The following is a 71,529-nucleotide window of genomic DNA, read 5'->3' as shown; positions in this document are numbered from 1 at the left end:
GTTGACCAGTTTTGGAGATATTCAAAGAGACGGCCTAACTCTGGATATGTGATGGGCTGGTAACCTGTCCAGGGTCTAACTCACCTTTTACATGACAGCTGGAATCGACTGCAGTCCCCCTGCAAGCACAAATTGGACAAGCTGTTAGAAAAGCGGATGGAGGCATGTCTATATAATAGAACTACATGGCTTTGACTTGCAGTGCTCAAAGTGCTAAAAGATTAACAAATTAAAGAAATAATACTTACTGAGCAGTAAGATTTCTTCCCAGAAATTATTACTCAATTCCTAAAAAGAAATGCCTGATGGACAACGTTAGCCAGCTGCACACTTCTTTTTGTTGGCGGATGTAGTCAGTAAGATCTCTGCGTTTCAAAAACTCACACCAAGCAACTGACACAGAACTCATCGAAGTAGATAAACAGCTCTGCAGACCAGAGCACATATCTGATTTTAGGGTGAACTGTTCAGTAAAACAGATGATCTGCTTTGAATTTAAGCACAATGACCTTGAAAGCTGAGATGAAACTTGAGCTCTTGTTTATCTGTCTCTTTGTACGTCTCCTTCTGGTTTCTAAGGCTGGTTTCCGCAGTTTAAACTGAATTTTCTAAGACTGTCATCATCCTGCTTTCTGCCCTATTTCAGTTTTTTTTCTTTCTGTTATTTGACTTATTAGCTATGCAGTGAAAAGTGAATCAGTCAGCTTGTTTCCTGTTTAATTAAGAATCAGACGTGTGTTTGTCTTCATCAGTATCAGGATCAGCGAGCGTGTTAATCTGACACCAGAAACAGGCACCAGTCCGTCCAGGAGAACAGCTGACTACCTGATGAGGCAAACACCAATCAGAAGCTCTTTGTTGTTTTTAACTGAAGTGTTCAGCAAACCGACGAGTCTCCGCTCTGTCTGATCTCCCTTAAATTCGGTGCCAATGTTTGGAGGTGTTTATGAAGTTTGCTGTGAGCTGCAGGTTTCTGTGAATGTGCAGGATGTTTCTAAGAGGCTGATTCAGTTCAAGCTGAATCAACCTCTTAACCGAAATAGCTGCATATTTAGTCTGAGTCTGCTGCAGGGCTGCTAATCTAAACTGAGCTAACAGTGCTGGGGGTGGAGAACATACCTGGGGCCCCAGTTAACCCTCACCCTGCTTTTTCCACTCAGCTCTGCACCTCCACCCCCATCCTCTGCTTTCCCTTTGTTTATTTTACTTCCTTCAGGATCTTTTCTTTTCAGCAGCTGCAGAGGTTAAGATGGAAGAATCAATGCAGAAACAGAGCAGCGGAGATTCTGAACCAAGCAGATGATTCTCCTCCTCCTCGTCATTAGCATCATATTCATCAGTCCAGAAAAGATCCAGGGAACATTAATCACCTTCAGTTTGTGGAAAAGAAACTATGTAGGCTTCATGTTCTGGTTATTGCATCCAGATCAGACCTCAACCACAAACCAAACCACAAAACCAAACCACCACATCACCAAACTAAACTTTTCAGACCTCATCACACATTGTGTTTGTCATTTAGAAAGAAGAAGCCCTAAAACCCATAGAGTCCCAGCAGAAAGCTTTCTCTTCTGTGGCAGACTTTGAAATACAGAAATGTCACAGACTTGGTTCACCCAGCAGCCCAGAGTCTAGAAAAACACTTTCTGTGCTGGCTGTGAAAGATCACAACCTCCTCACTCCAACGTATGATTGAACATCACGTTTTCTGATGTGTTGTAACAGCTTTAACTAACTTAATACTTTTATTAACTCTCTAGTAAGGAATGAAGCCATGGGCAACAAATATTCTCTCATAATTCACACAGATGTGACAAACTGTGTGACTTTAAAAACATTATTTATATTGAATAAAATTAGGAAAAGAATGTAAAGAAATAGCAGCGTTACAGTTATGTCAGTAATTGGAGGCCATGTGCTAGCTTATCAGCCCCTCACCCAGGCCTGGCTTCAGAGCGGGACCAAAGTGTCCCTATTCTGACGTTTCTAGGTAGATATTTTCATCAAAGGCTTTTTTGCCTTGGGAGACCCGACCAGGATTGAAAACAAACTATCTCGTGGGATCACTCAGGCCCACAAACCGCTCCACTGATAAGATCATGGATGCAAACAGTACTGAGCTTCCTTTGACGGGTGCCTGGGTTCTCTTGATAACATTCAATCAAGAAGAGGCACTGGGGAAGATCCTGGAGAGGGTCGGATAGTTGGAAGCATTGGCATCTTAACTTAGAATGCTGCCCCAGTGGTGGGTGGACAGATCTATGTTCCTTACGTTACTTCTAGTCAGTATCCGGTTGTTCAGTCTGACGTCACTAGCCGTGTCTGGGTCTAAACTCCGCTGCAGGTCCATATATCAAACGATCACTGTGGCATTACTGAGAGTTGAAAAACTGTCTAAAGTCTTTTATCTTTAATAAAATGATCAGTGTTCTGCTCTACCAGGTGTAACAATTGAGTTTAACATCCAGGCATCCATGAAAACGGAATTTATGACATTTAACGGAGTTAGAAGTTAGCAGGGAGTTAGCTCGCTAGCTTCTATCTAAATACAATATAGCATGTCCTGGCTGCGGGGTTTTGGAAACAAATTAAAATGTACAGCTCTGTTATCACTTCCAGCATAAATGAAGACAGAAAACTAAACAGCAGTGACGTTTGTAGGGTTACTGAAGTTGGGCTAGCTGGTATATAATGATGTGCTACGTAACCGCTAGCGACACAGCTATGTTAGCATAATATAAACAAGCTAACTTTTTTTCCACTCGATAAAAGTTAACGTGAGTGTTCTCGGTGGTCAGGAACAAATGTAATCGCATGGCAGGATGCTGTAAAAGGACCAAACTTCAGCCAGGAGAACAACTGAGATAATCCATCCACAGTACGAGGTTAGTCATTCATATACTGCTGCATGGGCTGGGCTGTAGTTACATCCTAAGGTTTTAAAAACTGAGCTTAAATAAATGATTAGTGGTAATAAAAGCCGAGGGAGGTCAACAGGGATCACTGACTGTTTTAGGAGCTGTTTGAGATCAAATAGAAGAAAATACAAAACATTAAACATGTTAACAACACAAAAGCCATATTAAACGCAGACTACTTTAGGCCCGGAAGTAGGATTCGTCGCGTCATCACTGAACAACCGGATAGCACAGAATATTATAATAGAAGTGGCTTCAGCGCCTGAAGGTTATTCAACAGAAACAAGCGACAGTGAAGCATACGGCAACCTTTTTACTAGACGTCAGTAGAGTGCAGATTGCAGGCAACTGAATTTGGTTTTCTTGTCCCTCCATATTCAAGTGCATAATCCTAGCTACGGTGGCCGCTGTAGGACAAACAACTTTGGCTGCCGTTCATCTGTTGCCTCTGTTTACCTCAGCTGTGAAAGGAGTCAAAGATGAGTCAAAGATGACGACAATACTCAAGCGAGTTGTTGAGGATATCAGCTTTTCTGTTGGTAAGTGCTGCTGTTATTGCCGCAGTGTTGGGGAAACTGTCTTTGAAGTGGATCTAACATTGTTGGACTGACACTGAGCGAATAAATGATGTGATGTGAGAATGTATTCAAACTTCATCGGAGGCAAAGTGTGGTTTTTAGGACGTTCAAGCCTAACATTAGCTGGAATAATATTAGCTTATAACCAGCAGTCATTGTTTAGAGATGGGAGGGTCACATGTGTAATCTGCTGACAACAAGTAATTGGGATACAATCAGGAATAAATAAGAATGTTTATGCACGCTTTCATGTGTTAGAGCCTTGACTTTGGTTCAGGAGATAAGGCTGAGGTGTGGAGGAAGAAGATGACATTTTATCCTGATACCAGTGGCGCTGTCTCTTTCCTATGTGTTTCTGGTTCTTTAGTAAGTGCGACCCCTTCTCTTCTCATATCTATAGTCTGAAGGTGCAGACACACGGCACATGAATGCCTACGAGTTCTGTTCTCCTCTGGCTTTGGTGTACGACCATTGCAGCTGATCTTGCAGAATGGCAACGTCCAGCTCAACCATCTGAAGATGGCAGCTTCCAGAAACTGGGAGTCTGTCCAATTTATTTTTAATGAATTAATTATAAACTAATGAGATTGCATCCGTTGGTCTCAAAAAATGACTGACTGTTCCTTTAGAGAATTAACTGTGACATCATGGCTACACTTACGTGCAAGAAGTAAAAATACATTTCCTGTAGGAAGCACAAATTGGAAGTGAGGAGGTGTTTTCATGGTGAGCATCAATCAAACTGCAACATTATACCAGACAATATCGTGTTTCCTGCAAACGCCAAACAAAGCATGGAGGAAAAGATCAGAATCCATTAATATTGTTATCAGCCTTGTTCTAATATTACTTCTCCGCTTGTACATACAGGAACTCGCTCAAGCTGATAAATCTGCCTTTGAGCACGTTCAGTCCAACTAATTAAGACATCTGAGTTATGCAAACAAAAGCAGAGAAAACTGAGCAGAAGAAATTGGGCTGCAGGGACCCCCCTAATATATTTCACACAGTTTCTGATGGCGTAGAAATCGAACATCCTCCTCTGCTCAGCCTCAGGCAGCTGGAAGTCATTACCTCCCCCAACCCACCCTCCCTTCCTCATGCTCCCTCCCACCACCCTCACCCTCACGCAGCCAACAGTGTTTTTACCACATTATAAATCCATTCAGGACTCTGCCAGCGGACTCTGAGCCAACTGTGCCGACCCTCACAACAACAGTTTGCGGTCATTTCGAACAACGCAGACATGAGCAGCCAACCTGCTCTGCCATCTGCATGCGGATAACACGGACGCACATGATTAGACAATTTTTACATGTGCGATTTAAGCCTGCAACATGTTTAGCTGCTGACAACAAACAATGTCACTGACCAATCAGGAGCACTGCTGGGAGGCTGAATGTTTAAACTCCAGTGTGAGGAGGACAGAGGAGGCAAACATTTCGAAATGATGATTCACCAGAATTATGATTTAATTCACAGAATTCTGGGAGGCTGTGACTTCCTGCCAAATGCTCACAGTTTTACTGTGTTATTACAGTAATTACATGTATTTTTACCTGCTGCTATAAACACAGAGGAAGGTGGAAAATTATAGGCAGAAAAACTAAAGAACAGAGAGAGAATCTGAAAACCTGAGCTTTTGTTTTTAATGCAGCCAGGTATCACTATCATTTGCATCCAGAGTTTTTCACGGCCTGTAGAGCACACGACCCCCTCCGTCCTCCAGGTCTGTGAGACGTCAGCAGTTTGTGGAGCAAACCAGCGTACAAAATCATTTCCAGGCTTGTTTGTGATCCTGAATGTGTGTTAGGATCTGATTTAATGAGTCAAACCTCCAGCAGAGAACAAACACCGTGACTCACTGGTGTTCAAACTGGCTCCTGTTAGAAGTTTATACACCAGTAAATCCAGTAACACATTAAAGAAAGCTGCAGTCAGACCATCTGCAGGATGAACGGCTGCTGTTACACAGGCATTAAAACGGGTTAAGACCAGTTTGTACATCAAATGAAAGCACGCTGACAGACCTGAAACAAGTGAAGAGCTTCAAAAGAAAATCATCAGTTTCTGCAGCAAGCGCAAAGCCTGGAATTAAATCCTGATATTTCCTCCAGCTATCATCAAACCTCAGTTCCTGTTTCAGGAAAAATGCACGCAGGAAGTTTGGCAAATCAAAATGGCCTTTGTGCCTTGGCCTTGACTGTCTGATGGGAATGCTTTTTTTCAAGGAGATACATTTTTTAAAAGAATTTATCATCACTGGAACAGTCGGGTAAAGCTGAGGCTTTACAGCAAAGAGGTTAAAAAGGGGCAGGAACTGAACTTGCATATGTAGAAATAGTATTTCCCAATGCATTTACACAATTATGTGCAAAATATTATTCTCCTATCGCCTCCAAAGTCTGATACAAGAATGACTGAACGAACTGTGGATGCATTTGATCAGCAGCAGAAAATTCCTCTGATCCTTTTTTGTATTAAACAGCAGCTGTGAGGCTGTAAATGTTCTCAATAAAACTGAAAATTACCTGAAATATCAGAATACTTTATTGATCCCTGGGGGATAAAACAGCAAGCTGCTGTTCAGCAAGAAAACCCTGCAAACATGTTGTGTTTGACAAGTTTCCTTCTTCAGTCTCAACACTTTATGATAAAAATTGGCAACAAACGGTAAATTCATTGTTAGTGAAACAAACACAGACTCTTTATGTTGTTATTAAACACTGAAATGCAAAAAAATATATAATTCTAATAAAACCACTAAGTAAGACATGAACACATGGAGAATATCCAAAATAAAAGACCCTCTCCAGAGTACATGTGTAAGTTGGAAAAGACAGAACAAAAGTGCACTGAAGACACAACGTGAAAGACACGTGTCATCATCATCATCATCGCTGCTCGTTCCGTGATGCTGAGGTCCAGCCAATCGGGAGGCAGTACTCGCTCATAAGTTGTTGTATTTTAATCCAAACTATTTTAGTGCCTAAAGGTGGTAAAAGTAAACGAGGACACCAACGTCCACAGTGTTGAACTCCATCTGCCAACCTCTACGTGCTTTAAAACAGATATTATAAACATCACGTGGACATTATGTGGATATTACTCTAAAGTTGGATCTGGTTTACACAATTAATGATCACTTCATTATTTAATTACAGTACATAACCAGTAACTAAAGGTTAATTAACTATCAATTTACCATTTATTAATTATATTTTAGTGTTACCGCCATGTATTCTCAAGCTACTAATTGTGTTACCTTCACGGACGCAACAAAAAATCTGAATTCTAGAAGTGCCGAAGTTTAAACGCCTGATGGGAAACTGTGAGTCAGCCTCAGACCTGAACAGTTGAAGAAGGAAAAACAAACCCCTGCAGATGTTTGAGTTAAAGGAAGGTTAAAGTAAACAGGAAGCTCTTCATTTCTAAAGTTTGATTACAGTGAACGCAGTGCTGCTGTAAACACAGCCAGGATGCACCTAGTCAAGTGAACGTCTGTCTGTCTGTCTGTCACTGATGCATTTAAAGAAAACGTTTCAGCATCCAGCACATTTTTTTAATATCTGGAAATCAGTTTTACTGACTGGAAACAGCAGCTTGTGTGCTAATCTAAATTTATCTAGTCTGATGAGGGCAAACCTTCAGCAACACTTGTAATATTTTAAACAACTTTGTTTCAACAGTGCATGTTGGCTTCTGTACTTTATCTCAGATTATAACCCAGGAATTTGAATTTTTGTTCTGGACTTATTTTTGAAAGTTTAAGAGAATGATGTGAGGTTCCCAAATATGTTATTGTCTATGTTATCATGAGCTTTGGGTTTGAGCTTCTGTTCTTTATGTTCTAGTTTCTGAACATGCCATTTCCAGTGCCTCTGAGCTTGTATTAATAATTCTTGATTTCTGCTCTGTTCATTGTCTGTCATAGTCTCATGTCCATGTCTGTTTCCTGTTCTAGTGGCTAGCCCATGTGTCACTGCCTGGGTCTCTGCGTTTGTTACTTCCTGTTTTATTTTGATAGTCTTCCATCCTGTTCAGTTTTGCTTCCCCTGTCTCATTAGTCAGTTTCAGCTGTGTATGTAGTCTATTCCCTCGTTATCCTCTGTGTATGGTGATGGTTGCATGTGATCACACAACTGAATTACTCTGGTACCTGGTTGGTGCTCCAGTCCTTCCTGACTTAAGTAAAAGGATGCTAAGGATGGAGCTGGTTTAAGCGCAGAGGCCAACAAAATGGACTTAACCACACAGGGGGAACGGGGTTTCTTCTTGTGTCATGTTTAGTTACTGTCTCTGTGCTTTTTGTCTTTAAATAGTTCGTTCAGTTACTATATAAGCTGAGCTGTCTCTTATTGTGGAGGTCAGTTTGTTGAGTTATGATATCTTGTAAAATATTGTTGTTTTTGGAGTAGAATTATGTCTGGTTGCCCACTTAGTTCTTAAAATAGCTTGCTTCCATTATTTTGAGGTTTTGTAGTAACTTCTTCTTTTCGGGGGTTTAATAAAACCCATTTTTAGAAGATGACACCTGTGCTTGTATGTTTTTGGCTGCTTGGTCCCTGATAGTATTTATTTCCTCAGTCTCCCTCTCGTCGTTGTCATGTCAACCAATCATGCTCTGTGGTTTCCCTGTTAAATCCAGAATTCAAAATCCTGCTCCTCACATACAAGGTCTTAAATAATCAGGCCCCATCTTATCTTAATGACCTTGTAGTACCATATCACCCTATTAGAGCACTTCGCTCTCACTCTGCAGGCCTACTTGTTGTTCCTAGAGTATTTGAAAGTAGTTTTCAGGCCCCTCTTCTGTGGAACCAGCTTCCAGTTTGGATTCGGGAGACAGACACTATCTCTACTTTCAAGATCAGGCTTCAAACTTTCCTCTTTGCTAAAGCATATAGTTAGCCCATATGGAAAAGATATATATAAATCTTATAAAGTTTGTATCTGTCTTGTGTGAAACTTGTATGAAAAGCATACAAGAGTGAAAACAGATATAAGATCCCTTGAAGAATTATATAATGAAACTTGTATGTTTTGGATACTTACTAAAACAATATATTAAAGTAATGAGAAAGTGGCCACTTTCATGAGTAAAATCATATAAGTTTTTACTATTTCTTTTCCATATAGTTAGTGCTGGACCAGCTGACCCTGAATCCTCCCTTAGTTATGCTGCAATAGGTGTAGGCTGCTGGGGGATTCCCATGATGCACTGGGTGTTTCTTCTTCACTCACTATGTGTTAATAGACCTCTCTGCATTGAATCATACTAGTTATTAATCTCTGGGTCTTTTCCACGGCATGCCTTTTATTCTGTCTTCCTTCTCTCTCCCCAGCCTATGTTGGCAGATGCCTCCCCCCCCGATCCAGCAGAAAAAAAGACTCTTTAATGATTCTGATGGTGTAACTCGGTCCCGTCTTCCAAAGCTGGTTATGCAGAGCAGGCCCAGCCTCCAGTGTCTCTTGGCTTCCTTACACCACTGCTGGCTGAGCCAGCTGTCTGCCATGTGCAGCACCCAACACAGAGTTCACCGCTCCATTGTCTGATCCTGCTCCACCCAATCCAGCAGGCCCCTGTCTCCGTTACCGGCCACCTGCAAAGCTGCCCTCGGTTGTCTGTCTGCTCATCTGGCCACGTCATAGGCCTCCAAAGCTCCACCGTCTCCGTCGGCTGGCCTCCAGAACTGCTCCTTCTGCGCCGCTGGCCACGTAGCCGGCCTCCAGAACGTCTCTGTCTTTGCCGCCAGCCTCTGAGTTTTGCCCTGAGGCCCGGTCGACCTCCTGAACTGTTGTTTTTTGGTTTCGGGCTCTGTTTTTTCCCTCCACTCCTCTGTATTCTGAGCAGCTGTTTTTGGTCTGTTCCCCATGAACTCATTTCTCCTTCACGTGTTCATATTTATAGCAGCTGGATAAAAACGGGTTCCACCTGACCTTCACTCACAGCAAACTCTTTGTGTAAAACAAAAAAAGCAAACTCGATAAAACCACAAGAGTCGTCACGCGATGATAACCTGCAGAGACGCAATGACTCTTCACTTCCTTTCTCAGCTGTTGTGGGAACAGGAAGTTGTCAAACTGTTGTCATAGAAACTATAAATCAGAGCATTTTTCTATAGAGACAGGATGAATGAGGAGATATTGGCCGACCGAGGTCCCGAAGTCACATTTGTCGGTCAGAGTTATTCTGAGAGGAGAGGCGCGCTTTTGTCCATCGCTAATAAATGATCAATAATAAATAGCTGAGTGTGACTCTGTGAACTTCACTCATCACAAACAATTTTAATGCTTTATCCTGTCACCTCGGATTGGACATTGGATTGGATGTCACCTGATGATCCTGAGATTGCACTGATGTACATTTATGAAGGCTTCATGAAAATTAATCGTCATGCTAAAAAATGAAGCCATTGCCAGTCACTCTTTCCAGACTGTATTTTATGGTGAATCCAAATCTGACTGTCCTTTCTTACATTCATAATTCCATACATTGTGAAAAAGTCCCAGACATCACAGGTTGTAATGCAGCCCTAAACCATTACAGTTGGCTGTAGACACTCACTGTCGTACCTGACCTGCTCTGTGCAGCTCTGACACTCATCTACCTTCACTACCTCTGCTCTTTGCATCCTCACTGTTACGCCAGTCTTTCATACTATACAACAGTAGGCATTCTCAACATTCAAACACCCATCCCAAATTAGCCTGATTAGCACACGTCATGGAGTACTATGTTTATTTTCATTTTCTTTGGTTAATTAACCAGAGGCAGTTGTTGTTAAGCCGGGCAGGATCGATCCAATATGGAAATCTCTTTCTTTGTCATCTGCATGTTTCATTTGGCAAAGTGTACCTCAGGCTTTTCCTGTTTCTCTTCATTAAGAATGGATGCCTGACAGTCACTTTTCCACTGAGACATTTCTGTATCAGATCTTTGCTTTCTTACAGACACAACTTTTAGTTATTGTTCATCAGGGGTGATCGTGGCTCAAGAGTTGGCAGTTCGTCTTGTAACCGGAAGGTTGCTGGTTCGAGCCCCGGCTCGGACAGTCTCGGTCGCTGTGTCCTTGGGCAAGACACTTCACCTCCTGCCTACTGGTGTTGGCCAGAGGGGCCGATGGCGCGATATGGCAGCCTCGCTTCTGTCAGTCTACCCCAGGGCAGCTGTGGCTACAACTATAGCCTCCACCGGAGTGTGAGAGTGAATGAATAGTGGAATTGTAAAGCGCTATATAAATGCAATCCATTATTATTAGCTGCAGACATTTTTTTAGGCCTGCCACTTCGTTTGTCGTCCACCTGTCCAATGTCCTCAAATGTTTTAAAGATATGGCACACATGATGGTGAGATTTTGGCTAATAGCTCTTTGGGAATACTCTTACTGAAGGATCCCGTCCATTTTTGACATCACACACATCCAAGGCTAGAAAAAAACTGTCTGAAACTGAGCATTTAGAGCAGTGTGGTCTGAGTCATGTCTAACATGAACATCCACCAATGCAACAGTAAAGATATGACAAAAAATAAGGACAAATATTATTGATCCCATTTAAAAGAGAACTACATATGAAAACACCCATAGAGGCAAAACCTGTGATTCTTCTCAGATTCAGTCAGAACTTAGACACGTGAAATGTGGCTGCTTACAACCAGTTTGACTTCCAGTTCCAGAGTGGGTAATCATCTCTGATGAACCCCCTGAGAAAGCAGAAACATCTGACTCAGAGTGGAGCGCAGTGGAGCCCCAGTGGTCTGCTTCAGTCTCCTTCAGCTGAGCTCAGGTCTGTTTCTGCTCTCTGATGAATAATTTCCAGATGTTTCCATTGTCTCAGCAGCAGATCTCAGATCAGATTACTGAGAGGAACCTACCCATGATGCACCGGGAACTCCTCCTACGCTGTCTGTCTTCAGGTTTTCAGTTTGATGTAAACTGACTCTGGGTCAGTTTAAGGTGCAGACCCATGACTCACACTTCAGCTTAAAAATGGACCAATCAGCTCACAGCTCTGTTTTAAAAATATAAACGAGTCAGCAGAAACATCAGCATCTGGAAATCATCTTCAGCCATTTTTTTAGCCTACTGCCATGACAACAACCTGCAGCGACAACCTTACGCAGTGTGTGTGTGGTTGTGTGTGTGTGTGTCTGTAAACAGCTGTTGCACACATCAGTCAAAATGTTTCTTTTTCTCCTCTCTGTGTCGTAGCCGGAGATAAATCTTTAAAGTGGAACATTATTGTGGTGTAAACTCGACTGGACCTCCCTCAGTGCTCAAAGTGAAACTGATCCAGGTTCAGTCGTCAGAGAGAGAGATCAGAGTCTCTGCTGCCTCCTGCTGGTCTGAAAGAAAAGCTTTAAAAGATCATCTCAGTTCACCAAATGATTTTTTGACCCAATAAAAGGTTTTTCATATTTAAATTGTTGTTCAACTGAAAAATAATTAACGTAACCATGGAAATCCAGGAGTAACCTCGACACGCTAACCCTAAATCCTGCTTCACGATGCAGACCTGCAGCTTCTGTTCATTTACTCAGAGTTTTGTCTTTTTCTGTATCCATCAGTTTGAACTCAGTGTGTTAAGCTTTTCTAAGTTCAGCTACAATGGGACTAATCTCATGCTTGTAGCCTGCTGATGGTTAATCTCTTGAAAGGGTGCACACACACACACACACACACACACACACACACAGTACAGGGAAATATGACAACTTTTTCTTTAATGTCCACAGTGCAAACTCAGGGCATCAATGTTGCTTTACAGTACGAAGGTCCTGGGTGTATTAAATACATCACTGCCCAAATTAATACATCACTGCTCAAAGACGAGGAATTTATTAAATATTTCAAAAAGAGAGTGGACTTCATATTTAGACTATGATGACACTCCCGGAACATCAGCTTCTGTTCTATGGGAAGCAGGGAAAGCTGTGATGAGAGGTAAAATAATTTCTTTCCCCTCACACAAAAAGAAAGAAGAAAACAAAAATATTCAGGAACTAGAAAAAAACCATCAAATCCTTAGAAAAAGCCTACGCGTGCGGCCAAGATCAAGAAATAATGAACAAAATACGCAAAACGAAACTAGAATTATATGAAATTATTAATAAAAAAACCACAATTCCTTATACAAAGACTTCTCTTGCAGAATTTTGAACACAGTAACAAATCCGGTCGATTTCTAGCTAACCAGTTAAAAATAAAGAAAGAAAAAACAACTATATGTGCTGCTAAAGATTTGTCTGGAAACACAATATATGACCCTTGAAGAATAAACAACATTTTTAGGGATTTCTATGAAACTTTATATTCACCAAAAATAAACCCATCTAAAATGAAATTCATCAGTTTCTTGACAACGTAACTCTTCCAAAATTACTAGACAGTCAATCAATGGCACTGGATTCGCCACTGACGCCAGGTGAACTCCAGGAAGTGCTGATAAGTATGCCTAATAATAAGGCTCCAGGTCCAGACGGCTTTCCTGCAGAATTCTACAAAGAATTCTGGACAATTTTGGCACCAGTATTCCACAGAATGTTGCAGGAAATCGAGGAAAATGGCAGACTACCACCAAATATGAATTCTGCCAACATTAGTCTCCTGCTAAAACCAGACAAAGACCCTTTATTTCCCTCAAGCTATCGTCCAATATCCCTTATAAATGCAGACCTCAAAATAATCTGCAAAGCTCTCTCAAAGAGACTGGAGAAAATAACCCCCCTCTTAATTCATCCTGACCAAACTGGTTTCATAAAAGGTAGGCACTCATCAACAAATACAGGTAGATTACTTAATTTAATAGACTACTCATACAGTAAAAACATTGAAACCATAATATTATCTCTAGATGCAGAAAAAGCGTTTGACAGAGTTAACTGGAAATTTTTATTTGCAACTTTACACAAATTTGGTTTTGGAAACTCTTTCATAAACTGGCTAAGAATATTATACAATTCCCCAACAGCTTGTGTCAGAACAAATGACCAGACATCCTCCAGCTTCTGTCTCCTGAGGGGCACCAGACAGGGATGCCCACTCTCCCCTTCACTGTTTGCAATTTTTATCGAACCACTAGCAGCAGCATTTAGACAGGCTACAACAATTAAGGGCATAAAATGTAAGAACATAGAACATAAAATCAGTCTCTATGCGGATGATGTGTTACTTTTTCTCCAAAACTCACAAACCAACCTTTCTGAGGTAATTACTCTAATAAACTGGTTTTCAAGAGTTTCAGATTATTCAGTTAACTGGTCAATTTTTACATTTCTTCCAATTAACTGCTCCTTCCATAATTCCTCTTCTGCCCCACTACAATCTGGAAATATTAAATATTTAGGTATTAATGTTTCTCCTAAGCTTTCAGACCTAACTAAATTAAACCACATCCCACTTCTAAAGAAAGTAGAAGGCGATCTGACTAGATGGAAATCTTTACCCATATCACTCATGGGAAGGGTCGCCACTATAAAAATGATGGTCTTACCAAAAATAAATTACTTATTTCTAATGATCCCGAACAAACCATCACAAGATTGGTTCAGATCTCTGAATTCATATATTTCTAAATTCCTTTGGAAAGATAAACCCAGCTTAAAAACGCTTCAAAGAACCAAGGATAAAGGAGGATTAGATCTGCCTAATTTTCAACAATACTTCTCAGGCTTCAGTACATCTCAGGATGGTTAAAACATACCTTCTTAGATGAGCCCAGGGTAGATGTTGAACAGGCACTATGCAATAATCTAGAGATCTCAGACCTACCATTTATCAGCTCAAACATCAAAAGACATGAATGCTTTAAAAGCATCAACATCAGCTCTTCTCTGACAGCATGGTGGGAGTTTCTAAAAATAACGGAGTCTTCATTAATCCCATGCAAACGTACACCTATCTGGAACAACCCTGACATATTACAAAACAATAATATGATTAATTTTCCAGAATGGAGTGGTAAAGGAATTAAATACTTAGAACATATATTAGAAGGAACAGACTTTATTCCATTTGACAGACTAGTTACACAATATGGGATCAACAAGAAAAGATTTTTAGAATATCAACAAATTAAATCCATAGTAAAAAAGCAGTTTAACCTCAGTCAAGTTGAATTGCAAACACCACCAAGCGCGGTACATTGTCTTACTCTTGAATCCCGTAAATTATTGTCTAAAATATACAGAACACTTTCTAAAATAGATGAATCAATATCCCTTCCTATTGCAAAGTGGGAAGCAGATTTGTCAGTCAGCTTAGACCAAAACTTCTGGTCTCAGATTTGCTTAAAAACCTTTAAATTGATTAGAAATCCCAGTCTGCAATTAATACAATACAATACAATATAAAATACTACATAGAGATACAGGTCATCGGATGTTCCAGATGGGCTTTACATCTTCCAACAACTGCTCACACTGTCAAGGCAATACACCAGACAATTACATCCACGCTCTTTGGTTCTGTCCACCAGTGCAGAAGTTTTGGCCGAGATATGTAAAGACTAGGGGTGCAACGATACACAAAATTCACGGTTCGGTTCGATACTTTGGTGTCACGGTTCGATATTTTTTCGATACAAAAAAAATTGTTCATGCCTTTTTAATTTGTCATTTATTAAAATTATAAATATATATTATAACTCAAAAGTACAGTTTTTAAATTTAATGTTGCTGAAACAACAAAGTAATAATAAAAAAAATCCATCTGCTCGAGAAATCACTCATCTTTGGAAAAGAGAGTTTATTACAGAGAAATGGCTCTTTCCAAAATAAAAGCTATACTATATGCTTCTTCTGGGCTATATTCTCAGCAGCATATTAAACATATCAGGTCCCCATAAGGAGAATCCTGTGCTAACGGCTGTCTAAATGACTCGGGTAAAGTTTGTAGCATGCGTGCTTGTTGTTTTTGTCTGCTTCCACTTGTCTTTGCACTAGGATGATGTCTAAATGTGCAGTCATATTCGTTGTGTTCCCACTAGTGCTGTCAGCGTTAATCTGAAATGACGTTAATGCCACCACACGGCAAATCTACGTTAACGAGCTACCCCGGGACAACACGTTAACGAGCTAACTGTCTCGCTCCCTTGTCCTGTGCTCGGTGAATCTGCGTTTGACTACTCCGCCTAGGCTGCACTGACGAGCGCAGATCCACTGAGCGCTCAACACAGACAGCATCATCAGAAGAAAAGTTGATATAATAAATTAAAAACTTTGTATTGTTCGATACATATGTGTACCGAACCGAAAGCACTGTATCGAACGGTTCAATATCGATACAAGTATCGTTGCACCCCTAGTAAAGACTTATCAAAGTGTCTGAAATGTAAAATTCCAACCTCCCCTTTAGTGTGCTTGTTGGGCAAATTGGATGATGTCACTACAGAAACTAATACAGTCCACATGGTTTTTACTGCCCTATGCATCGCCAAGAAAACGGTCCTCATCAACTGGAAAAATAAAAATCTTAATTCTAGCCAATATAGAAACCTAATAATAGATCACATTAGTCTCAAGACAGCCTCTGCCAGCACATTACATCAATCCCTCTGGGCTCCTTTGATCGGCTACATCACTTAGCGGGGGTGGGGGGTCGTGGTTTGGTCCCGCCTTCGCCATTGTGGTTGTTGTGGAGGTGTCCCACATCAACCTTGACGCTTAGGGCGTCTGGAGAATCCCTAGGGACGTTATCCCTGGAGGGCTTAACCCAGGGGTTGCGGTCATAACCTGGTTAGTGGCTCTGGTTGCTCTTAGAGAGTGTTCTCCTCGTGGCTGTGTGCAGCAGTGGCGTCGGGTGGGCTCCCCCAGGTCCTGTCGGGCTGGGTGGTCCTGCTGCTGTAGGCCCCGGTCTGGATGGGCCTGGGCTTCCTTGCCTTGGTGGGTGCCGAAGGACGGGGGTGCCTACTGGGGTCAGCGGGAGAGCTGGCCCCAGGGAGGGGCATCTCCTTCTTTTCCTCCCCATCCCCGGCTGCCTCCCTCTTCCCGCTCCAACACACCCACCCACACAAGTAGGGCCTTGGGGTGCGGGTGTGTCACCAGGGTGCAGGGGAGGCATTCCCCCTCTGGCTTCTGCTCCGTGGCTGCTGGGTGACCCCTCGTCTGGGGCTCTCCTCAGCTCTTCCCAGGAGGGTGGCACGGATGCCCCTCCGGTGGTCCTCCTTGAGCCATGCACTCCTCCATGCCTGCTTCATGACGACCCTGAACCCTGGATTGGCAAAAGAAAATTGACGGACCGCTAATCTCATTGGGAAGCTGAGTGCAGATTAGTTTTTGCTTTAGGATTAAATCTTGCTTTTGTTTGTAATTCTTTACAGGTCACAGACTAATATTTGAATCTCAGTCTGTGATGCACCAAGTTAGGACTCATTCTCTCAGATTTGATGAAATATTTTGATAATGAAAATAGTACTTCTCTTTTATGACCTCCTTGTAATTTTAACCAAAGCTTTCACCACCAGGGGGCAGCATGTAATCTGCAGGTGTGTCCAGATGATTTTGGATTGGTGCTGGTGTTATTTTAACTTTTAGTATCCTTTTACCTCTTGCCCCATTGTTACGACTGTTAATAAGAACACCAGGTTAAATAATGAAGAATGCAATTATCATATTTTTTCAGTGTTATTTATTGAGTTGATAAGTTAGATCTGAACTCTTGTGAAGCAATAGAAGGAGGTCAGTCTTTTACTCTGACAATAGTGAACTTAAAGTATATAGTGAACTTTAATCTGATGTCAAATAAAAGTTGAGGGCTGTCATTACATCCCAGAAGCTGCTGTGATATCGCTGATTTCTCACTCATGAAAATCCCCCCAAAAAACAACAATATCCACCAGAAGTAGTTCAATGTCATCTTTATAGAAAATTGTTCAGGTTACAGGTCAGTGTATTTTGTTTTCCTTTCCAATAGAAAAGAGCTCCCTCTGCCCAACATCAGCACAGAGACAAATACAGACTTTTGGTTACAGCAAAAAAAAAAACCAATAAAAATAAAGTGAAACGATTTCCTCGTTTCACTCAGCAGGTCTGAAACGATGTAAACACATTCATCTGGTCTTTGAGGAAAAAACACGTTTCATTGCGCTGTTTAAACAGACAAAGATCTGCAGGTCAAACTGGAATAGTTAACATTGACTGTATGTTTAAAACAGTGGGATTATTTCATGATAAGCTGATGAGATCTTTGTGTTTATTTAACTGGACATGAACAACAGCATTCATATTAGCAATTAGATCAAATAGTCTTTTAGTGCAATGTGTTTTTATGGATTCATCATGGGCGTGAAGTGTTGCAGCTAGCCAATGACACCTCCCCCCAAACAAAACACAACTTAAACTAAAAACAATTAAATACAAATTAAGGTAATAAAACAAAATAACCAACCAGCATATATAGATATAGATATTTGGATGGAATTAAATATTTCTCATAATATTGTGACTTCATTTCTTCCTTCACTGTTCTCATTCAATAGTTTCACAGGTCAACTTTCTTACTCTTCAGAAACACAAAGCTGAGCTTCAAACCGGAACTACAGAAACCAACGTGTGACATCACAGCAGCTGTGTCCAGCTTTTTTGTGTCAAGCAACAAAAAAGAAAACTACAATCCCATAATTCTTTCATTTGATAAGTAAGAGCTTCCCACTGTTAGCATGTTAGCATGATGAAAAAAACCTAAATGTCTGACTGGACATTTTAACTGAACACATGTATGTGCCGGCATAAATCCGTTTACATTTCTTAAAGCAACAGAAACCTTCCTGCAAGCTTTCCAAATATTTACTGTGAATCAGCTGCAGACAGGAAGTGACCTCACTGCTTGTTGCCCAGTTTCAGGAAGCGCTGTGACTTCTGTCTTGCCATGCGATGCTGCCGCTGTGCCATCTGAGCATCAAATATGGCGGTGTGCAGCTTCTGCAGGGAACGAGAGGAACCAGGTTGGGGAGGGTTACATCACGAAACAACACACATCCACACCGAGGCTTTCATTCATACCCAGGTTTCCACCCATACAGACGCTTCACCCATACTGAGGCATCCATTCTGTGATTTTTATTTAAATGCACTAAATTCACCTCAGATTAACAAAAAAACAACTCAACAAATAATGTGAGTATACAGGCCCTTTCCAAATAATTTGAATATCATGGAAAAGTTTATTTATTTCCATAATTCCTTTCATGACTTTCATAGATTATAGATTCAGGGCCCACAACTTAAATAATTTGAAGTACTGTTGTTTATTTGTACATAATAAACCCACGAACTCATCTACTAAACTCAAAGCACCTGCACAGGTTTTCCCAAGTGTCATTAAATTGTTTCACTTTGACCCAATTGCCTCAGTTAGGTTCAATATGGGGACAACTTCAGACTTGACAACAGGCCAGAAGAGCATCATTGGAACCCTCCATAGGATGGGTAAGCCACAAAGGTTCATAGCTAAGGAGGCTGGCTGTTCACAGTGCTGTGTCCAAGCATATCAATGGAAAGTCCAGAGGAAGGGCAAAATGTGGCAGTAGAAGATGCACCAGCAGAAGAGATGACGGGGGCTTTCAGCAGATTATCAGACAGAAGATTCAAGAATCTGTCAGAGATCCAGAAAGGGTGGAATGAGGCAGGAGTCAAAGCTTCAAAACCACTTCTGCACCTGAGCCAACGTCAGAAGCGACTCAACTGGGCCAAGGAGAAGATGGACTGGACTGGTGGCCAGTGGTCAAAGGTCCTCTTTTCTGATGAAAGTAAATTGTGCCTTTCATTCGGGAATCAAGGTCCAAGGGTTTGGAGGAAGACGGGTGAGAAACAGAACCCATGCTGCTTGAGATCCAGTGTGAAATATCCACAGTCAGTCATGTTTTGGGGTGCAATGTCCGGTGCAGGTATTGGTAAACTCTGCTTTCTTAAATCCAAGGTCACCACAACAGTGTACCAGAATGTTTTAGAGGGCTTCATGATTCCTTCTGCTGAGGATCTGTATGGAGATGCAGATTTCATCTTCCAGCAGGACCTGGCCCCTGCACATACCACCAGAAGCACCAAAACCTGGTTTGATTGCCATGCCATCACAGTGCTTGACTGGCCAGCCTACTCGCCGGACCTAAACCCCATTGAGAATCTGTGGGGTATCAAGAGGAAAATGAGGTCCACCAGAACAAAACAAAGAAGAGCCGTCAGCAAGCATCAAGAACACCTGGGCTTCCATAACTGCCAGGCAACACCACAGGCCGATTGCATCAAGGCCACGGCGCATCGAAGCAGTGATTCCGGCGACGGGATTCCCAACCAAGTATTGAAGATTAACATATCATTTTGAAAATACCACATTTTGACTGATTTGATCCTAATTTTTTCTTTTTTTCCTGCAAAAACTGAGAAGTAAATGGTGATGTCTTCACAGTATTCTAATTTTTTGAAATCCTGTTTTCGTGGGTTTATTATGTACAAATGAACAACTAAGTACTTGAAATCGTTTAAGTCGTGGGCCCTGAATCTATAATCTATGAAAGTTTTGAATGAAATTATGGAAATAAATAAACTTTTCCATGATATTCAAATTTTTTGGACAGGGCCTGTACGTTAGCAACCCCCCACAGTGAGTGGGGTTAGTTGTCGAGAGGTTTGTGGTAACTTTGTAGCATGACAAAGTAAGCAGAACTTTTTGCAAAATGCAGAAGTGAGTTAGGATTATTATGTAGCACACAGACGAAAGCAGGGTTAATGTGCAACACAGAGGCGAGCGTGGTTAGTTTGTAGCACGTAAAGAGGAAGCAGTGTAATTTGCAATGCCTCAGGTTTGCTCACGCAGACATAAACAGTCTTTGTTTTGGTGATTATTACTGCTTGTTTCACGCTGTTATTGGGGCCAAACTGAGCTCATTAATACTGTTATGTGCTGCACACGTCACACCTGCCTTAGGTAAACACCATAACTGTCCTTATTTACTCCATTAAGTGCGAGTTCGTCAATAAATAGTTAAAACCTCCTCCTGTCTCCTGCTTTCTGTGCGTCTCTGATGGAATTTGGTTCCGTCCTCCTTACAATTTGAAATCCCACCAGAAGCTGTTCAAAAGTGGAGCGTTTAATCTGGACCTGGTCTTTTATTTTGAAAATTGACATGAATGCTAATGCTGCTCTTGTGCCGGACTTCTAGCTCTCACCTACTGTGTAGCTTGATGCAGCTTCGATAAATAATCGACCCAAGAGGTTTACAATGAACAGTGTTCAGGCTTTCCTTAGCCTGCTTTCAGTTCAAGTTAATAATGTTACGGCTGCGTGCGCTCTCCAAAATTATGACTGCACAGGAGAGCTCTGAAACTTTAAACCAGATACATTTAAATATTAAAGCTTGCTGTCCCACAGCCTGATACAGGAGATGAGGAAATCACTTTAGTTTGTCTGCAGATCAGAGTGAGACTAAATTGACTGATTTAGCAGGTATGTGTGTGTGTTGTGTTCTAAGAGCTGCATGTTAAACAGTGTGAAAGAGACTTAACAGCACATTAGAATTAAATGTAAAAAAAAAAAGAATCTTCAAATGGATACATGAAAATTTCACTAACAATGTGCTGTCGCAGATAAATCTGCTGGTTTTACAGCTCTGCAGGGAACCAATGTGAAACATTTTCCTCCAGCAAACAGTCTGTAATGCACTTAAACCAGCTACGACAAAAGAACAACAGAAAGTGGACTCTGAATATAACCTCGTCCCAACCAGGTCATGTATTCAGCATGAGTTACCATGGTTACACTGACTTTAAACTTGACACAGCACACTTTGCCATTACTCTTGCTTTGTAGTCCTCCACATGCTACTGTAAACGAAGTTGAGCAGGAAGCTGCTATCAGCTTTGGTCCATATTGAAGTCAGAATGTGCTGCAGCCTCACAGACCCACACACACACACACACAGTACCTGAGCAGTGTTAGGGTCGTTGAGCTGAACGCTCCTCACAAACTCTTGACCATCTCTCTTTGAAAACGACAGCTTCTGCTGCTCCTGAGACACAAGACATTGAAATGTAACATGGTTACAGGATGTGACCTCACACCTAATCTTAATTGTTACCTTCCTGATTAAACAGCAGACAAATGTGGCCGATGAATTCGAGTTTTATTCAGAGGTTTATTTTGGTACCTTGCTGTAAATCTTCAGCTCACTTCCCACCACAGCCGGCAGTCGACAGATGTTCTCATACAAACATTCCCACTCTTTGTTGAAATGACCCACAAATTCTATCTCCTTAACACACAAAACCCTCCTGCACAAAAACAACAACGACACCGTAAGCAACGACACATGCTGACAATCAGCAACGAAAAAACACAATAAAATAACAACAGGTTTTACCTGTTGGTGACGATGATGTTGGTCTTTCTGTGTCCAGGATACAGACAGTGATCTCTGAACACTTCACCCTTCAGCTGTTTGATCTCTGATCGCTGGAAACACAAAGACTCCCAGGTTTTATTTACCGACCACCTGCGGTTTGAATCTGAACATTATACATGAACATAAGGTGACCCCGTCGTTCAGTAAAACCATACAGGGTCCACACTGATGCACCAAGAGGTGGATTTTACCATGCGGTGTAGCTCGTTGCTGGATGACTTCTAGTTGAAACAAGGACATTTAACAGTATGAAAGAATCGGCTATATATAAAAGGAGGAAGCAAGCTGACATGTTTGATTGTTTTGGAGATTCTGAAGGTTCAGGTTTGGCATTTTTGTTGCTGGCATCTATTTTTATTTGCGACAGGACTTCATAGCGAAGGGAAGGATCTGTCTCAGGAAAAAAAAAAAAAAAGATTAACCAAATCAAAGATAGACCTGTCCTAAAATATATCCTGCTTTTTCATAAAAGGAACATAATCTTGCATTAAGGACATCCTGAAACCAACAAACGAGACCTTAATCTCACAGGAAAGTATTTATTCAGACTTATATGAGGTGAGAAGTAGAGCATCTTTCTGAAACACTTGCAGTCCAACTATACGACTATTTGTAATAATCCTTTAAAAACACCGTTCTCCTTGGAGAACCCCAAACTTTTTGTGCAGATGCCAGATGGAGGAAATTCTGAAAGCATGACACCGAATGCTTCGATTAACAGCAGAAATGTTAATAAGCGTGAAAAGTGATCCCGTTTTGTGGAATAAACCATAACTAATTAACCAGTGAAGCAAACCCACCACCAGAAGAAGAGAGAGGAAACTGTGGACGTATCAGAGGAGCTATACACACACTTCTATATGGCCGAGGATGCTAACATGTTGCCAAGCACACTAAAAGACGTATACGCAAACCAAACACGCCCTCTGAGAGAAATCTGACCTACTTCAAAAGAAGGATCGGAACCAGAGTGTGTGATAGCGTGATTCTGTGAAAGCACGTGTTAGTGAGTCGTTACTCTTCTAACCACATGCTGACAGTAAAGGCGACAGCCCCGCCCCCTCCCACCAAGCCCTGCATTTGGAAAAAGAAAGGTGTGAGTAAGAATTTTTATTAAACACAAATCTTACAGACAGCGACACGCTCTCAGCTGACAAACACTCAGAGGTGACGTTAGTGCAGACACAACAGAGGTCATGCAGACTGAGTCGTACAAAGAGTACATCATCACAAAGACACAAATATTAAACAGCAAGTGTTCATATACAAGTTCAGAATGAATTTAAAGCTGACGCTACAGAACGATACAAAAATATCGGTAAGCTCTACACGGACATGTATCTCAGCTTTATAGCAAAATAATTTCACCACCTGCTAGTCTTGTCTGAATAAACAATATGTAATAAATGGCTATAAACAAAAAGGGTCATTTAAAAACTATTGTTTATAAACAGAAATAAAAAACTAAAAGCAGAAATGTTTTGTGTAGAAAAAGTAATAAACTGAGAGCTGAGTGTAGAAATGTTTGAGGTATGAGAAGAGAGATTAGTTTTGGCATGCATAGAAACCTGAATCATCTCAATATCCAGAATCAATGTGGATATAACAATAATATAGACTATTATAGAATATTATAGGATGAGGAATTGAACCATAAACATTTTATTAGTCATAGACAGGATTATAGTCTTTCAAAGCACTTGATTGATAAGTTGATCCGCCCAAACGAACACGATTATTCCTCCTCAGGCTGCATGTGGCACCAACACAAGAAGAAAAACAAAAAAGAAAGAAAAAAAAAGGGGTTAGAAGCACAGACACACAATATATTAGCAGCTCCAGAATAAAGTTTTTCTGGTGTGTTTTCCAGCAGCTGAGATCTGATTCCTCATATCTCGTTTCTCCTGCTTTCTGATGTCTGCCTGATTGCTGGGTGTAGACTGTGTTCACAGTGAATGTGTGTTTTGGCTCAGCTTGTTTTTAATTCATAAATATCCGGAGTGTGTGTTCAGAGCTGCTGCAGTTTTGGATTTTTATCTGCTGATTGGTTTTGGGGCAGAACTGTTTTTGTTTTTAACAGCAGAAGACCACACCTGCTTCCTCTCAGCAAGCAACATCGGGTCGTTATGGAGCAAAACGGTCAAAGCGATCGAACCTGGAAAAGGTCGAATCCCTGCGACTCGGTCAGGTCATACGGCCTGATGATCCCATCCTCCCTGATCAGACGCACCGGCCGTAGCTTGGTCACTTCCTCTGTCGCCTCGGCCGCCCTGAAATCACAACACACGCGGGAAAACAGAGACGCACTTGAAAAATTATTCTAGTGCTACAGAAACTGAAACAGACTCATTTCTGTGCCTTCCTGCTGAAGCTTAATAACTTCATATGGTGGAAGTGAAGTTGAAGCATCATCAGTCGGCATGCTGACTAGTCGTTTCTACAAAATGAGCCCTGAGAGTTGGATCTGCTACAACCCCGTTTCCAAAAATGTTGGTGCACTGTGCAAAATGTACAGCAAAACAGAACAGTCATCTGCAAACCATTTAAAGTCTGTATTTAACTGAAAATATCTTAAAGGTAAGAGATCAAATATTGAAACAAACATTTTTCTCAGTTCTTGAAAGCTAAATGGACGCGTTTAATGTTAACTCTGTCCCCGTAGTGACGAATTATGTCACTATTAATAAAGCTAGGGCTTGTTTCCAGATTGTTCCAAGAGCTGCTGCACGGGCAGAGACCTCACCCTCGTCTGATGCACACCAGGTCAGTTTGAAACCTGCCACAGACTTTGAGGCGGTAAAGAGTCACTCATTCTTCTACCAACACTTGCTGTGCTTTTGGAAGCCAAACAATTTTCTATTTCACTTATTCAGCAGAGCCTCCTGTGTGTATATTTCCAGTGGCTGTTTATGAACAGAGAATTATGGATTCTGTGGATCTTCTAATGTTGTTAAATTCATTCTTTAAGAAGTACTTTTTCTCTAAATTGTAGAAACTACTGCATCTATCTGTCATTTTGTACCACTGATTACACTCAGTGTTGTCTTTTTGATCCATTTTCAGTCAAATAAAGATTTTAAATGTTTTCCTTTAACTTCATATTTGTCCTAACCTTTTTGGAAACGAGGTTGCAGTTCAACCCTGAAGCGCATTCAGAGTGAAGCAGGTTCATTTCTAATGCGCACGATGCTGCGAGAAGCTTCCGTCAGGTGCGATATCTCACCTTTGGTGACCTCTACAGTGACAGCGTGAAACGGTAACATTCAACAGGTTATCATGAACCGACTGACGTGTCACAGGACAGATGTGTCCTCCATACGGAGGAGGGGGAGGAGGATGAAGGTTGATAAGGTTCCTGGGAAATGTTTTGGGCATTTCAAAGTATTTCTTTCTACTTAAATGTGTGGACAAAAGACTAGTTAAAGACAAAACGCAAAGGTCACTGCTGATGTACACAGAGTTGTTCTACCTTTATCCCAAATATCTCTGTCCTGATAGAAGAGCATATAGAAGACAGATGTTGATATCCAAATAGGGGAATGTCTTTAGTAAGAATGATTTGCATCCCTCCGGTAGAGCGCTGGCCCAGAACCTTCATGAGACACTTGATATTATTATTTGTCACCTGCTTCCTAGTATCTATAATTACTGCCACGTATATTTTAAATCTGAACCATCGCCTAACATGTTCAGAATGTACTATGTAGATGGAAATAATCAACTAGTATTTAAAAATATTTAGCAGTACTTTAACTTTGCAGTGCAGTTTTCTCTTTGATGCAGCTCAAAGCTGTTTTTAGTGCGAGCGTCACCTCAAACAAACCAACACCGTGGCCGTTAGTGTTTCTTTACACAATCAGTATGAACCAAGGTGCCAAACTCAGGCTGGAAGAACCATGTGACCATTCAGTCAGCCAATCCCCGAGGAGAGACCAGGTGATGCTTTGAGATTCACTGGCAGGTGGGACAACAGAGGTTACTGCAGACTTTAAAGTACTCAGTGGTGAGATTAAGGTAAGTGTATACAGAAACTCATCTGTCCTCGGTTATATACCTGCAGAAACGTCAGCAGGACGTGAACACAGTGTTTCCCATAGATTAGCAGAGATGGGTTTGTCCACATGGCCTCTTAATGAATCAATAAATGTATCTACACATATTTTATGAGTGACAAATAAATAACTGATCAGCTGCCTCTCATCCTGTCGATTAACTCTAAATCCATCATCGTGTTGCCGCAATGCTGGACAGCCAAACCCACAGGGAGGTCGGCAATTTAGAATCACCCTAAGCCCAATAACTGCATGTCTGCACGACTGGAGGACCCATGCAGACAGCCCAGACAGTGGATTCAAACCTGGGACCTGAAAATAGGGATGAGGGTGTGAAATAGACTGTGGAGGGACGAAGACAGAACAAATGCTAAAAAGAGTCGCCACACTGGCTGGTTGTTGACACAGGGTGACCTGCTAAGGTTAAGTCTACGTGTGGGAAACAACGGAAGGGAAACTGCGAGGACCAAGCAGACAAATGTTTTCAATTTTCACGATGTAAATGCATGAAGCACTTCGGATCTCTTTACAAGCAGGACCTGTGACTCTCCTCGGGGGTGTGGCTTTCTGAATCACAATGCTGCCACGAGCTGGTGGGTTTAAGAAAGGGGAAGGGGCAGCAGAGGCAGACTGATGGTGGGTGACATGATGAGCATGAATCAGTTTAAACTCTTGACACGATGCAGCGACTTACCGTCCATCTGCCGCAACAGTCAACATGCAAACGTCAAAGTGCCGCAGGTTAAAGCTCGACCCCCTCACTACTGCTTCATCAGGTCTGATCAGGTTTTATCTGGTGCAACAATGAATGCTACCCAAACATTTAAAAAGGGGAAAACTAGTCCTGAACCTCTGTAACAGATCTACAGTTCAGCTCTCAGGCAGCGATTAAAGAGTTCGGCTTTAACATGCTTCATGTGAAATACTCACACACCAAAACAGCAAGAAACCAATGAACAAAACTCCCGGCAACAACGACACGAGACAGAAAACAAAAGCAGAAATTAGTGAGCAGACAAACAACACATTAAGAAGCACACAGAAAACACAGGAAGTTCTTCAGTCTGCAAAATACTGGAGACAAAGTACGAATAAACAGAGTCACTGACAGACTGAAGAGTGAAAATAAAAACTGGACACGGACGAAAGCTTGAAGCAAATACCTCTGGATGCCCTGGAAGGTGCTGCTGGCCATGTCCACGATGCCGCCTGTCGGCCGAGCCACCACCCCCACCAGACCTTTACCGATCCCCTTAAAGAAACCCGCTGCTCCCTCCTTCTTCGCTCCTACAGAGAAAGACAGAGTAACTGCTCTGATCCTCTGCAGCTCCAGAGTCTACATTTGCAGTTTTGGGTTTTCTTGCATTTCTCTGACAGAAAGGGGATCTAATCTAATTCAGGTTAGTCTGGGTGTTGAATTTCATCATCACTCACAGTAGTGTACTGCACTCTGCTGCAAAGAACATGTTTCTGTTTTCCTTCAGATGGAGACTCTACAGGTGAATATGGTCAAAATGTAACTAGTAAACGTCACTATGCGAAAGCTCAAAGTTCGTATCTGCTGTAGATTTGCACCAATTTGCATATATTTACAGAAGACATATGGGCACACTGGATAAAGCTGAGTTCAACATTCATGGTAACATTTTGTCTGTCTCCATCAAGCAAAGTCTCTCTGCTCTCTTCTTTTTCCCTTCACCCCCAAACTGAGTGTTTGCAGCAGCAGTGTGGGTTTCACGGCAGAGGAGCACGTACCCTCCACAGGTTTGGTGACGATGCCGGTTACTCCGCCCACAACTCCCTGCAGAAACAAGAACTGTTACTGAACTGCATCGGGCTCACATCAGGACACACAAACCTCTGAACTCTGTCACTCTGTACCTTCAGCAGTCCTTTTCCTCCTTTAGCCAGACTTTCTCCAAAGTCTTTGGGTGGTCGGTTCATCTCCTCACGTCGCTTCTGTTGGTACTCTTTATCCATAGTGATGGCTGCCAGACCTTTACCAACCGATCCCGTGATCTTGGAAACCATGCCTGCGGCGCCACCTGCACGAGGAATCAGCTCGCTAATAATACTGATCGCAGTGGTCATCATCTGTCCTGGTTGGCATTAAATCAGTCACTGCGCATCCATCATGCCTCTGGCTTTCTTACCGACTGTGTGGCCCAACAGGCTGCGGACACCGATCACAAAACCTTCAGCAAACTCCTCCGGACCCTGAACGGCTCCCTGACAAACACAAACCACTTTTATTTCATCTGGATTCTCCTGCCTGTCAGTTTCTCAGCTCATGATCCAAAAATAAGACTGACATCAGAATCTTTCCTGGTAACTATCAGAAAAAAGTCGATTACGTCGTCGTGTAGTTCAGGATGAGTTACCTGGAAGGGCTCGTAGAAGAAGGCCTCCACCCCCTCAGACAGACCTCGGATCAGTCCAAATGGATTTCCCAGCACGTCCAGACCCAGAACCAGAACATACATCTGCTTCAGGAACTGCAGGCAGAGAAAGACACCAGGTTTTCTTTCTTGAGATTTTAAAATACGACCAATGGTGCCCCCCAGCCTCGTTGTAGATACACCTATGGCATCAATTTGAAAATCCTACGTTGCTTCGTTCTCAAGTTATCGCATTCCCAAAGTTAGATGCCCGTCAACCTTTTACAGCTGAGGGGTAAAAACACAGATTATCTGCCTTTTGCTTCTGCAGAGACGCTTTCAGAATTTAACACAGGTTTAATACTAATGTCCACGTGATCAAATTTGTTAAATGTTCATCATCATCATCATTTATTTATTTATATAGCACTTTAAAAACACACCTGGTAGACCAAAGTGCTGTACAATACTAATATGCACATAGTAATAAAACCAGACAGGGGTGCAACGATACACAAAATTCACGGTTCGGTTCGATACTTTGGTGTCACGGTTCGATATTTTTTCGATACAAAAAAAATGTTCATGCCTTTTTAATTTGTCATTTATTAAAATTATAAATATATATTTTAACTCAAAAGTACAGTTTTTAAATTTAATGTTGCTGAAACAAAAGTAATTTAAAAAAATAATCTATCTCAGGGCTCTCAAAATTTCAAAATCCCTGGTAGCCCTTCGGGCAGGGACTCTTCAGTTTTTAGTAGCCCAAAATAAATGTAAGTAGTCCGAATAAAAAAGAGAGCAATTTTTTGATTGATGTTTTGTTTCCTGTTTTGTTTCCTTTACAATATTATACATTAAAGTATAATATTGTAAACGAAACAAAACATTAATCAAAAAATTGTTGAAAAACAAATTACAACATTGTATAAAAATTACAATCATCAACTCAAATATTTGGTTCTAATTGAACAGAAATTTCTATGAACTTGTAAGAACTGTGTAGGACATGAATCAGTCTGTGTCAGATCCTGAATTTGAAATTTCCACTGAAGTCAGGGGTAAGAGACAAGTGGAACCAAGATCGAGGCCATTTGCTTTTTGAAGTTTGCAAAGACTGCTAAATTTTGCCAGTGGTCGTTCACTCTTTGCAACATAGTACGCTGTTCTAAACAGATTTTCAGGTTTATTTTTAGTATGTTATTTGCAATTGGTGTTTGTTCTGGGAAAGATAATGCAGACTGAGCAATAATGCATTTCTTGCATTTCTCATGGGTTCTAATGGGGGCCTTTCTTAAAATGACTGGTCCCAGTAACAAAGGCGCTTGTCGACTCAGAAATCGAGAGAAAACCAACAACACACCCGGCAGAACATTGTTATTTACACGGGTGCACATCCGCATGTGCGCATTCACTGTCAAAATAAAAGACGCGCACCAGATAAGTTGCAACGCGCGTTTGCGTCCATATAAAAAGCAGTGTTTTTGTCCTAGAGTGGGATTTTCACGGCACATTCCGCACCACATCTCTGTGCGTTCATCATTTGTTTGAAGCCAGCTCACCTCCTGCAACCACTTTTCCGAGAATACGTGCTTCTTTTGTGGTTCGGACTCCTTCTGACATTTGTTTGGAGGTGGAGGAACATCACAGTAATTGCTCAAAGGAGCTTCTTCGACATCTTTAAGAGTTCTAAACAAATGTCTGTCCTCCTCCAGAAAATCTTATGTATGCAAACACGCGTTGCAACTTCATATCTTGTGCACGTTTTTTGTTTTTTTTTGACAGTGAATGCGCACCTGCGGACCACTTATGTGCAGCCCTGGTTATTTAGCTCGTCATATTGCAGCCACAGAAATTCTTTTGTCCATGAAACCATAAAGCTGCACTTTCTTTTTGCCTTATAGTCTGATTTGTCATAACTTCTCCGTTTTGTGGTGAACTTTTCTTTGGCTGTCACTTCTTCACCCTGACCTGTCTTATTTGGCTCAGCAGAACTAAAATATATATCCTGCTGCTTTTACACACGCACACATAACGGTCAACGATTCTCTGCGCGATCAACCTCCCATATGTTTAAGCTGCGGGAGAGTTCACTTGTCATGTTTGCATAGTAAGCTAACGATTAATAAGACGATGTCAGAGGAATTGGTGCGCAAATTATCATCACTCACAGATCAGTGCTGTTGCTCTCTATACACAGTTCGCGCAATTGCAAAGTGAAAGCAAAAAACAAGCGCAAATTCAAACGAGATTTCAATATGTCACATATTGACAGTGGCTCACCGATGCCAATGACATAATTACCCAGCTACATTTCTGAAAGAATGCAAAAGCATTGACATATATTTTTCCTTCCTACAACAGCCCGACGGGCAGGGCAGAGATAGATTTTGGTAGCCCGACTGGAAAAATCGCTAGCCCCAGGACGTCGGGCTAGTGATATTGCGAGCCCTGTATCTGATTGAGGAATCACTCATCTTTGGAAAAGAGAGTTTATTACAGAGAAATGGCTCTTTCCAAAATAAAAGCTATACTATACGCTTCTTCTGGGCTATATTCTCAGCAGCATATTGTAGCGGGTCAGGGCTGTTTGTACAGTTATGTTTTGTTTATGTTGCCATAGTGACAGGTGACGCCCTCTCGCTGCGACGGTGTGTCCTTCCGGGGTCAGAGGGCGCCCTGTGTGTTGGTGTTGTTGTTGTTGCTGTGCGGCTGCCGCGCTGAGCAGTTAGCTAGCTGCAGTGTTCTTCTGCAGATGTCAATAAACGGCTGTGCTCCCTGGCTAGCTAACGGGAAGCAAGACCAAACGACACCTCCGTCTCCTCCTTGTCTGAGCTCGCCACAATATTAAACATATCAGGTCCCCATAAGGAGAATCCTGTGCTAACGGCTGTCTAAATGACTCGAGTAAAGTTTGTAGCATGCTTGTTGTTTTTGTCTGCTTCCACTTGTCTTTGCGCTAGGATGATGTCGGCGTAAACGTGCAGTCATATTCGTTGTGTTCCCACTAGTGCTGTCAGCGTTAATCTCGTTGAAATGACATTAACGCCACAACACGGCAAATCTCCGTTAACGAGCTACCCCTGATCGCCTGTGCGTGGGGCTAGACGGCCAACACGTTAACGAGCTAACTGCGCTAACACACTAGTTCCCACCCATGTAATTGAGCATTGCGTGGCACATCCAACATACTGTTTTACTTTTGTCCATGACGCGCTTACCTTCAGGGTCATATGTCACATGAAAACCAAAATAATTCCAAACGCCAGATCTGAATGAGGGTGGGGGAGATTCAATTTGCCATGTTGCAAGGAGAGCTTAACTTCTGTCTCGCTAGCTTGCCCTGCGCTCTTCCTTCTGACGATGCTGTCTGTGTTGAGCGCTCAGTGAATCTGCGTTCGACTACTCCGCCTAGGCTGCACTGTGGAGCGCAGATCCACTGAGCGCTCCACACAGACAGCTCAGACAAGGAGGAGACGGAGGTGTCATTTGGTCTTGCTTCCCGTGAGCTAGCCAGGGAGCTGCTCAGCGCGGCAACCGCACAGCAACAACAACAACACCACACAGGGCGCCCTCTGACCCCGGAAGGACACACCGTCGCAGCGAGAGGGCGTCACCTGTCACTATGGCAACATAAACAAAACATAACTGTACAAACAGAACCCCGAACAGCCCTGACCCGCTACATAGCCCCCACCTAAGGGGTCAGTCGTCCCCGACGACCCCATTACCCCACACAAAGTCCTGCAAATGTCCAGGTGCCTTCTTTTGGCGCACCGGCCGGTCACGACCGGCGGGGGAAAAGTCACTCGGGTCAGAACATGGGGTGCCACCATCATCCCACTTCTGACACCAATGTGGCGAGCTCAGACAAGGAGGAGACGGAGGTGTCGTTTGGTCTTGCTTCCCGTGAGCTAGCCAGGGAGCACAGCTGTTTATTGACATCTGCAGAAGAACACTGCCGCTAGCTAACTGCTCAGCGCGGCAACCGCACAGCAACAACACCACCACACAGGGTGCCCTCTGACCCCGGAAGGACACACCGTCGCAGCGAGAGGGCGTCACCCGTCACTATGGCAACATAAACAAAACATAACTGTACAAACAGCCCTGACCCGCTACAATATGCTGCTGAGAATATAGCCCAGAAGAAGCGTATAGTATAGCTTTTATTTTGGAAAGAGCCATTTCTCTGTAATAAACTCTCTTTTCCAAAGATGAGTGATTCCTCAATCAGATACAGGGCTCGCAAAATCGCTAGCCCCGGGATGTCGGGCTAGCGATTTTGCAACCCCAGTCAGGCTACCAAAATCTATCTCTGCCCTGCCCGTCGGGCTATTGTAGGAAGGAAAAATATATGTCAATGCTTTTGCATTCTTTCGGAAATGTAGCTGGGTAATTATGTCATTGGCATCGGTGAGCCACTGTCAATATGTGACATATTGAAATTGCGTTTGAATTTGCGCTTGTTTTTTGCTTTCACTTTGCAATCGCGCGAACTGTGTATAGAGAGCGACAGCACTGATTGGTGAGTGATGATAATTTGCGCACCAATTCCTCTGACATGGTCTTATTAATCGTTAGCTTACTATGCAAACATGACAAGTGAAATCTCCCGCAGCTTAAACATGTGAGAGGTTGATCGCGCAGAGAATCGCTGAGCTTATGTGAGTGCGTGTGTAAAAGCAGCAGGATATATATTTTAGTTCTGCTGAGCTAAATAAGACAGGTCAGGGTGACGAAGTGACAGCCAAAGAAAAGCTTACCACCAGCCACCGTACAAATCAGACTATAAGGCAAAAAGAAAGTGCAGCTTTATGGTTTCATGGACAAAAGAATTTCTGTGGCTGCAATATGACGAGCTATATAACCAGGGCTGCACATAAGTGGTCCGCAGGTGCGCATTCACTGTCAAAAAAAAAAGAAAAAAAAAAAAAGAAAAAAAAAAACGTGCACAAGATGTGAAGTTGCAACGCGTGTTTGCATACATAAGATTTTCTGGAGGAGGACAGACATTTGTTTAAAACTCTTAAAGATGTCGAAGAAGCTCCTTTGAGCAATTACTGTGATGTTCCTCCACCTCCAAACAAATGTCAGAAGGAGTCCGAACCACAAAAAAAGCGCGTATTCTCGGAAAAGTGGTTGCAGGAGATGAGCTGGCTTCAAACAAATGATGAACGCACAGAGATGTGGTGCGGAATGTGCCGTGAAAATCCCACTCTAGGACAAAAACACTGCTTTTTATATGGACGCAAACGCGCGTTGCAACTTCTTATCTGGTGCGCGTCTTTTATTTTGACAGTGAATGCGCACATGCGGATGTGCACCCGTGTAAATAACAATGTTCTGCCGGGTGTGTTGTTGGTTTTCTCTCGATTTCTGAGTCGACAAGCGCCTTTGTTATTGGGACCAGTCATTTGAAGAAAGGCCCCCATTAGAACCCATGAGAAATGCAAGAAACGCATTATTGCTCAGTCTGCAATATCTTTCCCAGAACAAACACCAATTGCAAATAACATACTAAAAATAAACCTGAAAAATCTGTTTAGAACAGCGTACTATATTGCAAAGAGTGAACTACCACTGGCACAATTTAGCAGTCTTTGCAAACTTCAAAAAGCAAATGGCCTCGATCTTGGTTCCACTTGTCTCTTACCCGTGACTTCAGTGGAAATTTCAAATTCAGGATCTGACACAGACTGATTCATGTCCTACACAGTTCTTACAAGTTCATAGAAATTTCTGTTCAATTAGAACCAAATATTTGAGTTGATGATTGTAATTTTTATACAATGTTGTAATTTGTTTTTCAACAATTTTTTGATTAATGTTTTGTTTCGTTTACAATATTATACTTTAATGTATAATATTGTAAAGGAAACAAAACAGGAAACAAAACATCAATCAAAAAATTGCTCTCTTTTTTTATTCGGACTACTTACATTTATTTTGGGCTACTAAAAACTGAAGAGTCCCTGCCCGAAGGGCTACCAGGGATTTTGAAATTTTGAGAGCCCTGAGATAGATTTTTTTTTAAAATACTTTTGTTTCAGCAACATTAAATTTAAAAACTGTACTTTTGAGTTAAAATATATATTTATAATTTTAATAAATGACAAATTAAAAAGGCATGAACATTTTTTCTGTATCGAAAAAATATCGAACCGTGACACCAAAGTATCGAACCGAACCGTGAATTTTGTGTATCGTTGCACCCCTTATCTCGATCTCTCGATCTCTCGATCGAGAGATCGATAGATCGATAGATCGATATAGATAGATAGATAGATAGATAGAGATAGATAGATATATGGAGGCTGTAACTTTACCTGTTCAGTATAGTGTCGAGCCGCCACCCACGTCAGCTTCTCTTTACTGTAAAACTGGTGCTTCACCTCGAAGAAGGCCAGTCTGTGGGACACAAACATGACGAATGTCAAACAGAAAGTTTTACTGTGACAGACTCAGCAAACAGCCGTCCCCTACTTTACGGCCCTCAGCGCATCTCTCTAATGCCGCCGCAGCAGCGGCGAGAGTCTCACTTGAAGATGATGTCGTCGACGTCGGTCAGCGTGGCCCCGATGCTTTTCAGCAGCAGGTTCAGAGACTGAATGGCTTCCGTCTCCTCAACCAAGTCATCACCGCTGGAGCCCAGAGACAGACTGAGATGGAGCTGAAACAAACACACGAACACCAAGATGGAAACACAACCTTGACCCAGTGACGACACTGGGCTTATTTTGAATCCAAACATTCATCTGGTTGACTTAACGATTTAAGCCGTTTTTAAATATAAGTGAAAAGGAGAGCTCAGACTGTGCGTCTTCACCTTGATGGGTGAGATGTGGAAGTATTCGAAGTAGCTGAGACCAGATGCGTCAGTCCGCGACGCCTCCATCAGCTCGGCCTGCAGGCCCTGCAGATCTTGCTCTATCAGCCCAGACTGAAACACAGACACACCTCAAACGCATGAACCCTCTGTGTGTGGTTCATGTTGGCACTTTTCACATGTTAGAAGCAGCTCTACCTTCTCGCTGTCGGCCTGGGGGTCTGCAGCAGGAGTGAACAGAGCCAAAATGGCTCCCAGGAAACCCTGATCGATCTTTACTGCCATCTCCTGGACCAAAGCCATGAAATACCTGGAGAACACAGACAAGCTCAAGACAAGCTGACAATCTTTTCCTTAATCCCATCTCTGTGCTTACCTCTCAAAAACAAGTAAGTGTGGCTTTTTCCACACACGAAGGATTTGGACTTCAGCAGGGTTGTGGTTTTAAACACCCTGCAGGTCTTTAGGTGAACTGGTTCTTACTCACTTGAACTGCATGACGTTGCTGTGCTGGTTGAACCTGGTGATGATGGACACGTCAATGAAGGGCTTTGGCTCTGTGGAGACAGAGAGCGGAGTTAAAGACGCTCGGCTCACCGTGAGAACGGTCAGATCAAGAGTTTGATCGAAGCTATGAAGAAGTTAATAAAAAGACTCCACCTGTGTCCAGAGCGATGGACTTTGGAGGAAGAACTGGATTGAAGACGATGGGGAAGATGGCACCTGGAAGCTGATTGTCCACCTGGACACAGAATGATGCCAGTCATACAAGAGTGTGTATTTCTGTGCAGGTGTGTATGCATCGTGGTGTGTGAGTGTTTACCTGCAGCCAGTGCAGCTGAGCTCTCAAGCTGCGCTGATGCACCGACTGCTTGAACTCCACTTGGATCCCAGACAGGAAGTTCCTCCTCACTTGGCAGGAAAACGGCTGACGCATCATCATGGTGGCCCCACTGAGGTTCACCTGAGAGCCAGTGACATCACAGCTTCCCTCTCAGCTCAGTGGACAATTGAAATTTAAATTGTGTGTGTATTTTTTGGGGGGTGGGCGTGTTTCAGGTGCACGTTGACCTCTCACCTCCAGGTTCTCCAGTCTGATCCAGCCGCCGGCGGACTTCCCACTCAGCTGATTCTGGTAGGCTTTCTCCAGCAGGCTGATGTTCTTGTTATTGAACGGCTTCCAGCGATTCTTCGGCTTCATTTCCCAAACAACACCTGAGCTGTGATACAAACACACATGTAATGCTGTAACACGCTTGTGATTATGTGTTGATGTTGCTCCAAGCGGTGTGCTAGGAAGCAAGATTCAGTGGGTATGATCATCTCCAGTGGGAGCTGGTCTGCACAAACAGACGTGTGCAGGAGCAGCAGCTCTACTTAGAGCTCCTCTAAAGTGCAGCCTCTCTATGTGGGAAGCTCATTTCACCCACTCATATCTGTAACCTTCTTCTTTCGGTCACTACCCAGACCTCCTGACCACAGGTGAGGGTTGAATGTATATTGACTGATAAAGAAGTTCTCTTTTCACCACAACAGTCCAGTACAATGGACACATTACTGGCCTTCTCCATCTGTCAATCTCACGCTCCACTTTCCTGTCACCTATTACCAGGATTGTAAGGATATCTGAACTCCTGTGTTTGGGTCAACAGCTATCCCAGTCCAGAGGGAGCAATCCACCGCTTAACATCTGCAAATAATTTAAACCCTATATAAACAGCTCTAAGGTGCAGCGGTAAAAAGAGAGCTGAACCTAAAAGTGTAGATAAAAATATACTGGCTAGTCCTGCTTGTTATTCCTACTCTCACCTATGTTCATAAGCTGTAACTGGTCACAGAAAGCAGAAGCTGACGAGAACAGGCAGCAGAATTCAGCTTCCTCCCAATGGGCGAGGAGTTCAGTTATTTAGGAGAGGCTAAAAGTAGCTATTTCTTCACCAACAGTGCTACTTTAGTCAGCTGGAGGTGGTTCAGGCAGCTGACTAGCAGGCCTCCTGGATGCCTCCAAGGTGAGGTGTGTCCAGGCATATCCAGCTGGGAGGTGACCCTGGGACAGACCCGGGACACGCTGGAGTTATTACGCCTCTCTAAGGACTCAGTAACGCTTCATTATCCCCTCAGAACAGCTGGAGGAGGCTGTGGAGAGGGAGGTCTGGGCATGCTTTCTCTGTCACCCAGATCTGGATAAATAGCAGGATACTTGCAGCTGTTACATTATGAATAAAACCAAAACAAAAAAGTAGAAGATTTTTTCTGCATATCTTGGTTGCATTTTGCTCCTCTGGACCTAAATGAGATGGCACTCATCTAGCCCATTTTTAAGGAAGAAGAGTCCATTTACAATCTCTTCTTTATGAGAACACAGACTGATTTTAAGATAAAAATGTGTTAGTCAAGAAAGCAAATAGCTAATCTCACACTGTAGACGAAGCCTGGAAATGTGACCTTGCTTTGCTGTAAACTGCTCTGGTAATGTGATAGTGTTTACCTGGTGATGCCAATGTACGCGATCTCCTGCCGCTTGCTGTTGTTGATCAGCGACAATCCAAGGTTTTGCAACAAAACTTTTACTTCCTGATCGGACTGTTCAAGCTCCTCAGCCTGACGAGCCTTTGTCACCACTCCAACGTCCTCAGTAAATATCAGCACCCGCTGGCGACCGTCCAGGAAGGAAGCCCAGTGGATCTGAGACTGGCTGTCGTAGGAAAACTGACCAAAATCATCCTAAATGAACACAGACAGACTGTAAAGAAACTGATGTGTTTGTATTCTGGGTTTCATGAAGTTTGTGGGAAGCAAACACAAGGAGCATATTGTTATTGCTATATCCTCCAGTTTGACTGTAATAGTACCATAACTAAAGATATTCAATAGGATGTGAAAATAGCAACGGAGACGCTAAAAGTCATCAGGAATATGTGTACAGAGGGGATCTACATCAGTAAAAGAAGCCTCAGTTCCCCAGACTTCTCTACAATCAGATGTCTTGTAGCCAGAGTGGTTGCCTCCTGATGGCCAGAAAATCAAGGTAATAATTAATTAATAATTAAGGTTGTAAAAGCAACTAAATGTAAACGAAAAACAAAACATTTTGGTTACATAAAATTAAATTAAAAACTAGACTTTAAAAAAATTTAAACCAAGAAATGATTTTGCGAACTTGGCAAATTAAAATAAAAATATTATTTTTTTCCTAGTTTGAGCTTCTATTACGTTTTTAGTTGTTTGCCGAAAAATTTATTTGCCTGATGAAGGATTGATGTATTGAGATTCTGGATGTCTGTCTTGGCTCTGACGTGTGTTCTCCAAACAATCATAATTACAACAACAAGAACAACAACAACACTGAAACTAATAAAAACGAAACTACAACTAAACATTTTCAAACAATAAAAACTAAACTGGAACGAGAAACTCAATCTGAAAATCAACTAAACTAGACTGAATTAAAAACAAAAAGCTAAAATGAAATAAACTAATTAGAAAATACAAACTCATTGTTTAGATCATAAATCTACACTAATCTTTTATATAAAGTAATTGATCATTTTTCTCAGTACAACAGCAGTGGCTGAAATAAATGGTTTTTCTGGTTCCTCAGGGTTCCAATTTTCGGTCCTTGACATTTTCAGGTTGGTTACATTAGATTTCTTCGGTCACAACAAACTGAAAAATTATTTTTCAGAGGATGAGGTTCAGCTGTTACAAAGACACAAAGGCATAGTAATATCTGGCCCTTCCACTATTAATTAATCAGAGAGTTTCTGCTGTTTTCTGTGGGAAATCTTTTGATATGAGTTTCATCAAACCTCAATAGCGACTAAACAAAGCTCGACCTCCAGAATTGTCTCACCATGACACACAACAGTGTCTTCTTACAAAAAAAAATGCAGATACGAGATTGTGTGTGAGTCTGACCTTCAGCAGATCCAGCTCTCCTGAATGATCCCGGCATTCCCAACGAAGCATGCGGACTCCTGTTGGGTCGTCCCACGCAAACCGTCGAGTCTCGCTGGGTTTCAACGCATGAAAGACGGATGAGCCGCTGAAAAGAAATGGCAAGTAGCTGGGTTTCCACCAAGGTGTTTCACAAAGAGAAAATTAACTGAAATACAAATTTGTCAGGGAACTGACATGGAGTGACAACCAGAAACACAGAAAACAGGCAAAAAAAAGCCTTTAAGAGCTTTTTTTGTGGCCAAAAACCTGGAGCACCTCCAAGAATGCAGAAGTTAAGACAGAGTGAACCGTGTCAGATGAAAAAGTTACAGCTTTTAAACTCTGATAGGCTATAAAATAACATATATGTAGTAGTGTGTTGACCTCTGACCTCTGTTTATAGCTGATGGTAGCCCAGGGCGTGTGGTTAACCAGCAGGGCAGGAGCTGCTCCTTCATAATAATCACTGAAGCTGATGACGGTGGAGTGATCGGAGAGGTTGACGTCCACGATGATCCCACCGCACTGAAACATACACGCATTTAAAAATCTCCAAAATGTACTAAACTGTGAGAGTTCGTCCGATGTGTCTGGTCTAATGCACACTAACCATTTCCATTTTTAGCAGGGTGCCGTTGTCCTGTTTATTGAAGAAGAAGGATTGGGAGGTGGATTCAGACCCGACAACACGGACACACAACTTTCCCGAGCCATTCTCCGGCCACAGAGGGAGACACTGCGCCACAACAATCGAATTATGAGAATTATAATAACATAAGGAGTTTGGTAGTGACAATAAGGAAGACAGGTCCCTACAGCCTGTCTGTTCTAAAACTAGAAATTCATTCACCTCGGTGGAAGAGATGTAGTGCCACTTGGTTTGGCTGCTGACTTCTCCCACTTCTAGTTCATAAGACGACTTGTTGACCAGAGTGTAGAAAGGACTCATGGTGACGATCCTGGTTAGTTTAAAACTGCTCATCTGAATACTAACACCCACCTGCACACAGAGACAAGAAGCATGAAACTAGATCAGCTCACAGCTGATGATCATTTTAATCAACCCAGGAGAAGAATGTGACACATTCAAAAGCTCCACAACCAGCCTGGTCTAATCCTCAGAAAGACAAAACAGGTTAAACAGTTTGATTAAAAGAGAAAAAGAGTTACCAAGAAGTCCATGTGGTTGGCGGGACAGCGAACGCAGCCATAACTTCCTACTGTGTCCAGAGAGAACCCGTCAGACCAGGAACTGGTGGAGACGCAAAGCTGGAGCTGATACAAAACATCAATGTGCAATAAATAAACATTTTACATGTTACAGAAAATGTCTGGCTTTGTTTTTATCGTCAAAAAAAAATAAAAAAAATAAAAGAGTTAAAAAGGAAGCAGTGATCAGAAAATAGAGGTCTGACCAGATCTAAATATACAGGAATAAAAAAAACGTACCTGGAAGCTTATAAAACATACAGGCTCGGATTGTGAAAACTTTGAACGACTTGTTTAAAGTCTAAAGAAGAAAGGCTGGACATGTGTGTCCAGGTGTTTCTCACCTTGCACTTGCTGAACATGTTTTTCTTCTTGAAGGAGAACAGGATGATGTCTCTGTAGTCGGCCGGGTGCTTGACGGAGATGTCCTCGGCTTTGTACTGGAGCACTCGAGACGTTTTGTTGATGATCCAGTACGGACTGAAGAGCGACAGCAGCAGGCGGCGGCTCGCCGTCCTCGTCGCATGGACGTTAATGTCCACAGTCATGTTTATGTCCGAGTCGCAGGTGAGACATATGACCAGGAACTCGGGCATTTCCTTTTCAATCCGAATGTGTCCGTGCCAGTCGCGTCCTTGATACCTCATCAGCACCAGCGACACGATCTCGCCTGAGACACGAGCGTTCAGGAGGTCTGACGTGCTGCCTTCACGGAGCTCGCAGCTGTCTACTGAGCTCTGGGGATGCAACACATCAGGTCCGATCAGGTTATTTTAGATCAGGTTAGTTTTCATTGGCTTATAAAATAATAAAACATTTCTAACAAACAGATGTGAATATCTGCAAAGACTCTTTATTATTGCATTGCTAAACCTTGATGGAGCTGTTAGGGTTACCTCCATCATGTAGCGAATGGTGTATGGCAGCAGGTTGCGTAGGGTAGCCATAGGATGGAGATGGATGACATAGGCGGGGTCCCAGTCCTCCTCTCCACAGCTGGTGATGTGTCGCAGGTCATCGGGGACGGCCAAAGTGCTGACCATGAGCGGCAGCAGGCTGCTTTCGGATGCGGGACACTGAAGCATCGACCCCACCTCTGAGCTACAGTGCACCTGCTCCTTCCAGGATATGCAGGTGGAAGATGGCGCGTACTGACCTGTCAGCTCTCCTGCTGGCTGCAAAAACAGCTGAGATCTGGAGGAAAGAGGAAGTAAAGACTCTCACCACCTCCGGAAGTTATGACGAGGCACCTGGAGCTGCTCAGATCCACAGGAACTCACAACAGCACCCAGAGAGTTTCAGGGACAAGATTGCACTTAAAGTGTCACAAATTCAGTTTGGAAAAAAGGATCTGCAACCAGAAGCTCGCCCATGTTGGCAAACCCTAAATTTGTAGATGTTCAGAGCAGCAGAGGATGTCTTTTATTGAGACAATCATCAAATCCACAAAGACTATGACTATACTAACAAACAGTCTCTCGAACACCTGAAGAAGGTGGTGTGATTCTACCTGTAAGTTTCTAAGGTGACATGAAACTCCGTCTTGGGTTCGGCCTGTCCAATAACCTGCAGAGCTCTGGTTTGTGGAGAGTACTTGAGGATGGTGAATGGCACTGAGAAGTGATTCTTTATCTAAAAACACAAACAAAAGTTGCCTCTAAATAAACCTGTCCTGCTTTTCTAATCACAATATCGGCTTTATTTAGAGCGTCTGTGGTTCAGACCTGCAGTGGCGAGCGAACCGTGATGACCTTGTTGCCTTCGTTGGCGTCAATCTGCAACAGCACAGATATGGCCTCCTGCAGATTCGGGCCGCGGATGTTGTAGAGGCGTCGACCCGGTTTGTCCACAGGGATGTTGGCGATCTCGCTGTATCCTGAGGGCACTGTATGGGGAGAGAAATAACACATCTCCAATCGCAAGCTTAGCATAAGACAACGCGCAGCACCAACAGAGAACGAGTGGGAACGTCTGACCGATGGTGAGGTTGAACAGGCAGCTCTCTTGCCGCTGGAGAGCTGAAAGTTTGCCTCTGGATGTTGGTTCGAACATTGAGTGCTCCAGTTCCATGTTCTGATCCACCGGCAACTCGTGGAGCTTTCCCTGCCCCGCAGATCCCACCAGTCTCAAGTTAGCACTGTGCTCCACAATGAAGGGAATTCCCAGAGAGTTTCTAATAGTGAATGGCGCCTTCTCCTTCAGAGAGTAATCAAAGGTGGAAGTCGTTCCCTCCGAGAACGCCTGATCAAAACACAGCAAAGGAAAAGGGCACTCAGTGATTCAACGAATTAACACTTTTTCAAAAAGTCAATTAGAAGTGATATTATAGCATCAGTCAGACACAAACTGAAGCTGTTCTGTACCTTGGCGAGGTTTTGGAAAACGTTGAGGCAGCACTTGGAGATGGTGACATTCATGGTGTCTTTGGAGCAGATGTTAACGACAGTGCGAGGTTCAGGAAGGAATATGAAGTCATCTCCGTGAACAGGGCTTTTGTCATGGATTGGGTTGTTCTTCATCTGCAGGAGCAAAAACAGCATCACTAAGTTCATCAGCCTCATTCCACCTTTAAATGGCAGATTACAGACGTGCCGTTAAACTCTTACACCTGTAATATTAAGGTCGGTCTATTCCAAGAAAAAAAAAGAAAAAAGAAAAAGAAAGGGTGGGGGGGGGGGGGGGGGGGGGGTTGGAAATGAGCCACTTGGATGTTTTATATGAGGAACACAAAAATGTCTTTGACATAAAACTATTCACAGACAAAACACTTCAGGGAATTGCTTTGCTGTGGGACATTCACTGGAGTGGGACATTGTGTAGCTGTCATAATAATCACACAAAGTTCATTAAGAGCAAGCTTCGCTGCTAGCAGCTTTACCTCGAACTCCAGGTTCCACCTTCGTCTGCCGCCGTCGACTCGTTCCAGCAGAGGCTCCCACACCGCGTGGGTCTCATTAAAGTAATTCACCTGGGAACAGATGACACACTTGGTTTTTTTTCACTGAGCACAGCAGCTGCGATAACTCAGCTGTCAGAGAGATTTTTGTCTTTCTGGAATATATCAGCCTATCCCTTCCAGTGGCGTCAACACCTTCGGTGGTAGGATGAACACATGAATAATGTTCTTAAATACTCCTCAGCTAAAACTAAAGTTAGGAAAAAAAAAACCAAACTAAAGTTAGGAGCCTTGAATATATGACACGAGTTTCAGGATCAGGTCTGAATCCAGGTTGAGTTCTTACTTCAAGCGTCATATCAGCTCTCAGCTGTGGCAGCGAAGACCAGTTTTTGGCTGAACCATTGAAGGAGGACTCGGCCAGCAGCAGAGGGACTGTTCGATGACCCAAACCGGACTCCAGAGTCACCTGTACAACCTGAGGGCCAACAACAGCTCGTCAAAAAGAAGCAAACCTTCTTTAAAGTTTTACAATGAATGTTCTGCGAGGACGCTGTGGTACCTTGACTTCGACGCCAAAGCTCTCCCCTTCATTTCGTCCGTCCGGTTCTCTGAAGCTCTCGGTGACCTCGGTGGCCTGGTCCACTCCCAGGAACCAGTAGTTACAGTTGTAGATGTTCATGACCGACCACAGGTCACTGACATCGGGCTTCGATGCCTCGCACTGTTGATCCTTCTGCTTTGCCGTCATGGCGGCTGTTATCGTTGTCACTGTGTTGAGGATGAACGGTGAAATCTGCAGATGAAAGACACACTGGTGATGAGTTCACTGACAGTCGGGAAATCACCGCGAGTCCAGAGAAGCAACACAGAGTCTCCAACATCTGTCAGTGTGATTTCTAAATCCATAAATAAATACCTTAATTATGATTTCCTCCACTGTCACGGAGCCCCTCAGTGGCTGATTGGGGTGAGCTTTGGTTTCCAAGGTGACCGAACAAGGTCTCAGTACCTTTTGGATAGAGCCAGACTGATACCTTTAATCACGTTTGTTCATCTCTCATTACTTACAAGACCACTAACACATCACATTTTCTTCCCCTACAGTAAGACACTTTTTCAGTTAATCTGTTACCCGACTCATATTTTTAAGGGTAATGCAGTAAAAATGGTTTTACTCCCAGTCGTTTACTACCCAAAACGCTATGGGTTTAAATGTGTCTGACATATCAAAAAACACAAAGCAGAACTGATATAACCATTGAGTGAAAGGTTCTCTCTGAAGAATCTACAGACTGCAAAAAACAAGCACACTCTTACGGTGGTGACAGCCTTGTCCTCTTTGTTTTGGATGAAGGGGCAGGCGAGGACCTTCAGCTCCCTCAGGCTGGCTCTCATGTTCTGTGTGCCGTCCTCCTCGGCCTGTAGCGTGAAGTCGCACTGAAATGAGGCCACGAGAGCTGGGGCGTCGGCCTTCATCAGGTTGGCCACGAACACCACCTCTGGGTCCACCACCACTGCTCGAAGTCGAGTCTTCACTGTGGAGGCTGCAGAGAGAAAACAGTCTTGTGATGGTTTTTCTTTTTTTGTTTCCGTTCTCGCTTTGTGATTCTGAATGGTCGTCTTTAGCTTGACTGAGAAGCTCTGAATACTTGGAAACATCAATTTTACAGTTTTATACAGTAGATATACTCAATCCCCCCCGCCTCTCCGGTTGGGGTCTGGTGTCCCGATCTTACCAGTCTTGGGGTCGGCTCGTGGTTCAGTGGTCTGTCTCAGCTGCAGTCTGTCGCTCGGTGCAGAGGTGGCGGGCGGAGCCGAACTCTGCGGCAGAGCCTGCAGGAAGAAATCTCCGACGGCCATCAGAAACTCCACGCTTGCACAGAGATAGAGCTTCTGCAGAATGGCCACCACCTCCCGTTCTGCTGCGCTCTGCCGGTACGTCACGTCGATCGTGACCCCAGAGCTCTCTTCGTCTCTCTGCCTCACCATCCTGCAGCAAGTTAACACAATGTGTGATCACTGACCGAAAACTCTCATCTAAACCACTTTGGTAGCAAAAAACTAAACTGCTTTCCATATGGATCATATTCACTGTGCAGTGTGATCTGACTGTTTCTTCTTCTTCTCTGAAAAACAACTACAGACTATTTGATGAAGAACTCCATCAGTGATTGATCACGTCATCAACAAAACAGTCAGACAGACAGAAAGCAGAGATCATTTGACTTACCGCGAGGTGACCCTCTCCATGCCGGTCCTCAGGTCGTCCAGTGTGCAGGCAGTCAGCACCGTGCTCACCTCCATGCTGCCATTATTTAGGATCTTCCCTGAAGTTTTTAGCAAGTGTAGGGCAAATTCTCCCAGTCTGAGGTCCTGCTGGTTCTGGAGATCTGAGGACTGGGAACAGGGACAACAGTCAGGAAGAATAACTAACACTTACTTGCTTACTCCAACCACTGGACGAATAGCGTCCCCCAGATATCAGTTTCTTTTCACGTCCTTGTTGTTTCTAACTGACCTGTTTGGGGTCGAGGTACAGAACCAGACCAAGAGACTCGATGTTGAAGTTAAACTTGACAGTCTCCAAAGTTTCATCGTCCTCTTCACTGTGGCTCACAGTCATCTTTCCAGAACCACCTGAGCAATCAGGACAAAGATCACATCAACAAAACGGCAAGAAAGCTTAAAGTGGATCTATTACACTCATTAACAATATTTTTATTCTTGGACTTTCGAGCAGCCTAGCTTGATTTAGGGTTCAAAATAATCCTGGTCTATCTTATATCAGATACATGTCAGCGCTTTGAGTACTCCGGGAGAGTAGAGAAGCGCTATATAAGAATCAGTCCATTTACCATGTCATCAGTCAGACACAGAAACCAGACAAATATCAGGGTTCAACTCTGGATGAGTGAAGATCTGAACATAAACTCAATCGGACCTGTCGGGGTGGCTCCAGCTGCTCGGACCTGCAGACTGGTCTCCTGCCGGGCTGCGGCGGGCTCCGGGCTTCCGGCCTCTCCCAGATTCTCCATCAGGATCCTGAGCACCACCTTCAGGTCGTCTTGACTGAGCTTCACCTGCACAGACGCATCAGTCACTACTCAGTCTGTCTACAGCTGTGACTAGAATGAGGCTACGGCTAAAGGCTGCTAGCCTAGCCTAAACCTGCGTCTTTATTGGAGGTGTCTACGCAGACTACAGACCACAACAAACAAACTGCATCCAGCTTCCAAGTAAAAGACGAGACCAGCAACAATATAACTCTACAGAGAGGCCTGTCCTCAGGGGAAACTGTACCTTTGGTGGTTTACTTGTCGACTGGTTGTAAAAACAAGAATAAAATCATTAGTGGAATTTCTGACACATTTTATTCTATTGAGGAAGATTATTACATACGTCTTAAAACACCAACCATACTGTACAGCTACTCTGTTTTTATATCGTCTTGTAATCTGGGAAAGATTTTTGGTTACAAGTTTAATAATGTAACAAGCATACATGTTAACTTCCTCTTCCTCCTACCTTCATGGGTTTCAGATCTCCATCGATCTCCACAGCAGCCATCTTCTTGTACCAGGAAGCTGCCAGGTTTCTCTTGATGTTCAGGTGCAGGTTGACCGGTTCAAGCAGCTCTCTGCTAGGTTGGTTTGAGTCAGGCTCTAAGCAGGTCCTGGGCCACAACAGGAAAGACTCAATGTGCTTACAGGAGAAACGAATCAAAGTCTGCATATAAAAACAAAAGCTTCCCCTTCAAAGCTTTCTGCTTCTGCACCTTTTTTTCAAGCATGACCACAATATCCTTGGAATTCCTGATCTGACTACTTGCACATGCAGTTTCATCCTTTTTCTCAGATTGACCAGCAAATTTCACTGTTTTAACACAAAGGAGAGGCGCCAAGATTCAGGTGGCCAGATTGGGTCTTCCTTCCTGCACGTCTGTGGAGGTTCTCAGTCATTAAAGGTCACGGTAGTCTTAGGAGCTTAAAAAGACATTGAAACCTCTCGCGTCTTATCCAAGAGGTTTCCTGCAGCTTTAAAACTTTTAAAAACTGAAGAAGCTTCTTGGTGAAACAGACTTAAAGAAGTCCAGTTGCATCTTTTTACGCTCCTGAGACTTCCTCTAAGGTCCTATTCTAAGAACATCATTACTGACATTAAGGATTTCAGTCTTCAGGTTCTTTCATTTCACTTTGTAAAATCTTAATCAACACCATTAACATTTCTGACTGTGGATCAAGTCTGTGAGGCTTTGTTTCACTGACCTGGAGAGTTTCACCTTCGTCAGCTGGACGTCCATATTGTCGATGACGGCTGGCAGCGGACATCCTGTGACATCCAGCAGAGAGAAGCTGTTCCCAACAGTAATCAGACCCAGGTCCACCTCCAGAGCGTTGTTGGAGGTGGAGGACTGTGGTATGATGATGACTGGGGCCTTAAGGTTGATGTCCATGGACAGACGGAAGCTCTTCTGGGCGAAGTCACGTACGCTGGACGCGGCCTTCTCCGCTGCCTGAGCCGTCGCGGCGCTCAGAGCTTCTTTAGCGGTCTGGAAGTTGTTGGTGAAATTCTGCAAGAAAATTTAAAAAAAAAAAAAAAAAAAAAAGACAGTTTTCTTCAGTCCAGTAGTGACTATTTCATGCACTCTTAGGTGTTTTAAAAACCACTGGATCCAGGTTTCTTTTTGCATTTCTTCTCATTGGCAAAAATTAAAAAGAATAAAAGAAAACTCACAACATTAATACTGAGAAAGAAAAACAAATCAAACTGGGAGGAGGGAACACAAATAACAAACCAGTGCAGGTTTAGCTGCTCGGGTCAAACTAAAAACAGTTCTACAAACTAACTTTCAATCATCACGTGTGACTCACCAGCAGGGACATGAAGAACCTGTGCAGGTAAACCACCTGGATGCAGCCCACGTTTAACTTCACTTTGCCGTCAGTTTTGGAGGTGTCGGCGTAGCCCGCGCCCTCTGTGGCGTTAGGGGTCAGACTCACGCTGAAGCTGAACACCTCGTTACCCACGATGGAGATGGCCTGAAGCATAGTCGGAGGGAAACCGTTAGCTCACACAAGAACACAAACACAAGAGGGCAGGACGATCTAAAGCAGTCCCGGGGTATCAGGGTCTGAAGACGTTATCAGTTTTGACACAATGGAGTGAAGCATTCTTATATAAGACAACTTACTGACCTTCTTGTGGAAGCTTTTGGGATCAACGTTTAGAACAATGAAGTCTCGCATGCCGCCTGATATATGAGTCTGAGGTCCTTGCATCAGCAGCGAGCCATTAATACCTGAGGTACACAGCAGGCGTGTTACATCAGGTTTGGTAGTGAAAACTCACAGAAAACAAAATTCAGCTCCGATTCAGTACCTTGGATCTTGATGTCGGCCATGTTGCACAACTGGTCGCACACTAGGACGTTGAAGGCCCCGAGATCCATGACCACCTTCAGGTCTGTGACCTGAGAGTCTACAGGTGACACCAGGGCAGCTGCAGGAGAAAAATAACACATGACGCTGAGTTTTAAGTCAGACGCACATTGTGTGTGTGGGTGTGTGTGGTACTGACTGGACTTCGCAGAAACCGTCTTATCCTCCGTCTTTGGTCGGACTTCTTTCTCTGGAGACGGAACGCCGCCGCCAGATGACAATGCCGTCGACAGGAAGTTAATGGCTGACAGCAGAGCTTCGGTGTGAAGCATGACGTCGAGTGAGGTGAAAGTCACCTACGACCCAAGAGGAAAGCTGATGCATTTTAGTGGTTCTCAAAAATGTGCAACACCTGGGATGTGTGACAGATCTTAGTCCCGTGGTGCCACGTTCATCACTGGTATTTTATTAAGTTACTTTTCCCCTGTTCTACCTCTCGTCACAAATACAGGTTTTGTTGTTAGACAGCGTAGAGAGACGTTCATAGAAAGAACAGGCTCAAATCTATCAGAACAGGATGACGTGACGTGGAGCATTTTTTGTGTCTGTGTTGTAAATTTGAGTAAAACTTGGGTGATGCAGTGTGAAAATGATTTCTAAATCAGACAAATCCACCTGGTAACACTAGATCTGTGCAAACAGGGCTAAAGCCAAGCTTGCATTTCCTTCAACACGACCATGAGATGTGCAGAGATGATGCTGTACTGATCTGCAGGTGATGAACTATGACTCACATTGATCAGCTGCTCGGTGTTTTTGTAGACGGTGGAGAAGTTTGGTCCGGCACGGTCGGCCTGATGAAACAAACAGGCTGATTAAAAACTGCTGAATCTCAAACCGTCGACCCCACACGTAGTTCTCGCCTCCACCTCCCGTGCATGAACAAGTAATCACATGGTGACCTCACCTTACAATACTCCACTTTGAGCAGTTCAGCTCCAGACTCGACTGAAGAGCTGATGAGGCACAGCGGCTCCCCACTTGAGTCTAAACCAGAAGAGACCAAAGCTGTCACATCATCAACATGTTCGACCGCACATGCACAACCAAAGAAACCAGTACAGACACACTTGTGTCAGTAAACCCTGGTGTGCTGTAACGCTCTGACCTTTGAACTCGAGGCACTTCAGGGCAATTTTTCGGATGTATGTTGCTGCACTCATGTCGTATTTTCTGACTTTTGTGTTAATGCCCATGTGGGCGACGTGAAAGACCAGGAAAGGGGACTCCTTCTGTTCCTTTGGCTTTTTCAGAGTCAGAAGCACCTTAAGAGAAGTAGCAGAAAACACATTTAGATGACAGCAGAGCGCCAACATGTTGGAGCAACAATGAATGCAAAATTTTGTATCTCTTCAGATACAGAATGATCTTTCAGACTCTCTAAAGTCTCCACAGACTGATGTTCTCTTGAAACAGAGGAAAAGTGAGTCAGACTCTGAGCTCTGGCAGATTTCGTACCTCTTCCACTTCAAAGTTGAGGAGAACGCTGATGGTGTTTTCATTCTGAATTCCATTGGTTGCGGCCACAGCACCATTAGATGCTGGTGGTAATGACACCACATCTACCAGCTGCTCTGCAAGCTCTGCTTTCTCTGTGGAAGCAAAGCGGTGATTAAAACACACACGTGTGTTCAGATCTTCTTTTTCATGTCTCACTAACTGAAGTAGCGATCAAGTTCTTACATAAGAACCGTGCGTCATGGCCACTCAAACATCAACTTTGCTGTGAAAGCGACCCGACTTTAACACTAGTGATAAATGAACTTTTACTGAAATGCTCTGAGGGAGGATGCTCATGCCATCGTGTGTGCAGTTTCAATGCCCAGAAAAAGTAAATACTGGTCTCCACCCACCACCACCTGCCCACCAGATTTGGGTCCCTGCAGCTCTGCCCTTTTGCTGAATGAACCAGACACCATTTTATTGTACAGATGAAAGAAGGCAGTACTAGATATTTGTTTAATTTGCAAGTCATAGAACATAACATGGTTAAAACTTGCTCCTGGGTTCTTCACAGTACTGGAGTAAGGATCTGGTTAAGTCCAAAGATAATCACTTCAGCTGTGTCTGAATTTACAAGCTGAAAATGACTTTTCTCCAACTTATTTCATTTCCCATCATGTGCTGTGAGAGTGAATCACCTTGGGCCACCTGTCTCTTCACATCCATGCTGTGCTCTTTGTTCCCCTCGCCAATGTTCTCTACTAGAATCTTCATCAGTACACCAAGATCTTCCTCACCCAGACTCATCTGATGGATACACAATAAAGGTTTAAGTCTCACTCTGCAGAGTCTGAATCCTGGTTCAGGAAAACAAGAGAGACCTACATTTAGGGACCGGAGCACTCCCTGGACCTGGACTCCGGGAATCTTAGAGAACCAGGAAGCTGCCAGGTTTCGGGTGACAAGCAGCTCTAAGTTGATTGGCTGAAGGATCTCGATGTCGGGCAGAGAGTCTCGCTTCAGTGTGGTTCTGAAAGCACAGTGGAATCTGTTTTTATCTGCTGGACCTTCGTCATGTTTCAGTGCAGCTAAGAGGAGAAACATTTCCCATCAACTGGTGTGTACGAAGACGCCAAGCGATGAAGAGAACTGGATGCAATCAGTGCATTGGTACCATTTCTAAGTCCCAGTGAGGTCTAAACAACCTGAGTTTAGCTGGATTTAAACCAACAAACACAATTAAGCAAAAGCAGAACTGTTTCCATCCCTGCTCACAGTCAGTGTATTCACATTTCTTATGTTGTTACCTGGACAGTTTCAGCTGCGTCAGCTGGACATCCATCTTCTCCACCACAGCTGGCAGAGGGAAACCCTCCACCGGCTGCAGAGAGAAGCTGTTTCCCACCGTGATCAGACCCAGATCCACCACCACAGCATTACAGGAGGTGGAGGACTGGGGGATGATGATGAGTGGGGCCTTCAGCTTGATGTCCATGGACAAACGGAAACTCTTCTGGGCGAAGTCTCGAACACTCGACGCGGCCTTCTCCGCTGCCTGAGCCGTCGCGGCGCTCAGAGCTTCTTTAGCGGTCTGGAAGTTGTCGACGAACATCTGAAGAACAAAAGCAATCAGGTGTGAGATGACAGACTTGAGTAGACTTAGAGAGACGCCATGAAGGAGCAAGTCAGAGGGCCAATGTGAGGAGTTCACTGTGTGCACAGGTTCATTTCTGTTTCACAAACCTTCACAGGGATATGAACCTCATGCTGATGGCAGGCTTTAAAGTCGCTGCGCTTACACACCAGCTGGCACTTGAAATCAGGAGTTGGAACCGAGACGTGGAAACTACATTAGTTACGTTTTTTGAACATTTTTAATATCGTAAATATCGAGCTGAGTGTAGAAGTTAAAAGGTTCATATCACGACTGACGTATGAAACAAGAATGAAAGTCAAACCCGCTTTAAGGAGACGTCACACAGGCAAAGGTCATGTGACTGACGGGGGGGTGGCAGTGAGGGTGTGGGGGGGATAATGAGGGCAGCTGAGTGATTTGCATAGCACATATGGAGGACGTGAGCTCTGATTACTGTCAGATGCTGTGCATGAAAAGCATTCCTTCTTCTGTCATCTCTCCCTGTGTCCGTGCTCACTCTGCCGAACATTCAAACCAGTTTTAACCATCTCCTGGTCTCAGACGGGTGGCGCTCAGGGTTTTGAGTGACTTCCTGTCTCATGTGCTTTGTTTCAGTAACAGTTTGGTGGAAACACGCTCATTGAGGATGATTCTGCTGGACTGTCGGCTATCCTACAAATTTGTAACTGCCTGGATTTCTATGTCACGCAGGTGGGGTTTACTTTTATACTGCAGAAATCAGATTGTTGACACACCCTAAAGACATCCATTAAATTGCACTGACAACGAATATAAACGCACAATATGAGAACTACACCGTACGTCTGCCCTCTTGGCCTGGTTGCTCTTGGAAAAGAGATTTTACCTGGATAAACAAAAGGGTAATGAAATAATAAAAATTAAAAGTAGCGTTTTAGAAAAATGAAAGTGAAGCAAGCCCTACAAGCCAACAGCTATTTTGCAACATTGGGTTGAGCTCAGGCTTTGTAAAAAGACTGAAATGTGTTTCCTGCTTCTTAAACATATGAATAGTTTTCCTTATTTACTTCTTTTGATATTTTAATTTATAAAAATAAACTGGTTCCAAATAGATGATGCATTATAGTCCGTTAATCATCATTCTGTTGATGAGTTGAGGACAATGTGTCATGGGAGGTCAGACGTATTCATATTTTCTAAAGTTATGAAATGAGAAATAAATACAGATGTGATGAGAAGCTGATCAAAGAAAGCATGAGCAGAGAGTATATTTAAAGTTGTCTTTTTGTCACTTCCCTTCTCCCTCAAAGTTAAACCTCGTCATATCGCGCCATTCAGATTAACCCGAGTCTATGACCAACGAGTAGAAGGTAGAGACGGGGGTTAATCCGCTCACAGAGACAGGGTCCCTCTGGGACGTTAAACCTGATGATATTTAAGCTGGTGGTGCAGCGGTGTTGTCGAGTGAAGCTAAAGCAGAAGGTTTTGTGCAGTTCAGAGGTGCATGCTGGATGCTGTACCTCGTCACCAGATGTATACTGAAAGCTAAAAGAAGCCTGCAAGAACAAAACACATCAACAAGACAAGAAAGATGAGAGACAAAGAACTGCAGAGAAAGGTCATGCAACAGGGAACAAGACATCTCTGATTTGACTCTACAGCTACAAACACATCAGAGAAGTTCAGAGTTTAAACTAAAGCTGATTCCCGACGACTGTCCTGCAGACATTACAGTGACAGCTGCAGCCAAAAGCAACTGAACATATAGAGTACAATACAGTTTCATTTCACAGTGACATGGAGCCAATTTCTGTCCATCCCTACTCACACTCACTCATTTCACAGAGGTCAACCACACGGAATGAAATTTGAAATTAACTTATCAAAAGGTTGGAATGGGTTTATAAACCACCATTAAGGAGCAGCAGCGGTTGTGTTCTGGTACGGAGGAGACTTCAAACACTTACAGAGGGACGTTTAACGGAATAATCTCACAATAAATAAAATCACTTGCATGTATATGAAAAAACTCATTGCTAATTATCTCCTGTTCTTCAGAATGAAAAGGCAAAGCAGAGAATTTTGGAAATTCTGCAAAGAGCTTGAATAGGAAACAGAAGGTGTTTTTTTCTAGCAAGTGAAGCACATAATCCTGATACAGCCGTCTGATAGTGGCATAAACTCTCATGAATGTCTCAGTTCCTGGTAGAATTCAACAAAGGAAAAGTAATCGAGTTTAAAAGAGGCAAAAAAGTACTTTAAGCACTTTAAGTATAAGTACTTAATTGATATCCTAGAGGGCAACTCCAGGCCTCGAGGGCCGGTGTCCTGCAGGTTTTAGATCTCACCCTGGGTCAACACACCTGAATCACAGGATTAGTTCGTTACCAGGCCTCTGGAGAACTTCAAGACATGTTGAGGAGGTCATTTAGCCATTTGAATCAGCTGTGATGGATCAAGGACACATCTAAAACCTGCAGGATACCGGCCACGCTGATCACAGAGTGGCTGAGTGTAGAAGGGCGGAGCCGATTAGATTTGGGCCACAGTGTGTCACAGATAATATAACATAGGTTGATTAGGAAGCATGTCAGACTGTTCACGGTATCCTGCTGTGCGCTGCAGACGTCACCTGAAACTGCAGATGTGTGAGCGTGGACTGCTGGATCATAGAGGACATTGGCCACACACAGACAAGGCAAAGACTAGTTCTGTAGTTAGTGACTGTGTTAAGTTGAAGAGCACAGAAACAAAAGCAACACACTCACAACAAATGAAGGAAATTAATACTTCGATATAGGAATCTGAGAAGCCAAATGAAAGAAAGAGCCCACATCACATTTAAACACCGAAATGTGTTTAAAAATGAAATGTGTTCAAGACTAGAAGTGTGTGTGTGTGTGTGTGTGTGTGTGTGTGTGTGTGTGTGTCCATCACATGTGTTTGTGTATTTATACATTAACCTATAAGCACCATCACAATCAGGAGGGCAACCGTAACCAGGAGCCCAACGGCCTCCACACAGAGACAACAGTCATCTGGCCTTTTAGGGGTCGCCTGTGTGGAGGTCAGGGCTGAGTGTGAATGTGCATTTAATGTGTAGAGAAATATGACGCTCCTTACCAGCAGAGACATGAGGAACTTGTGCAGGTAGACGATATGGATGCAGCCCAGGCGCAGGGTGACCTTCCCGTCCACCTTCGACATGTCGCCGTAGCCGTCGCCCTCGGTTGCCCCGGGAAACAGAGAGAGTTTGAAGCTGAACACTTCCTCACCCACGATGGACACTGCCTGCAGGGTGAAGAAAAGACCACAGCGGCACTTTCCATGACTCGAGACAGAGTACAGAACTTATCCTAGTACTAAAAGATCCCAGCTGACTTTTTACAGAAAAACAAAGACACTTAAGTGCACACAAACTTCTAAAGTAGCTTCTTTGTCTGGACTCAAGGCAGAAAGCAGATCTGATCATATATTGTGGCACGTGTACTGTTAGCATGACAGATGCTCAGGCTTCAGACTGCTTGAAAACCTCTGCTTTAGACAGCTAATATTCACTCCTGGGTCTGTACGACATCAGTGAGAATGGATCTCTCTGTTATGGTTGTCTCAGGGAACCAGCTGTGGTTGACAGAACAGCAGCCGGATCCACATGCTGATGCTGTTAAAGCCTTCCTGCTTATGAGAGGCAGAAAGCTGGCCTTAAAGGAAGGGCAGTTAAGCAGCTTGTTATAGGCTCATAAAAGGATACAGGATTTTAAAGTGCGAGTAATAAAAAACAACCTTAGTGGATTTCAAGAATGAAAATATAGAGCTGGAAATGAGTAATCCACTTGAAATCAATGTTAAACATCCTACTTAATGATCTGAGAAGTCTGTCTTTCTACCGCCTTTAGAATAGAATACAATAGAATGCCTTTTATTGTCACTATACACATGTACAATGAGATACAGAGCATCTCCTACTCAGAGCAGACCTGTGGGAAAGCAAGGTGCACAGTTTTACAGCGCTACATAAATAGTATACAAAAATATCACATGTACAAATACACTGTGGAAACAAAGTATTCCAGCAAGTTTTCCTGCTGCGGACCTTTCTGTGGATGGTATTGGGGTTGACGTCTGTGACCACGATGTCTCGCAGCCGTGCGAACACCTCCGTCTCCTTCGGCTGCACCAACACAGACGCGTCGATTCCTGCAGAGAGGTCACATGACCACAATTTATGCTTGATCGTGTGCCGTCAGCGTGCCCGTGCTTTTATCTCTCACTTCAGCTCAAGTGTTCGCACCTTGGACTCTGATGTCAGCGATGCTACGGCGGTCATCACACACCTCCACATGGAAACAACCCAACATGGCGACCAACTTGAAATTGAATATTCCTGCATCCTTAGCTCCTTTAGATACTGCAGAGAACGAGAATCATATCCTGTCACATGAAGATCATTCAAGACACACCTGTAACCAGATGGTTAAGCCTCACCTGTCCGGCTCTTTCCAGTCTTCTCCACCTGCTTTTTGACATCTTTGTCTTTGTCTCCGCTGAACTGTGATGGCATGGCGTTGTTCAGGTAATTGATGGTTGAGAGTAGCGCTTTAGTGTGAAGGAGGAAGTCCAGAGAGGAAAACTCCACCTGAAACAGCAGTAGAGAGACACCTGAGAGGAAGCATGGCATCATGAACCGACTGACTGCGAGCCACTATTTGTTTCAGAGATAAAACATCCAGACCCACACTTTTTAAAGCGCTTCTTGGACAGGAAATAATCCCTGAATGACCAACAAATGTCGAGTCACATGTTTGTGTTGTTTGTATTAAGAACAAAAAAAAAAAAAAAGTCATAAACTGAATGACTAAATGCTGATTTTAACAGTGGAATAAAAGAACCGCTCGCCCACTCACCTTCAGCGTCTGCTCAGTGTTTTCAAACAGTGTCTGGAAGTTGGGACCGGCGGGGTCGGCCTGCGGCAGCACAGAGACACAAAAACACGTTCAGCGGGTTCATGTTTCTGTTTGCTGGATAAAAGGCCGATTCTGACTATGTTACCGGACTGATAGCGCCAGGCAAAACGATCTGAACTGTGGTGTTCTGAGCCATTTTTGGCCACATCAACACAATCTTCAGTCACACCACGACCCCACTTACTACATGATTGTGACCTGTCCCAAATCTGTGTCTATTATGTGTAAACAGACCTCTCTGCATTCAGTCATACTTGTTATTAATCTCTGTCTCTCTTCCACAGCATGTCTTTATCCTGTCTCCCTTCTCTCTCTCCAACCAATCACAGCAGATGGCCCCGCCCCTCCCCGAGTCTGGTTCTGCCGGAGGTTTCTTCCTGTTAAAAGGGAGTTTTTCCTTCCCACTGTCGCCAAAGTGCTTGCTCATAGGGGGTTCAATTCAATTCAATTTTATTTATATAGCGCCAAATCACAACAGTCGCCTCAAGGTGCTTTATATCATACAGTAGATCCTACAATAATACATACAGAGAAAAAACCCAACAATGAAATGAGCCCCTATGGCAGTGTAAGTGTGTCCATGTCCTAAAATGAGTGAAATATCTGAGGAGCAGGATCACCAGCAGTGAGATCCAGTACTACATGTAGACCAAACAGGTGAGTCTGCTGGTGGTGTGTTTAATCTTACCTTGATGAACTCCACCTTCAGCAGGTTGGTGCCCTGCTCCGAGGAGCTGATCAGGTGGAGAGGCTGTTTTGTACCACCTGAAACAACAAAAACACATTTAAAAAAAAAGAACAAAAATATCACGACTACAAATGGAGACTATGAACAGGTACACAACACAAAAGAATTCGTTTAAATTATGATGTTAATAGCATCTGTGCTACCTGGCAGGTCGCAGTAGTCGAGCATGACTCGTTGCAGATACGAGGTGACGCTCAGGTCGAAGCTTCGTTTCTTCCCTTCGGCTCCCAGGTGACAGATACTGAAGGACAGGAAAGTCTTTTCCTGTTCCACCTGCCGGGTCAGCTCCACCAGCACCTGAACACATCGCACGCTGCTCGGTCACACGTTCTCATTTAACACTAGGACACCGCACCCCACCCCCTCCTCATGGGTCGCATGATGACCTGACACGAGAGCCAAACATTCACACACCTCTTTGACTTCAAACTTGAAGTGAACATCAGTGAGATCCTCCACAGTCGAGCGCTGATGATCCTCATCTGTTGATTTCTCACTGGTGTCTTCATCCGAATCTGAACACAAATTACGCGCGACAGCATCAGTCACAGCCCACAGCGTCGTACAGCGTAGCTTTAAAGCTTTTAATTTGTTAAAAAACAATAGTCAGTCGAAATGCACCAAGCACTTACCCGTTTCCATGGTGTCGAGGAGGGTGGGGGGAAGGTCAAGTGCTCGCGGTCTCACCTCCACCAACGGCAAGACCTACAACAAGAATCGCCCAAACACGGTCAGCTAAACATCGAAGTGCAGGTAACTCTCACTCCCCAAAGTTCTCTCTGCAATCCCTCTAACATCCCTCAGTCCTCACCCTTGACCTCCCCATCACTCCCCAAACTTTCACCTGTCTCTACCACCCCCCAAATGTTTTTGCTCTGAAGTTTCCATCATCACTCACTCCTCCAATCCCAATATATCCTTTCTATATTAGTGCTTAGCTGCAAGACGAACGGTCTGTACCAAACGTACCTTCAGTGTTGGGGTGGATGGCGAGGAGTCCACGTTGGGTAGAGGGATGCCGTCGACCAGCTCGAGGACACTGTGGATCTTCTGGTCTGAGATCTTAACGTGTAGCAAAGGCAGCTCGCCCGATACCTTAAACCTGAAACGCCAGAAACGATTTGGATAAGGTGCACAGGTGAGTGCAGACGAGTCAGCAGAGAATTTGAACGCCTGTTCACCGGTGGGAATCATACCTGGGCATCCTGGCATCCTTTTCCACCATGCACTTGGCCAAACTGAGAGTGAGATCCATCGGCTGGAGGATGTGTTGGAATGAAGAACCCTGCTGCCGTGCTACCTTCCAAGCCTCACCTGGAATGAGGTTACGACAAATTAACTAAAAATGATAACAGATGTAATCTGAGGAAACACAGTTCACCTACTGGCCACTTTGTTAGGTACACCTGTTCTACTGCTCGTTAACATAAATATGGTGAATGAGCTGGTGCTTATATGCCTTATATGTATTCAATACTTGCACTTTTGTGTATGTGTAGCTCTGTTGTTGTGCGCTGATGTACCTGACTTGCTGTAAAGCACTTGAACTCGGCTCAGCGTCACGCTGTATCTGTCATAGGCTCGATCCATGATTTCCTCCAGAGACGAGAAGGAGGAAGTGGACGACCGGATGCCGCTTTGCTCAACACTGTTTAACTACAGACCAACAAATACACACTGGTGTTAAGTGACAGGCTGTAGTGCAGGCCTGTAAACACTCACGCTGTTGTCTTATCTGTTGCACTACGAGCTGTAAGGTCAAACCACAAAACATTTATGAGGCCAGTTCTATAAAAAGGCAAAACCCAGGCACACCAGGAATTTAGGAAAACAACTGTAAAATATCCAGAACTTAAACTGTACTGTAACGGAAATTTTTACGAGACACAGCTGACTTTCTTAAGGTCAGTATGTGTATTTATTATTTTTATAGTTAGAGAATATTAAAGAAACTGGTTATCATCATGAAAATATTATAAAAAAGGTATTTTCATCTTAAAAGCAGGGGTAAAACTAAAAGGACTGACCTGAAAGCAGCCAAAGTCCACGATAATGAGGTCCGCCGTGCTGCTGTAGAAGCCCGACTTTGGCAACAGCAGATAGGACGGTTTCAACTCGATCCTCAGGTCCAGGACCTTTCTAGTCTCAATCATGTGAGACAAACCTGCAGAGACATGAATCCCTTAAAGTCCTAAGACCCGAACTCTTCCACGGCATGCATTTTTAATTTCTCTTTGATATTTGGGCTGATTGGGACCCGATGAATGTAAAAACAAAGAATTACTAGGTTGGGTTTTTTTCCTGATTTATGTTTCTAAGAAAAATAAGAGCCACATATGAGGATATTCGTTTAGAATTTCGATAGAACAGTAGCAACATAACATCCTCGTAAGTGGATATCAGGCCCTTGTAGAGCAAAATTGAGTATTTTGGTCTAAATAACCCAAAATGTGATGTCCACATATGTGGACGCCAGGTCCTAGGAGGTTAAAGTCCTGGTATGGACCCAACAGTCCTGATCATCATAGGACTACATAACCTGTTCAGCCGTGAGGACAATGGACCCCTGCTCCACCGTAACTGCTGGTTTGAACAGAAAATAGTTACTGACCTGTGGCAGTTTTCTCTTTGATCTCCTCCAGTTTGGAGAGTGTGGCCGTGGTCAGGACCTCCAGATCCACACCTTTCTCTGTCTTAAAGAAGTCGACGATACTGTTGACTGTCAGCTGAAGGATGAAAACACAGAGAGAGACAGGAATCATAAGAAACAACCATCTTTGACTTCCCAGAGACACTTAAATGGGTTAAAGAAGAAGAAGAAGACACAGACACCAGTAAGACTAACAGAAACTAAATGAACGCAACATACGAAAGACAAGCAGCTTTCATTTACTGTGAAAGGTGGTTTAAGGCAAACGTGATCAGAACGATTACCGCATCATAGATGATCTCCACAGGCTGAGACTCGACTCTGAGCAGCTGGTCACCAGTGCTTTCCTCGGGGTTCAACTCGAACAAAACGCTGAGCAGAGACGAGGACGAGTCGCCCATTGAGGCGATGAGTGAGGGCGTCGCCCCCTGCTGCTGCAAACCAGTAACATACCAGTGCTGCAAGGTCGTCTCCACCCTGCAGCAGAGCAGGGTCAATACAAATACCAGTCAGACTGACATGGATATGTGGACCTTCCACCAAAAGTAGCACTAGAATATTTCAGCAGGTTGATTTATTTCATGTGTGTAAAATAAAAACCCCTGACCTGATGGCCTGAGCTCCGGGCCTCTGAGAGATTTTCGTCTTGAGGTCGATCATCTGGACCTTGAGGATCTCTGGTACATTGGGTTCCTCTCTGACCGTGACCGAAGTCCTCAGTAGCTGGAAATTGACGATCACAGCTACATACTGAAACAGACAAGTTCACGCCAGCTCAGTGTTACCAAAAAGTCTGGGTCCTGCTTCAAGTAGAGTCGGGTATTTTCAAATCTGCGCTTCATTTGACATTTGTGGGCGTGTAAATGATGAAAAACAAAATGTCTATAATTAGTCAGCCGCTGAGTGAGGACGCTGCAGCATGATTGTAGAAGCATGAAATGCTTCTTTGCATAGACACCTCACACGGTTAATCCGAGTGTCAGATTTTTACAACCGGATAATTAAAACTGAGTGTTTACTTGGATATAGTTTGCTCTGATGAGGGTGCTAAAGGCAACAATGGGAAACTTGAACTTATCATCTACAAAGCCCACGAGCATGCAGATAGCAGGTGTGTTTACCTTTCTGGGTAAAGCCAGATTGTGAGAGCTGCCACTGTACCCGATGGCTGTGTACAGCTTTTCCTTCTCCTCTGCGGTCATGATTTGGTCGAGTCCTGAACCTGAACAACGGCAGACACGCTTTCAGCCGCCAGTTTGGACAGAGCGAGGTTTTTAAGGGGAATCTGAATATCACTTACTCTCCGGCTCTTTGCTCTCCTCTGGCGCCTGCTCCTCCTTTTTAGCCTTCCTCCCAAATAAGCTGCTGAAGAAACCTCCTCCCTGCTTTTGTCCTGCCGCCGCCTTCTTTGCTGCCACCTTCTGTCCTGATCTGATCACCTGCAGGGGGGGGGAAGACGAGCATATGGCGTATAGCTAGCCTGAACTCTCCTCTGGTCTAATTTCAGTCACTGTGTTTACCTCCATGTGCGCCTGTTGTCGGCCCAGAGTGATGTTGAAAACATCCAGAACTTTCTCGAGATCCTGGAGGAGCAAACAGCAGGGAAACAGCAGCAGCAAAGTTCAGCTTCTTTATGAGCTCTTATTGGCAGCCAAAATCCTCATAATTAGGATTCATTAGTTACATTCAGTAACTAAGGCAAAAAAGCAGAAATCAAACACATGACTGGAATTTTCGTTCATTTTAAAGTGATCTTAAGTTACTTCATCTTCGTCATCTTCAGCAGAGTGGTGGAAGATTACAGAGTGCTTTGTGTAATTGGTGGAGATAAAATTCCCACTTGATACTGTTAGCTCTGACTCACCACCACAGCTACATGTGAGCGACTGTGGTTTCTGTTGGGTGTGCGCTCTGTTTAAGCTTGGCGCTGCTGTACAGAGACACCTTTACCTGGACTTGTTGCTCAGTTTCCTGGCTCACTTTGCCCTGGCTCAGCAGTTTGGTCTTGTAGGCGTTCTTGTAAGCCTTCAGGTTCTCCCGATGACGTTTAATGTTAGACCAGGACCACGTGTGTGAAAGAGGGTGGATGTGGACCTCTGTCACACTGTTGACGCCGTACTTCCACCTGAGAGAGGCAGAGGAAGCAAATATTTGTGAGTTTCTGAGTCGATTTTGTTCCCTGATCATCTCCGAATTGTAAACTTTACAAAACAGACCAGAGTTTGACGTTTCCTTTCACTGGGACGTCCGGCCTGAACTTCCTGTAGGGGGCGTTCTTCACCATGCAGTCGATGGACTCCAGCAGCTCCACCATGGTGAGGTACTGTACAGGAATCCGAGGGGAATGTTTAGAGAACAGTCTCACCTGTCTTTGCCTCCCATCTTGGTCTCATATTACCTGTGGTTTGGTCATCTCGATGGCAATGCTCTGGACCTCCAGCTGAAGATCTGCCTTCGGACTCTTCAGCTCCAGCTCAGCGCTCGGGTTGATGCATATTTTAGCCGAAGCGAAGATTGGTTTGAAAACTTCAGGGAGAAAAATATTTATGGGTGAAATTTGTGTGGATTTCACTGAGTGTAAGACGGTAAATACAGAAATGCAACAGAACAGGGAGGCTGAACTATGTGAATGCTGTTCCTCCTTTTAAAAGAAGTGTTGAACTCACTGTACTGATAGTGAGGAAGCTCCTGGTCCTTAGTGCAAATCCCAGATTTTAGCTGGCCCTGCACGAGAGGAGGAGACAGACGATGAGCGTGAATGTTTCCTCTGACAACAGAATTAGGGTCACTCGGCTGACAGGTACGTACATTTGTGGCTCTCATCTTGCAAACTGTTGAAATTAATGCAACTTACAGTGTCTCCCTTTATGGCTGTAACCAACATAGAGATCACTGGATGACTCCATGAAATGATGACGATTACCTCATTATTTGCTCAAATTAAATTAAAGGTTTAGGACTAAGCAACAGCTTTATAGCTGTAGTTAACATTTACATGCCTTTTCACTTATCATTAGTTTTATTTTTACTTTTTATTCTTGTTATATTTTTATTGTTAATTAAGAATCAGCTCAAATCAGGTGACTCTGTTCCCAACTCACCACGATGTCCTCCCACGATCCTTTGTAAAAGATCGGACTGTTGACGTTCCAGTAGGCGCAGAGAGACTTCAGACTCCCGAGCTGCGGTAAACATGTAAACAGCAGCAATCAAAATCATGGATCGATCCACATCACATGACCGATGAGCTATTCTGCATCCTTCACACAGGTGACGTGCAATTTAAGCTTTAAGCTTACAAACACCAGATAACAAGGAACACAGAATTAGAGGGCAAGCAGAGCATCTGTCACCTTATAGATGATCTTTGCTGCCTCGTTCAGGATGCACTCTTTCCAGGTCGCATCAGTGGTCTAAAAAAACCCAAAGAAAACACAGCGATGTACCAACAGCAACTGCACAGGTAGCTGGAAGTGTGTATGCGTATATGTTACCTTAAGGCTGAGCTCTGACAGCGTCACTCCCATAGACAGGGGGCGCTGTGGATCCGACAGCTAAAACAAAACAGAGCAGACATGAGCTGACTCACCTTAACGAGTATCCGGATTTGAACCTGGATCAGTACTTACATCATCTTCGTAGCGCAAGTGGATGCTGCTGATGTTCACCTGCAGGTTTTTAATCACCTGAGTGGCCATTTTCTCCGCAAACGTGTCCTTCTTTTCTTCCTTGGGTTTGTCTGAAACAATAAACAGTATAAAGCAAGTCTTACTTACTTGGATTCATACCATTTTTACTTCACGCTGGATACAGATGGTTTGTTTCTGTTCATTCATAAAAAGATTCTGAGCTTTAAAAGGCAGGTCCAAGAAACCAATATGTAACAGAGATCCTGAAATATCAAATCAGCTTGAACTGATGCTACCTGTCTTGTGATTTCACACTGACCTCTTCACAGATCAGATTTTCACTACCATATAGAAATGGCCAAAATAATAAACAGTAAAACTGCAATCTTTCTAGAATATTTATAAAAGTGGTATCAGTCAAAACTATTGTTTCAGTTCGTTTAGTGTAATATTTTGAGGACCAACAGGCTTTGTGTTGATCATAGTGACCAGGTGGGTGGAGGCTGGTGGTACCACCTGGCATATTAAATAACACTGAACACCTTTACCAGAATTTAAATGTGAAAACACACTGCATAACCATCGAAATATCCAAATGGACTAGACTGCAAAGAGACCCTGTCACAAAGGCCTAGCGAGCTGTTGGTGACCTCATGGAGCCACTACAAAGATGAGGTTTTTCACTCACTATGTGGCTAGCATTACACATTTTCTCCTAGCAACCAGTGGTTTCCGGGTGGGTCTCTAGGCATGTGTGATTGGGGCCTTACAGGAAAAATGTCTAAACAAAAATAAATAATTTCACTGAACTACTATGAAGAACTGTTTGCAGTACTGAGTTCATTCAGCTTAAAAACAGGACTGTAGTGACTCAGACACACCTGTGAGGTAAGGTAGAGGAGACAGCAGTGCAGTTTAACAGAGCAGCTAGCAAAAGCTCAAAGATCAGAGAGAAAGAAGGAGCAGAGAAGTCACAGGAAGAGTCAAGTATTCACAAATTAGGAATTAGGTCCTCCACAGTGCGCTCTATTCATGTCCAGCTCATCACTTAACAACCTAACAGCCTAAAAAGGGATGCTGCACGGCAGTCTGCCTAACTCCTGTCAGAAGAGAGACTCCCAGTGTGTAAGAGAAGTGGCTTCAGAAACCTTATTTAAACGGGAAGGTAATTCTGTATTGGCACTGTATTATTTAAGATCTTATATGTATATTATTAACCTGACATGAACACTGGTGTCTCTCGTAAGCCCGATACGCTACATGAACCACTTTATAAAAATGCTCCCGGGTCCTTGAATGATAAAAGTCTGCTTCATTAATGGTATAAGTCAAAGGATAATCACTCTCTGTTACAACTTATGAGACCATCTTTCCAGAACAACAGAATCTCCCAGCTGAGTAACATCGTTCTGAATGGTTGATCCAAACAAAAGGACCACGCGCCTGTTTTAAAGCACAAACTCAGTGAAAATGTGAAACTCACCTTCTTTGTGGTCATGTCGTTTCAGCTTCTTCAAGGCTTTTTTGTGCTTTTTGTGTTTTTTACGTCCTTTTGGGACTTTGGCAGCGTTAAAGGAAGAGACGGCAGTTAGTGTGAGAAAAGCCCGAAAGCACACAGACTGCAGGAAGCAGCAGCAGAAGACTCACACATTCAACACTAAAACCAAACTGCTGAACATGTGCGAGCCCGAGAGCACAGATGGGGGGCAGAGATACAAACTAGCACCTCTTACATTTCTTGACATAATCAGAGTGAGCTCTGAGATAATGTGTGTTTATTAACTAAAGGCAAACGGCTAATTAATGGAGCAATATGGCCAAAAAAAACAAACAAAGAATGATTCAAATTCAAATCCCTGAACATCTGAAGCTTTTTTTTTTTTAACTGGACTTTTATTGGACTGAAGAGCTGTGAAATGCAGCCTTACCTTCTGATGCCAGCATGCACCTACACACGTGTGTGACGCCGACCTGTGTGTCTGTGTGCGTTAACCTTTATGTTTCATTGTGTGTGCCGCACTGTGCGCTTTACCCTTGACTGGCTCCTTGTAAACCACGCTCTCCAGACTGAACAGCAGATCTCCGGTTTGAGATGCTGACAGCCAACGCAGCATGAACGGGACAAACAGGATGTTAATACATTCATCCATTCACCTGTGCAGGACATGATTCACACACTGCGGCGGTCTGGTTTGGACACTTCTGACCTGAAACCTCACAGTGAAGCTCTGACACTTAACACACACATCTGGGTAGAATCTGCACATACGGGATGAGAATTATTTGGTAGCTTAAGCTGTTTAGTTTGCAAACCTGCAAAAAAAAATCTGAGTTCAGTGCTGCAAAATGTTTTTTTAAAAATACCCTGAAAAAATATCTAGGACTAAACTGAGACTCTGGTTTCTTCGCAGAAACACCAAGTGGAGGAACTAAAACTGTGCCTGTTTGTGTGGTGGGAAAAATGTGAACTGGAGGAAGCGAAAGTTAAAACCACAGGAAAATTTAGCAGAGCAAAGATGGCAAATGAAGCAGGAAACAGAAAAATCCACAGGTATCCACAGGTGTCACTGAGGTCAGACTGACTCACCCCTGCGTGCGGCCATCTGCAGCGCATCCTCGATGCGTTGCAGTTCCCTCTGCTTGGCCTCCTGCTGGTAACGCTCCTCCTTCGCTGCATCATACTTTAATGCTGAGAAAAACAACCAAAACAAAGCCAGAGTTAGTTTTAACCTCCACCAGCGTCGACCTGGTGCCTGCTCTGAACTGTCTCCTCCTACTGGATAAAGAGCCAGTTTGTCCCTGCCGTCCTTCACGGGACCTCTCCGTGTAGTTGGAGCTCCCTGTGGAGTTTCACCACAAACAAACTAAAGTTCAGTTTACATTCAGCATGTCAGGAGTTACTGTGTATCTTACAAATGTGTTCAAGGTGTTGTCATCTTTATAAAGCATTTACTGGCATGCTGCTGTGTATCTCGCTTTGTTGCGCAAACATTGTCTTTGCATATCATCTCCGGTTCTGTTTTTCTTGCGCACAGAGCAAAACTGCTCCTTTGGGTTACTTGAAGTCAAAACAGGATCACATGAAAAAACTGTTACAATCAGTCTTTAAGTAAGAGCCGCTTATAGAAAAGAAACAAAACATATTACACTTGTAATATGACTTCTTTCTCTCACCCCAACCAGTTGCAGCAGATGGCCCCGCCCCTCCCTGAGCCTGGTTAAAAGGGAGTTTTTCTTCCTACTGGACACAAACCTTTTCCAGATCCCCATATATCCCTTTGAAACATCCCAGGATTAGTTTTCAGAAATCCCTACATCAAGATTAAGGAAGAACCCCAGACGGGAAACCAGATACCTCTACACAAAACCACCGAGACGGTTAATCAGAGCTGCACGATAAGTTTACTGGAAATTGCTGTTTTTTTGTTTTTACCTGAAAGGTTTTTCTACACACCTTAAATCCAAATTCAACACAAAGCTGTAGCAGTTTCACAGTAAAAGCTCTCCACTAATCTAACAGCATAGAGGCTTTTACTTTGAAGGAATTTAAAAACGGATTACAAGTTAAACCGCTGTTATCATACACTTATTTGTTTTTTGACATCGTGCAGCCCTGACAGGAAGCCCAGAGAACGGATCGGACCTAAACCCGAACCTCCACCTCTGAACTGGTAGCTTACCGTTATACGGACTCGTTTTCAGCTGAGATCCAGCTGGAACACACACATAAAAGCTGAGAAAACACTCCTTTATCAAAAGCAACACACTGTTAGTAAACTAGCCACGCCTCCATGATGCCATCTGTTAGAAAAGCCTGAAAAAAAACCCTCTCTCCTGTGTGTGTGTGTGTGTGTGTGTGTGTGTGTATGTATGTATATAGGAGTTATCATAAGCTGTATACAACTGATTACCAGCTCAAAAGAAAATGTATCGTCCACCTTCTGAGTTCAACTTCCTGTTTCTTCTTCTACTTCATGTGACACTTGCCTGGAAAGATGCTTATCTGCAAATTCAGCATAACTTACTGGCTCCAGGGACAACCAGAAGGTAAAGACCCTCCAATGTGGCAACCACAGCATCATTGTAGAGGTTCTTCCAGGGGATTTTCAAAGTCAGCTTCCCTGAAACACAAACACAGATTCTTTCTGATTATCAAAAGGAAAATGTTCAACATCCCAACCCTTACAGAAGTCTTCTAGATGCTGGTGATTGGTCCAGCTTTTGGTGTGTTTGTGTTTATGCTGGCTATCTGCACTCGTGCACGTAGGGATATCACTTCCAGCTGATCATCATCAGATTAAACAGGAAGGAGCTGAGTAAGCTTAGATTTTTAATTGCTCTCTTAAACCTTCAGCAGCTTGCTAAACAGGTTTGGTAGCATTAACTAAGAATTTACCACCCTACCATTATGTTTACATATGATCACTTGAGGCTACTGCCAAAAAAAAAAGAAGCATTGCTGTGTCAAAATGCTAACGTCGAGGTTTTGAGGGTGTGTGTGCGTGTGCGGGGGTAGATACATATTTGGTCTATGGGGATGGCTGACTTGTGATGTGAAGCAATAAAGCACACAAAGAGCTTCAAAAAAGATGGCATGAGGTGAATAACAACCATCAGAACTCACCGATCTGTCCGGCCTTCACTTTGAAGGGAACATCAAACTCACTCTGAAACACAAATGCACACACTATTAGCACCATGGCCTGTGGAAAGGGATGACGAGCCAGGTGTCCAGGCTTAAACTCTGCCATTTTGAGTATTCTCACTCAAAACACACTCCAAACTACTAAAGCATCTCAGAGCAAACAGGAAGTGAGAATTTTGCAGCCTACAGATTATGTGGTTAGCCTGTGTTTACAACACATATGATTTAACAAGCTAGCAATCTTCTGTAACCATGAGGAGGCCACAGTTATCACACCATCACAACACCATGTGACAACCAAGCAGAGTACAAAGGCCAAAAACAGACTCCTTTACATTAAAAGCTCAGGCCACTCTATAAAATCATCACACTAAACCACAGGCTGCACGTGTCAGTGTGTGAGGTTTGGGACTTACCAGAGCATTTTCTTTAACTCGCAGGTTCTCAAGGACAACATTTCCTGTAAGAAATCAGAAGAAGAATCAGAGTCAGCATATCTGATTGTGTGTTTACAAAAAGAATCATATGTTTCACACGTATCCCTTTAGATGCTTCATTTGGCAAAATTAAGGTAAAACTTTAAACTCATTCTGATACAAATACTCGGGTGTATCAGCCTGATTTTGCTACAGCAGTTTTATCGATAAACCTGCCCAGGATCCACCTGGATGTGAAATCCTTCAGGTGATTTTCCATAAGCAGCTAAGCCAGTATTTGATTAGTGGAGAGAAGCTTCCTTCTCATGTGTGCCAGCAGCATGTTTACAGATATGAGGAAACATTAGGAAGCAGGAATGTAGCCAGACAGGCGGCAGCACATTGCCCACATGTTACACTTCTGCCATGTTCACATATTACTGACATGTAATGTCCTGGAGTTTTTACTGAAACTGGTTTGAACATGTACACAAAGGCTAACTAACTTGAGGATGTTTGCTTGTTATATTGCACAAGTAACAGACATTAAAAGGTTAATGAGTCCCAGTTAACTTCCTCATGAAAGACTATTCAATTAAATTTCCAGCCGTGGCTTTGCTGTAACATCATTTTAATATGTTTAAGTGAAAGCATTTAATCAGTCTGTGTAGCAGTGACAAAAATTACCATGCTGATGATAATGGCTTAACCGCAGACGTGCTGCAGTGTGTGTGTGTGTCTGATAAGCTGCAGGTTAACTGAATTAACTGAATGCACCTTCTGTGTGTCACTTTAACTTCAGCGCCACTTCACAATGACTGATCTGGTATCTGGATGAGGCCCAAACACCAGGACATGTGCAGCGGGCTGAGGGTCCGCTTTCAGTTACTGGACCCGAATGTGGGCTGCAAAGTTCAGTCCCCCTCCAGCGCCTGACCTCGTTGTAATATCCGGTAATTCAATAACAACGAGTCGCTGTGAAAGCTGGACGTGAAAACACTCAAATGTCCGTGTTTATTCTCTCGCTGTGAGTCACTCTTTAGTTCGGCGAACATTTAACAAACTTAAAGCATCCCCAGTCAGCAAAAAATAATATTCAACCACAGCACTCAGTAGCTTCCCCTTCTACTTCGCTGTATATTAAGTGGAGGTGTAGCCCAAACACCAGACGAAGCTTTAACGAAAGTTAAAATTTCACCAGAACACATACTAAATTACAGCTTAAATTGATGCCGATATTATCAATAAACTCTATCGCTTTACAGTATGTGTTCAGACACTTTAATTATACTTGTCAAGTTGTGCAAAAAGACGCAAGCACTAAATTTAGAAATTTTCGAACGGAGTCTGGCTCGGATGCGTGTACAACAGAGACAGTTCCTAGCTAGCTGCAGAACCCACCTCCCCAGATCCCGATCTTGAGCTGAGACTTGTCGAGATTCTCCACGTAGTCTCCGATGAACCTATTGAGCAGGTCGCTGACCAGAGACTCGAAAACCATGACCGAAAGCTCCGGGATGGACCCAAATACAGGGTCACCGTCAGCTTTCCCCTGATTTCCGGCTCAGCTGATGACAGATATTCAAGTCTGACAGCTTCCGAGCTCGACTGCTCTGCCTGGTCGATTAGCTCCGTCTGTGTGAGAAACCAGTGCGTGTGTGAGAAGGAGAGCATCGATCAATCAGTCAGGTGAGAGTGAGTCAGAGCTGGAGGGGTGTGTGTGATTTCTCCTCGACCTGGTTTGTGAAAGAAAAGATTCTTTGTGTTTCAAGTCTCCGAGGACGCACTGTGTGTAATATCAGCACTCGGGTCCCCAATTACAGTGACTGTAGTAATGCAATGCTCATAAAAACTTTCTTGAACAAGAATAATATTTTTAAAGCAAGACACCCCAACAGTGTGTTAGCAGCACAGAGCCACTGCTGTCATTGTGCACAGCGCTGCACAGTTGATAAGATCGGTGGAGAGAATATAGTGATACGGATCACTGATTTTCTGACAGCGGTGAACCGAAAGTGTCCAAACCACAAACAATAAAATGAAACTTAAGTGCATCTGCAGAATAAACAGTTAACAGGTTCAGGCTCTGGGACTCAGACTGATGTTTAAAAGAAACTATAAATATCCACCTAATTATGTTACAATAAAAACAATAATATTTTTGATTATTTTTTTTAACTGAATGATTTGCAAATATGTATAGATTTATAGCCCCGAAATAACCAACGCTGTGCCTTGATGATAGAGGGAGATGGATACTGTGAGGTCAAAAGTGAATTGAACTAATCAGACAAAACAGAAAACAGCTCGGCCCTCCTGCCTGCGATGCTAAAGTTGATTTGAATGCTTGGTCTGGAAGCTTATTTCTAAAATGCTTTTGGTGCATAGACTGTATATAAAAGTTGGACGTGATCAAGTTAAAGTGAAATCTCGGGCTGAGCATTTTCACGGTTACCCTGTTGGGATTTTGAAATGGGACACCACATGCCCATAAAATATATGTAGCAACTTGTCCATTAGTGGCATAATGTGCTTCACCTTATTACTTTTTAAACACCATTATTCTAAAGTAAGCATCAGATTACGTTCAGTAAGTGAGCAAAAGTAGCAACTGAGACTATCATTTCATCAAAAAAGTGTTTAGTGAAGTCACAAATCAAGCGTGACTGGATCATATCTTCTTTGCAGTTTGACTTCTTTTTGAAGCCACTCCCTGCTGGCCATTGGAAAGAGTGCAGGCTGAAGCTGAAGCTGTGTCTATCCTTTATATACAGTCTATGATG

At 43.4% G+C, this 71,529-nt stretch overlaps 1 protein-coding gene and 1 long non-coding RNA gene across 6 annotated transcripts in view; both read right to left on the bottom strand.

Moving 5' to 3' along the window:
• The window catches only part of LOC146678139 (uncharacterized), a 2,715-nt gene extending 1,967 nt beyond the window's left edge, over positions 1–748 (bottom strand). Inside the window, exons 1-2 of the long non-coding RNA XR_014912176.1 lie at positions 249–748; positions 85–119 (exon numbers count right to left, since the gene is read on the bottom strand). This is a non-coding gene — a long non-coding RNA (uncharacterized LOC146678139). The remainder of the gene's footprint in view (positions 1–84; positions 120–248) is intronic.
• A 16,780-nt stretch (positions 749–17,528) lies between these two features.
• Positions 17,529–70,382, bottom strand: vps13c (vacuolar protein sorting 13 homolog C). Of its 5 annotated transcripts, XM_085409133.1 has the most exons (87): positions 70,148–70,382; positions 68,747–68,790; positions 68,310–68,352; positions 67,711–67,806; positions 67,366–67,398; positions 66,273–66,374; positions 65,718–65,780; positions 65,169–65,243; positions 63,686–63,795; positions 63,551–63,610; positions 63,410–63,469; positions 63,158–63,238; positions 62,723–62,780; positions 62,455–62,582; positions 62,273–62,379; positions 62,007–62,181; positions 61,577–61,639; positions 61,357–61,495; positions 61,178–61,278; positions 60,664–60,806; positions 60,341–60,533; positions 60,018–60,132; positions 59,434–59,570; positions 58,930–59,062; positions 58,603–58,720; positions 58,376–58,508; positions 58,039–58,111; positions 57,821–57,921; positions 57,550–57,703; positions 57,347–57,423; positions 56,599–56,658; positions 56,180–56,330; positions 55,986–56,102; positions 55,788–55,891; positions 54,818–54,985; positions 51,387–51,691; positions 50,965–51,109; positions 50,778–50,886; positions 50,095–50,228; positions 49,745–49,901; positions 49,544–49,623; positions 49,371–49,430; positions 48,776–48,932; positions 48,578–48,697; positions 48,394–48,497; positions 48,070–48,237; positions 47,464–47,768; positions 46,724–46,871; positions 46,140–46,278; positions 45,717–45,835; positions 45,429–45,595; positions 44,935–45,188; positions 44,516–44,742; positions 44,115–44,207; positions 43,758–43,991; positions 43,542–43,673; positions 43,178–43,267; positions 42,663–42,818; positions 42,276–42,540; positions 42,024–42,184; positions 41,810–41,931; positions 41,196–41,493; positions 40,644–41,036; positions 40,261–40,365; positions 39,941–40,090; positions 39,701–39,826; positions 39,482–39,615; positions 39,070–39,196; positions 37,640–37,875; positions 36,230–36,371; positions 35,975–36,115; positions 35,812–35,893; positions 35,639–35,708; positions 35,350–35,461; positions 35,152–35,265; positions 34,865–34,995; positions 34,652–34,733; positions 28,326–28,439; positions 28,098–28,173; positions 27,826–27,989; positions 27,700–27,745; positions 27,108–27,231; positions 24,048–24,162; positions 21,851–21,942; positions 21,638–21,761; positions 21,416–21,499; positions 17,529–18,416 (listed from the first exon to the last, which is right to left on the bottom strand). In XM_085409133.1, the coding sequence occupies exons 1-87, from the start codon at positions 70,245–70,247 to the stop codon at positions 18,315–18,317; spliced, it is 11,250 nt and encodes a 3,749-aa protein (XP_085265259.1). In that variant the 5' UTR covers positions 70,248–70,382; the 3' UTR covers positions 17,529–18,314. The 5 variants fall into 5 exon arrangements, with proteins under 5 accessions (XP_085265259.1, XP_085265328.1, XP_085265394.1 ...); XM_085409202.1 differs by lacking the exon at positions 67,366–67,398; XM_085409268.1 differs by lacking the exons at positions 65,169–65,243; positions 65,718–65,780 and having other exon boundaries at positions 70,148–70,381.
• Positions 70,383–71,529: the final 1,147 nt, after the last annotated feature.

The sequence above is a fragment of the Rhamphochromis longiceps genome, linkage group LG1 (genome assembly GCF_057381845.1).
Source record: "Rhamphochromis longiceps isolate RC_006_pf linkage group LG1, R_longiceps_female_GT1.1, whole genome shotgun sequence".
NCBI lineage: Eukaryota > Metazoa > Chordata > Actinopteri > Cichliformes > Cichlidae > Rhamphochromis > Rhamphochromis longiceps.
The sequence above is the reverse complement of the archived record's forward strand: the minus strand, read 5'-3'. Positions and strand labels throughout refer to the sequence as shown.

Excerpts from the sequence above, each read along its gene's own strand:
- vps13c (XM_085409133.1), bottom strand. The coding sequence starts at position 70,247 with ATGGTTTTCGAGTCTCTGGTCAGCGACCTGCTCAATAGGTTCATCGGA. Across the intron at positions 63,239-63,409 it reads CAGCAAAGATCATCTATAAG|CTCGGGAGTCTGAAGTCTCT; the intron begins GTGACAGATGCT and ends TGTTTACCGCAG. Across the intron at positions 44,208-44,515 it reads AGGACAAGGCTGTCACCACC|GTACTGAGACCTTGTTCGGT; the intron begins GTAAGAGTGTGC and ends TCTATCCAAAAG.